The sequence below is a fragment of the Schistocerca gregaria genome, chromosome 2, assembly GCF_023897955.1.
Source record: "Schistocerca gregaria isolate iqSchGreg1 chromosome 2, iqSchGreg1.2, whole genome shotgun sequence".
In the NCBI taxonomy this organism is placed as follows: domain Eukaryota; kingdom Metazoa; phylum Arthropoda; class Insecta; order Orthoptera; family Acrididae; genus Schistocerca; species Schistocerca gregaria.
The window spans coordinates 690696163-690768251 of NC_064921.1; positions in this window are offsets into that span (position 1 = coordinate 690696163).

The following is a 72089-nucleotide window of genomic DNA, read 5'->3' on the forward strand; positions in this document are numbered from 1 at the left end:
GTCGTCATTTGTGCGTTCCCTTTTGGACAGGGAGTACAACATCCTTTGCTTCTTCAGCGTCTTCCCGACTGCTTTCTTAAACCATAGTGGATCTTTTCCATCCTTTATGCACTTACTAGGTACATAACTCTCTACACCACGATTTATAATCTGCCTAAACTTTTCCCGTATTCCTCTACACCCGTCTTAATATAACTAAGTGATGTCAGTTCACTGTCATAGTGAGATGCTAGCAACTGCTTATCTGCTTTATCTAGGAGAAATACTCTCCTAGTCTTCTTGGCTGATTTATTATCTTTCGTAATGATAATTGCAAGAATGACATCATGACCGCTAATCCCCGTTTCTATACTGACACTGTCGATAAGGTCCAGCCTGTTTGTAGCTACAAGGTCCAAGATATTTCCATTGCGTGTGGGCTGCCGAGATAGCTGCTCAAGACAGTTTTCGGAAAACGTCTTCAAAAGTATTTCGCATGACTCTGTCTGTACCCCCAGAAATGAATCCATAGACATCCCAGTCGAACAAAACGTCGGAAACTCAAATGGGAAACCCTGGAGGGAAGGCGGCTTTCTTTTCGGGAAGCGCTGTTGGGAAAATTTAGAGAGCCGGTATTTGAAGCTGACTGACTAACGATTCTACTGCCACCAACAGAAATTGCGCGTAATAACCACGAACATAAGATACAAAAAATTAGCGCTCATACAGAGGCATACAGATAGTCTTTTCCCCCTGTCTGTTTGCGAGTGGAATATGAGGAGAAATGACAAGAAGTGGTATAGGGTACCTTCCGCCACGCACCTTACGGTGACTTGCGTAGTATTTACGTAGACGTAGATGCAGATGTATACTCGGTAGGTTAAAGTCGCCTCCAACTTGTGTTGTATGATCTGTGCATTTACGCGCTACTGACCGTAAAATTTTTTGAATGACTCTAGAACTGCCATAGCGGAATCGGATGGCCGGTAAAAACATCCAACAGTTAACTTTATTTCACCTACACTTGTTATATGTCACAAGATAACTTAACTGTCACACTCAGCTTCGACCTCGATAGAGACAATACTTTTGTCAAGTGCAATGAACACTTCCCCTCCTATGGCCACTAATCTGCCTTTTCGATATGCTTTCCATGACTCGCTAAATGGTTCAAATGGCTCTGAGCACTATGGGACTTAACATCTGAGGTCATCAGTCCACTAGAACTTAGAACTGCTTAAGTCTAATTAACCTAAGGACATCACACATATCCATGACCGAGGTAGGATTCGAACATGCGACCGTAGCAGTCGCTCGGTTCCGGACTGAAGCACCTAGAACCGTTCGGTCACCGCGGCCGGCACTCGCTAAATATCTCAGAGCTTTCCACCTCGGGTTTCAGCCAACCTTCGGTCCCAACAATAATTTGAGCATGAGAACTTTCTGGAGGGCAGTAAATTCGAAAGTTTTATTGCGAATACTTCAGCTGTTTACTGATAAAATTTTGACGTCAATGTGACTCTGTTCTCAATGCCGTCTGACCTCCCTTGCTGGGTATCGACTGGAGAGTGTTTATCAAACACCACAAACTAACGTGTCGCCTAAAAAATCCTCATGTGCACTCAACAAGTATTCTGCTACCAGAGTAGCTGCTTCTATTGTGTAGTGCACCCCCGACCTATCAAGTGGAGTCCTACAAATTCCCACACGATAACGCAGGTCTAGAAATCTGCAGCCGAGACCGTCAGAGTCGGCGAAGCCTTTGGTTGAGACCGTCCACTCGGCTGCAAACCAAAGGACCCCGATCACCTCTGGAAACAATACTACAAGTTGTGAGCTCTGCCTGCACCCCACGACCGAGGCCAGCGTCTTCACCACCTCCGCCAGCCGCCTGTACGAACTGATGATCGCCTCAGAAATCACGCGACATGCGTCGCTGGTGCGACGTGAGCCACAGCTCGCAGGGGACTGCACCCTGCACGCTCGATAGTCACAGTCAAGGCCGCCTCCACATATCGGATGAGCTCCCGGCGGCAGACATACCGAGTACACATTGGCTTTCTTTCCACCCCTGAATACTGTCTGTCTAAGTGACTCCAAAACGCGTCTAACGTTGGAGCTCCCAATAACTGGTAAACCCCTCCCTCTGTGCGCGTGCTCGGACCGTGCTGCAGGGGTGGCCCCTGTCCACTCACAGGGTGAATGGGCGAGGCCAGGGGTCCAGTCTTCACATTGGCCAACCTTCTCGAGCGACACGTTACCGTTGACACATAGTCGGCACGAATTCAGAGAATGTTGTTTTTTTGAAACCCACTTACATCTTTATTTGTACAAAGTCATGAGTGTTATCGACTGGGGATACAAGATTGATTCCATATTTCTAGACTTCTAGAAGGCTTTTGACACCCTTCCTCATAAAACACTTCTAATAAAACTGTGTGCCTACGCAGTATCGCTTCAGTTGTGCGATTGGTTTCATCATTTCCTGGTTCAAATGGCTCTGAGCACTATGCGATTTAACATCTGTGGTCATCAGTCGCCTAGAACTTAGAACTAATTAAACCTAACTAACCTAAGGACATCACACACATCCATGCCCGAGGCAGGATTCGAACCTGCGACCGTAGCAGTCGCGCGGTTCCGGACTGAGCGCCTAGAACCGCGAGACCACCGCGGCCGGCTCATCATTTCCTGTCATGAAGGTCAGAGTACATAGTAATCGATGTAAAATCATGGAGTAAAACGGAATTGATGTGTGGCGCTCCCCAAGGAAGGGTTAGAGGCGTTCTGCTGTTCCTAATCAATATAAACGACTTAGGAAACAATCTGAGCAGTTCTTTTAGACTGTTTGCAGTTGATTCTGTCATTTACCGCCTGGTAAATTCATCAGAAGTTAAAAAACAATAGCAGTATTAATAACGGTATATGTATGGTGCAAAAAGTGCGAATTGTCTCTGAACGCCGGCCGGGGTGACCGAGCGGTTCTAGGCGCTTCAGTCTGGAACCGCGCGACCGATACGGTCGCAAGGTCGAATCCTGCCTCGGGCTTGGATGTGTGTGATGTCCTAAGGGGTAATTAGGTTTAAGTAGTTCTAAATTCTAGGGGACTGATGACCTCAGAAGCTAAGTCCCATAGTGCTCAGAGCCATTTGAACCTTTTGTCTCTGAAGAAGGAAAATTGCGAGGTGATCTGCATGAGTACGAAAAGAAATCCGTTAAATTTCGGTTACATGATACATAAAATAAATGTAAATGCTGTCAGTACCTAGGAATTACAGTTACGAACAACTTAAATTGGAAAGATTGCATACACAGTGTTGTGGAGAAGGCAAACCAGCGACTGCGTTTTGTCTTCAGAACACTTTAAAGATGCAACAGATCTGCTAAAGAGACAGCCTAAACCACGCCCTTCCAGAGCACTACAGTCCATTGTGGGAAGCTTACCAGATAGAACTGACTTAGTATATCGAGAAAGTCCAAAGAAGAGCAGCCCGTTTTGGATTATAGCGAAACAAGGTGAGAGTGTCACGGATATGGTAGGCAATTTGAGGTGGCAATCGGTGGGTTGAGATCTTTTCGTGAATCAGTCACAAACTTTCTCCATCAAATTTAAAAATATTTTATTGTAGCCAGCTCACATAGGGAGAATGATCATCTTAAGAAAATAAGATAACTGTGAGCTTGTACAGAAAGTTTTAATGTTCATTTTTGCCACGGGCTACTAGAGAGTGGAACAATGCAGAAATAGTCTGAAGGCGGTTCGCAGAACGCTCTGCCAGGCACTTAAATGTGAACTGCAAGAGTAGTGATGTAGATGTAGATGTAGATTCCTGACCGCCAGCGACGCCATTAGGTGGACGTCACGCACCGCTTGTGGAGGACGTGCTAGCGGTTCTCCTTGGCACGGATAATGACACAGAGTGCTCGCCATGTTCGTAACTGTGAGAATCCACTAGTCTTCCAAGTTTTCACACAATCAAGGTTCCCGAATGAAGGATATGTGAGGTAATAACTTGCCTCGCAGTCAGTCAGCCACATAGCACGCTTTTGCAACATCACTGTCTGGGAGGAGATGTAGCCGACGTCTACGTATGACATTGATTTATAATTGTAATCCTCAAATAAAAAAAATCCAGCAGTTCCAACACGCTACAGAGCTCCCAGCATTCTGTAAACGCTGAATAAGGTTCTGAAATCGTGTAGAGGAAAGCATACCACGAGAGCAGTGTTATTTCTACGAGGAACCGCGCGACTGCTACGGTCGCAGGTTCGAATCGTGACTCGGGCATGGATGTGTGTGATGTCCTTAGGTTAGTTAGGTTTAAGTAGTTCTAAGTTCTAGGGGACTGATGACCACGGAAGTTAAGTCCCATAGTGCTCAGAACCATTTTATTTCTACGAGGAAGTGCTGGAAAGTAATGTGTCGCTATTTTTTTGTTTGAAAACGGTAAAGATTTTTAAATGAAACAAACGTTATTAAAATTATACATCTTTATTTTCCATGTCTACAAATTAGCAGCCCTCTACCTTGGATTATCTTTTAGTATATTAACTGCTATCATGAATATTATACACTGAAGAGACAACGAAACTGGTACATCCGCCTAATATCGTGTAGCGTCCCCGCGAGCGCGCAGAAATGCCGCAGCATCACGTGACATGGACTCAAATAATGTCTGAAGTAGTGCTGGAGGGAAATGACACCATGAATCCTGCAGGGCTGTCGATAAATCCGTAGGAGTACGAGGGAGGGGGGGAGATCTCTTTTGAACAGAACTTTGCAAGGCATCCCAGATATGTTCAATAATGTTCATGTCGGGGCAGTTTGGTGGCTAGCGGAAGTGGAGCCATTTTGTAGCAATTCTGTACGTGTGGGGTGTCGCAGTGTCCTGCTGGAATTGCCCAAGTCTGTTGGGATGCACTATGGACATCAATGGATGGAAGTGATCAGACAGGATGCTTACGTACGTGTCACCTGTTAGAGTCGTATGTAGACATAAGGGGTCCCACATCACTCCAACTGCACATGCCCCACACCATTACAGAGTCTCCACCGGCTTGAACCGTCCCTGATGACATGTAGTTCCAAGGATTCATAAAGTTGTCTCCATACCCTCACACGTCCATCCGGTCGAGACCTGTCCGATAAGGCAACATGCTTCCAGCCATCAACAGTACAGTGCCGGTGTTGACGGGCCCAGGCGAGGCGTAAAGCATTCTGTCCTGCAGTCATCAAGGGTACACGACTTGGCCTTCGGCTCCGAAAGCCCATATCGATGATGTTTCGTTGAATGGTTCAATGATTGCACTTCTGTCACAATGAACGATTCTCTTCATTCATCGTTGGTCCCGTTCTTGCAGGATCTTCTTGCAGCCGCAGCGATGTCGGAGATTTGATGTTTTACCGGATTCCTGACAATCACGGCGTATTTGCGAAATGGTCGTAAGGGGAAATCCCCACTTCATCGCTGCCTCGGAGATGGTGTGTCCCATAGCTCGCGTCCCGACTATAACGCCACGTTCAGACTCACTTAAATCTTGATAACCTGCCATCGTAGGAGCAGTAACTGATCTAACAACTATGCCAGACAGTTGTTATCTTGTATAGGCGTTGCCGACTGCTGCGCCGTGTTCTGCCTGTTTACATTTTTCTGTCTTTGACTATGCATGCCTACGCCAGTTTCTTTGGCGTTTCAGTGTATTTAGTTTCTAAAATCCAGTCTATAATGCTCCACAGAACCTCTTCGTGCGTCAGCGCAATCTGTAAATAGAGACTAATATATAGTAGGAGGTACTCCGCAATGTGCAATACAGGCATAACTAGTGATGCTGGACAGCTCTCGTAGCGAAGGTCTGAAATAGCGTCCGACGTGCTGCAGGCTCGTCCGCAGCATCCAACTTACTATGGAATCCGTGCCACCTGAAAACCGACTTTGTGGTTAATGAAGTGAGTAAGTAGATGACGTAATTTGGAGTCTCACCACCGATCTCTTGATGACGACTTTGAATTTATTGCTCTTTCTCTTCACGATTCAATATCGACCATATTCTATACTAGTACACAGTCCGATTCAACATTCATGGAGTAACCCACGTGCATAGAGCGTTTTCTATGTTCACAACTGGTATACAAACGTTGGTGGACTACTGTCGGCTAAGACACATAGTTACCACAATTAACAAATCCTCACACACACGCTAAATGGTCATTTGTGATAAGAAAATGGGATACTATAACCTCCATCGGGCTCCGAACTGTGGCGTGTAACATGGCGTGTAATACAACTATGTCGATGCGTGAGGGACAGCGTGCTGTAATCGAATTTCGAATTTGAAGACTTCGTTCACTCATGGAGAACCCTCTCCTTCAGCATGACAATGCAAGACCACTCACGATATCTGCAACAATCCGACGGTTTGGGTTCGCTATCATCCTCCATACAGTGCAGACTTTGCAATCATCCGATTTTCATGTTTTGCAAAACTTCCATAACTTCACTTTGATAGTGATGAAACGGTGCAATGAAAGGTTAGATTATGGCTCTGCCGCGCGGCTCGGAGGCCTTGTCACAGTTCGAGAGGCTATCCCCGTCGAAGGTTTGAGTCCTACCTCGGGAATCGGTGTATGTGTTGTCCTTAGCGTAACTTAGTTGAAGTTAGATTAAACTGTGTAAGTATAGGGACTGATGACCTCGGCAGTTTGGTCCCATAGAAGCTTATCACAAATTTCAAATTTCATGAAGATTGAAAATGTAGAACGTTAATAACGTTTGTTTCGTTTCAAAAGTTTTAATAATTTTCTCTTAAACAGTTCGGAGGCAATGTTTCTCAGTTTGTCCTCGTACGAAGGTCACCCAATGAAGCAAAGCTTCTGAGAGTGATGAAGTAAGCGCACCCTAGTATAGATTGGTACGGTACATTGCAGTGCAACATCCCCCGGCGTGTCCAGCACTTTCTACAGGGTATCTAATCTCGTAACCTACAAATATGACATATTTGTTAACCCTGTCACAACCGAACGGAAGCAGGCACAATGCATGGATCCAGAGAGTTGGTTTGGGCTGATGGAGGTCATGAAATCGTGCGCCACACCCGTACAACGTTTTACTAAAAGCGTTTTTATTTTCACATATCTTTTTAATTTTTCAGCAAATGGAAGCTAAGAATCTAAAAAAACAATATGAAATTTTAAATAATTACAGCCTACACTCAACGCGAGACAATTTTAAGTAATAACTTGTGTGGGTAGTGTTGTACTGCTTTAATGAAGGTTAGGAACTGCACCATGAAATAAGCAGGTGTATCAGAATATTTCATTAAAGACGCTCGATTTCGGTCTAAGAGTAGATCATTGTCGGGTTCATAAAACATCTCAGCAATGCATTTAAACAACTGACATAACAATTAACAGTAGTGGGCTGTTCTATCACTAATACTATTATTTTAATTCGTTTTCCTGAGGTAGAGTTTACGTGCATTGGTTTGCCTCCTGACTAGCTGCGGAAAGCTTTTCGGCTAGGAAAATGTGCCCATTTAACGGCTGACCATATCTGCAGTCAACAAACTGGACACTGCTCGTAAGTCCATAGGTGGAAATGGCAAACCACAGAAAGGTGAGCGAGGGAAGACTGAAAGGGAAAGGCGGTCGACTAACGAAAAATATTAACAAAGTGCCAATACAAATAGTGCTCTGAGGGTTCTGTACAAACGTCGCTCTATATGTACACAGATCATCCATCCGGCGAACTGAGAATCGCTATGATTTTTGCCTATTATCGAGAACGGGGCTTGAGAGATAGCGGTTCCGGGTATTCCAAGGCTGTCGAGAATGTTTTAAGTTTAAATTTTTTGTATTATTTCTATTGTAATTGTATTTGCTATTGTAATTCCTGAGAAAAAGTGGTCTTAAAGCCGGAAAACAGTCAGATAACCAATAAAAAAAATATTTTAGTGTGTGATATAATTAAAGAATAGCAAGTTTCAGATGTTTTCCTTTACTTGTACTGCAAAACCTTGGTGCTTGCCATATTCCATAATTCTATATTAACGGGAGGCAACGGCCTTGCCGCAGTGGTAAGACCGGTTCCCGTCGTATCACCGAAGTCGGTCTGGGCTAGCACTTGGATGCGAGACCTTCCGGTCTACCGAGCGCTGTTCCCAAGCAGGGTGCACTCAGCCCTTGTGAGGCAAACTGAGGAGCTACTTGATCGAGAAGTAGCGGCTCCGGTCTCGTAAACTGACATAAGGCCGGGGGAACGGTGTGCTGACCACATGCCCCTCCACATCCGCGTCCAGTGACGCCTGTGGTTTGAGGATTACACGGCGGCCGGTCGGCACCGCTCAGCCTTCTTGGCCGGAGTTTAGTTTTAGATTAAAGGGAAGTACGCTATAGGTTTCCTTGAGTGAGTCAGCCAATTTAAAAAAAAAATTCTAGATAAATGGCATCATGTTTTGATTGCATTGATTGAGAAGCTGAAATTTTTTACACCCCCAAGGTACCGTACACCGTAGTATGTGCTATAAATTTTAATTTGATACGCCTACCTGCTCTTGACGAAAAGAATTCTTAACGGTCGGGCAGACAGACAGGCAGAATTACAGGCGGACCATGAAGCTATCCTATAGCGGTTCCGATTTTGCCGGTTGAGGTACTACAAGAGAGAAAAAAAAATCAGAATTACTGTCTTTCCCGACCGCAAGTGGGAACAACTGGAAAATACAGCATTCCTTTATTTACACCGCATCACCATAGACAGCAGAGCAGTTTACACGATCGTGTGAAACCCAGATCGCGCTATTCGTCCACGAGACTCAGAGGGCCTTAGACACGGGTTCACAGGTAGATGCCGTGTTTCTTGACTTCCGCAAGGCGTTTGACACATTTCCCCACAGTCGTTTAATGAACAAAGTAAGAGCATACGGACTATCAGATCAATTGTGTGATTGGATTGAGGAGTTCCTAGATAACAGAACGCAGCATGTCATTCTCAATGGAGAGAAGTCTTCCGAAGTAAGAGTGATTTCAGGTGTGCCGCAGGGGAGTGTCATAGGACCGTTGCTATTCACAATATACATAAATGACCTGGTGGATGACATCGGAAGTTCACTGAGGCTTTTTGCAGATGATGCTGCGTTGTATCGAGAGGTTGCAACAATGGAGAATTGTACTGAGATGCAGGAGGATCTGCAGCGAATTCACGCATGGTGCACGGAATGGCAATTGAATCTCAATGTAGACAAGTGTAATGTGATGCGAATACATAGAAAGATAGGTCCCTTATCATTTAGCTACAAAATAGCAGGTCAGCAGCTGGAAGCAGTTAATTCGATAAATTATCTGGGAGTACGCATTAGGAGTGATTTAAAATGGAATGATCATATAAAGTTGATCGTCGGTAAAGCAGATGCCAGACTGAGATTCATTGGAAGAATCCTAAGGAAATGCAATCCTAAACAAAGGAAGTAGGTTACAGTACGCTTGTTCGCCCACTGCTTGAATACTGCTCAGCAGTGTGGGATCCGCACCAGATAGGGTTGATAGAAGAGATAGAGAAGATCCAACGGAGAGCTGCGCGCTTCGTTACAGGATCATTTAGTAATCGCGAAAGCGTTACGGAGATGTTAGGTAAACTCCAGTGGAAGACTCTGCAGGAGAGACGCTTAGTAGCTCGGTACGGGCTTTTGTTAAAGTTCCGAGAACATACCTTCACCGAAGAGTCAAGCAGTATATTGCTCCCTCCTACGTATATCTCGAGAAGAGACCATGAGGATAAAATCAGAGAGATTAGAGCCCACACAGAAGCATACCGACAATCCTTCTTTCCACGTACAATACGAGACTGGAATAGAAGGGAGAACCGATAGAGGTACTCAGGGTACCCTCCGCCACACACCGTCAGGTGGCTTGCGGAGTATAGATGTAGATGTAGATGTAGATGTAGATCTCAGAGCTAAGTGATGCACTCAGTATTGCCCTTCTGGATTTTATATTTTGCAATTTGTGATGTTGTCAGAATTGTGAGAGTTTCGTTGTTATGGTAGTTCGTAAGTAAGTTGCATGAGATATGTACTTCTCGAATCTTTGGATGGATGCTTTTAAAAAGATACATTGCTTGGAACTAAAATTTCTAGGAAATTCTCCTAAACCAAACTACTGAACACTTATTATTATTATTATTGCTACTATTATTATACAAGGTAAACATTAATAAAACCGACAAACTGCAGGGACAGATTCATGACTAGAAATGAAGAAAAGAAGGTCATATGAACACATGTCCGGAAATGCATCGTTGTCACCGGAGATGGCGCTGACGAATGAAAGTTCCTCTGACGACGTGCCGTGTGTTTCTTGTGTGTTGCAGGCTGTGAGATTGACGCAGCGTACTGAAGCAGCAGAATGGTCCAGTATTCATGTCTGGAACAAGCCGAGATGGTGTTTGTGTCCGCCCAAACACATGGAAACGGTCGAGATGTAGCACGGCTATACCAAAACAAGTACCCACACAGACACCAAGTATATCACACAACATTTCGAGCCCTTTCTGGGCGTTTGTGTGATCATAGGTCCATTTAGATAGGCGAACATGCAGGGAGGCGGAAGCCTATGCGTAAATCAGATCTGGAGCACCGGGTTCCACAGGATTTTGAGATGAACTCTGATACAAGCTCCAAGCAAGTAGCCAGCCAAAGTGCGGTTATGTGTGACCTGCATGACAACCGCTAGTATGCTTATTAGCCACAACGAAAGCAAGGATTAGCAGCTGCGGATTTCCCTCTACACGAAAGGTTTTGTCGAAGGTTCTTCCACCAGATCATCATAATTATTGGTTTCTGTCATCAGTTCTCTTTACCGACGAAGCAGCTTTTACTAAAACTGCTATCATCAGTCTGCATAAACGTCATCTTTGGGCTACAGACAATTCTCGGGAAATGGTTGAAGCGTCCCATCAGTATTAATTCAGCATCAGTGTGTGGGCAGGGATTCTTTGCGACACACGCGTAGACCGCTTGTTGTTCCACAACGCCTCAACAGAAGAACGTACCTGCACTTCCTGTAGAATGCCTGCGCTTCTTTAGAATGTGTCTTTGGTAATGCGGCAGGTTATGTGGCTTATGCTTGACGGAGCACCAACGCCACTTTCGCATTACAGTTGACCGACAACTCAACATCTTAACCGGACGCTGAATAGCACACGGAGGCCTTGTAGCATGGTGTACAAGGTCACCGGACTAAAAACCCCTGGATTTTTACCTCTGGGGTATGCTTAACCGGTTCATGATGTGCAGACCTTCCGCAACGTGTTTACGACGCCTGTGACGCTATTCGGAGCGAGGCCAGAACGTGCGAAAGAGTGCTGCAATCCATGACGCGACGTGTGAACGTGTGCATTGCATCCCATGGAGGCCACTTTGAACATTTATTGTGACGTGGATGCGATGCAGCTCTGTACTGTGTTCTGGTACGATTTACTACCGTTGTACGCAGACCATCCATTTCTGGATACATGTTCATTTAACCTTTTTTTCCTTTGTATCCAGTGAAGCTGCGTTCCCGCAGTTTGTCGGTTTTATTAATATTCACCCTGTATTAAAGCCATAAAGTCACTCCAAAAGAAATTCACAATGTATTTTTAAACATCCAATATAATTTCCATGTCTTTATATTTATACAGTATACTGACACGTTCTTCAGAAACAAATATCATTTTATTTCAATAATTTTCGCCACCATGGAACTAAAGCCTGCATACTCGCACGGTAGCCGCCAGGATCAGCACGTTTGAGCCACTACGTAGCACATCCTTACGAGGGAGTCATCATCATCATCAAGTCTCGTTTTGCGAAGGGTATCCTTCAGTTTAACGAAGAAGTGGTAATTACACGTGTCCAGATTATGACTATAGGGTGGGTGTTTCAGTGTCGTCCACACAAATTTTGTCATCTCGGTTGTGGTTTTCTCACCGATATGTGACCTGGCGTTATCTTGCAACAGGAAAGCATCTTTTCCTTTTTCGGTGTTGTCGGACTCGACACATTCGAGTATAAATTTTTTTAAAGATTGAAACATACGCGTCAGAGCTGATAGTGTTTCTGTGTGGTATCATGCCCATTATCAAGGATCCTTTTGAATCATAAAATACAGCAGCTATCACTTTTCCTGCTGAGGGCGCAGTTTTGGATTCATTCTTCTTCTTACGTGAGTTCACGTGATGTTTTGCCATCGATTGTCGTTTCGTCTCTGTTTCAAAGTGATGCAACAATGCATCATATCCCGTCACATTTCTTGCATGGCTGTTATCTCAAGAACTCTCGTACTGTTCCAATACTTCGTTGCACACCGTTTTTCACGTCACTTTCTGGGTATCATTAAACATTATTTTCAGCAATAATGGTTACGTTTGTGAACCGTGACTGTGTAGGATAATTATTTATTTGTAATTCGATGTCAGTGATGTCTTCGGCTAGTTTTTCTTGTTGTTGGTTATGTATGACATCACATCCTTTATAGGATTCAGATAGTTTAGCATCAGTTGTGTGTTGCGAAAATCGTGTAAAAGGCCTTTATATGACAGTGGATCACTTACGACTCGATCGCCTTGTAGGTTCACTTGCATCAATGGTGCAGTGGCGGAGCTGTTGAGTAACATTACACAATTGCAATTTGTATTTTGTCACTGTTTTTCGTCGTAATTCACTGTACAGATTTTTATGACATACATGTAAACATTATGCAGTTAATATAAGATGGTGGACTTGTAGCATGTGAGCTAGTATCGATTATCGAGATATTGTATTTTGACGAGCCAGTTGCTCGGCCACCATTGATCAGACGTCTTCAATTGGTGAAAGATCTGGAGAATGTGCTGGCCAGGGCACCAGTCGAACATTTTCTGTATCAAGAAAGGCCCGTACAGGACGTGCAACATGCGCTCGTGCTTTATACTGCTGAAATGTAGGGTTTCGCAGGGATCGACTGAAGGGTAGAGCCACGGGTCGTAACACATCTGAAATGTAACGTCCACTGTTCAAAGTGCCGTCAATGCGAACAAGAGGTGACCGAGACGTGTAACCAATGGCACCCCATACACAGCGTCTTCTTCCTGTCGGTTAAATTACGCGTCTGTGGCACGTCATCTTAGTGGTGTTGCAGTTTTAATGGCCAGTAGGGTAGCAATGCAGCCCCGTCCCCACACGCTGCCTCCCTGGTCAGGGGCGACCACATACAGACTAGACATGCCGCAACGCCTTCAATTGGCCTGTCATTCTGCGATGGTGAACACTTTTATTTAAGGTCAATGCAGCTCTTATAATCAAGCATCTTTTAAATAGGAAAACATAATAGTGACGATAATAAATGTCCACTTTCCACAAAAGCGTGTACAGTTGACTAAATAATAGGAGATAAACTGTGAGCCGCCCCAAGTGCGGCTTGTTCGCCTAAAATATAGCAACACAGCCACATCCCACAGGCCTCGCTTTGGTCGGGACACATCTGCCTAGCCCCACTATCTACCGACACATACACACACACACACACACACACACACTCACCCACACACACACACAAACACACACACACACATATATATATATATATATATATATATATATATATATATATATATATATATATATATATATATATGCTGGACCGCCCCTCACACCACCGTTCTACAATGAAGAACAAGTGTATTTAACATCAATGCATCTCTTTTAATCGAGCATCTATTAAAACGAAGAACACAATCACGACGATAATAAAATAATGTCCTCTTTCCACGGAGATAGTTGCAGTCTATTTCCTTTAGTCGTATAAGCAAAAAATGTTTAGTTTTACATTCGACTGCAGGATAAAACTCACATCTCATTATTTTGCAGCATCCAGCGAAGTGTACCGCGCCGGCCAGTGTGACCGAGCGGTTCTAGGCGCTTCAGTCTGGAGCCGCGCGACCGCTACGGTCGCAGGTTCGAATCCTGCCTCGGGCATGGATGTTTGTGATGTCCTTAGGTTAGTTAGGTTTAAGTAGTTCTAAGTTCTATGGGACTGATGACCTCAGATGTTAAGTCCCATAGTGCTCAGAGCCATTTGAACCATTTTTGAAGTGCACCGCCTATTACGGATGATCAGCAGAGATACGTCTACACTACGTAGAATCAGGGAAAAACTTCCACTATTTTGATGCGAAAATAACCGATCACCGCAGAATGTCCTCATTATTTCGGAACAGTAAAGAAAAAGCTAGAATTTAAACTTGAAAGATGGACAGGTTACACGACCTGAGAGCGTCACCCGCGCACAAATCAGTGTCTGTACGTGTCATGTACGTGTATATTGCGAGGGTCACTCCAAAAGAAATGCACACTATTTTTGTAAAAATACAGTTTTCATTCTGCATGTGTGACAGTTTTACAGTGTGTAGATACATCCTTCCCGCTTGTTTTCAGATTTAGTTCAACCTTTTCCCGTGAGTGGCGCCGTCACAGCATGTCTTCACGATGGCTGCTACACTTGACGTTCGTCAGAAGCAACGTGCTGTAGTAGAATTCCTTTGCTGTGAAGGCGAGACAGTGGAAAACATCCGCAAGAGGTTGAAAAAGGTGTATGGAGATGCTGCTGTCGATCGCAGTACAGTTAGTCTGTGGGCAAGCAGGTTACATGATGAAAGCACGGCAAAATTGAGGATTGTCCTCGCAGCGGCAGGTCTCGTATAGCACACACTCCAGACAATGTGCAGAGAGTTAATGAATTGGTGACTGAAAAGGTTTGTGCCAGGTGGGTTCGCAGGATGTTGACAGTGGATCACAAAGAAACAAGAAAAACGGTATGCAGCGAACTTTTGGAACAGTACGATAATGGTGGAGATGAATTTCTTGGAAGAATTGTGACAGGTGATGAAACATGGCTCTATCATTTTTCACCAGAGACGAAGAGGCAATCAATAGAGCGGCATCATGCAAATTCACCAAAGAAAAAAAAATTCAAAGCAACACCTTTTGTTGGAAAAGTTATGGCTATGGTGTTTTTCGATTCCGAAGGACTCTTGCTTGTGGACATCATGCCAAGTGGAACCACCATAAATTCTGATGCGTATGTGACGACACTGAAGAAATGTCAAGCTCGACTGAGTCGTGTTCGACCACATCGGAAAAAAGCAGGATGTTTTGCTGTTGCACGACAATGCACGGCCACACGTGCAAAAAACCATGGAAGCCATCACAAAACTCGGATGGAAAACACTGAAACACCCGCCTTGCAGTTCTGACCTACCTCCATGTGACTATCATCTCTTTGGGAAACTGAAAGACTCTCTTCGTGGAACAAGGTTTGAAGATGACGACTCCCTTGTGCACGCTGCCAAACAGTTGCTCCAACAGGTTGGTCCAGAATTTTACCGTGCGAGTACACAGGCGTTGGTTCCAAGATGGCGTAAAGCAGTTGAGAGGGATGGAGTTTATGTGGAGAAAAGAAAATATTGTTCCTAAAGGATGTATCTAAACACTGTAAAACTTTCGAACATGTAGAATAAAAGAGGGATTTAAAAAATGTGCATTTCCTTTGGAGTGACCCTCGTGCAAGCATTTCAGACACGTGAAATAACATCAGAGAATACAATCTTTCACGCCATTAGCTCACATGTCGGGAAAAACACAAACATTTTACCTTCGATAACAACAAGTTATAATTCAAGAGGACATGGCTGTTTTGTACGCTATGGCAGATCTCCTTTTAGCAATGCATTGCTATATAATACTGGCGTTTACGAAACAAGTCCTGAGAGTCTGTCTTGTAACAGAGTTCCTACACGATTTTACCATGCATCTCTCTCTTCCGCTACATCGAAACCAGTTAGTATCTGCGTGCTTACATTTGACATTTTTAATGCATTACTCACCTCAAACGACATGTCCGTAAAGTTTGTGTCACACAGCAGCAGATTCTCGCGTTCTAGTTTGTAAGCAATTTGATCATCACAACCTGTTACGCGCAATCTACTCACATGTCGCAAAAAGAAAACAAGATCAATTTTAGATTCCACAACAAGACATAATTCAAGTGATGTCGACTTTATAATTAGAGGTTATGAAATATGAAATAACACAGGTCATGAGGTAACACCTATTTTTTAAACACGCAGTCGTGACAATAATAAAAACAGTCACGATTCCACGAGAAGAGATACAGGTGATTCCTATTAGTTTCGTAAGTAAAATCGGTGTAGTTTTGAGTGAACCATTTATATCCAAACTTAACCCGTTATAGCTCTCCTTGTAATAGAACTCCCTATACGATTTTACCACGTCTCTCTCTTCCGATATATCAAAAAACAATTACCGCCTGTCGGAATCGAGCATATTGCATATAGACGTATCAGTTCATTGGAGATGGAGTCCAGTGTTCGAAGTCGATTGCACGGATCTGCTCAAAGTCTTGTCGTCTGTACTGGAGGAAGACCATATCCAACAGACTGTCAATCACACGAGAGGGTTCCTGTATAGTTCCTTTATAAGCAGCTTAATACATTGTTTTTTTTTCGGTTGTAACACACTAAATCAGTATACAACGACATACACTTTTTTTTTCTACCGTGACTTCGAGGTCTGTGTCAGCTGCTGCTAAACCGTCATTAACTCGTTTCGGTCCTTTGGTTCTCACAGAAAGTTGGACATCGCATGGAATACAATATGCTACCCCCACAACACACAGGTTGGTAGAAATAAAAGACAGAGGCGATTTTTCTCATTGACAGAAAGAAGACATCAAAACGTATGGAGAATGGAACAGTTAGCGGTATTGTAGAGCGCTTCCAACAGCTAACCTAAAAATGCTCTATTGTTAAACCATACGGTTTCCGAAGTATTAGTCGTGCGGAATGGAACGTTCTTAATACTCTAATAGAGGATATATTTGTCCAACATCAGACAGAACCACCCCACAAGTTTCTTACCCCAATCACTATGATGACAAGCTGTACAGTTAATCTCATCTTCCCAAGAGACATGGTAGCCGATGTCTCGGCCTACCACTTCGAAGAGCACTGTTCCCTTATTCTGCAGTCATGTACATGATTACTGTTCCAGTGTTGACCATCAGTCTCCGGAAGGTGCTGTTCACAACACACGCGAGGTATTACAAATAAAAAAGGTACAGCTATCTTATTGGTCAAAAAATAAAAACATATGAAGGGCATCGTAGCATGGAAATAGGACGAGTCTGCAGCATTGAGCAACGCTTCCAAACAACTGTCTGAAGGTGATGACCTCTACATTTAATCCCATGCTCCACCGCGACAAGTAGCAGATATCCATTGTTCCGCCAAGGCTCCCTCAATCGCTGTCAGTCATTATGCGGTAATCAAGAGCGTACCCAGTGGATGGACGGGATGGGAAAGACGCTGTTGATATGGGAAGTTGCACTGTACCACACACCGCAATTGATAGCGAGGTCACTTTTAGCAATGTTACCTGTTCTTGCGCAATTTCAACGCCAGTAAATGACACGGTGGAACGCTGCACAGTTTCTGCATCATCGCTAAAAAAAAACCTCCACTACTTTGCAAGTACTTTATACTAGATTGCGAATGTAGATAGCATCCATTCGACCATATACACCAAAGTATACAAGACAGCGTCCTTTATCGATGCAAAGAGGTTGTCTACATATTTCCAACGCATCGGTTATACGGTCATACTGCAGAATTTCCGATTACGACTGGCCATCTTTTCCTGTGTGGACGGACGCCACAGAGTATTGTCGCAGTATTAGGATAAAGTCGGAGGTTGACAGATCTCTTCCCCATTGTTCTTGGTCCATCCTTCTTGCAACACCAATGTTACCCACGGCACCCATCCAAAAGATCTCCCCAGATGTGTGTGTTGATAAGGGTCGCATAGTGTATAGTAGACATGCGAATGTTGCGTTTGTATAACAGACGGTTAAGAAGAATAGTGTGGTTTATACTTGATGGAGATCCAGATGTATGGAGTTTGAAAAGCTTCATGTTAATCCACCGTGCAATCAGTTCTGAAGCATTATTCCACTGCCCGGAGTCAGTACCAGGAAGATACCGGCATGAGAGAAATGATTGTAGAGCATAAACGCACACTCCGATGATTATATGTTTCTTCATCTAAAAATGCTATATTGTTGAACCATACGGTTTCCGAAGTATTGGTCTTGCGGAATGCGACGCTCTTAATACTCTAATAGAGGATGTATTTGTCCAACATCAGACGTACAACCACCCCGCAAGTTTCTTACCCCAAGAAGGGAGAACCGATAGAGGTACTCAAGGTACCCTCCGCCACACACCGTCAGGTGGCTTGCGGAGTATGGATGTAGATGTAGTATCACTACGATGACAAAGTTTCAAATGATAAAACTGCTTCCTTCTACACTATTCCGGTGTCCTAGGAAGGGATCGTCAGTGTGTATCTCCTGCTCAAGCTGGTTGTAAGCCAACTAGAACGAAGTCTGCAGACTGTTGTTCTGACTCTTAGGAAATTAATGTATTTTAAGCGTCTTTTTTAAGATGAAGACGTACGTATCCTCAATCACACGTGTCATGTCAGTCGTGCATATCGTTACTGATAGTAGTAGTATGGGTTTTTACGGATGCGGCTATGTCTCGCTAGGAAACAGAGTGAAGAAAAACCGACTTTAACACTTTCGACAGCTGATACAGTGAGGTATGACACACACACTGCTGCAGAAAAATGCACACAAAAGCCAGAAGCTTCTTACGGGGGAGTAAGCATCACGAACAGCAGACAAAGGAGAGTAACAGGCTTATTTCTGTTTACAGTAGCATCACCACAGCTCTGATAGCATTCCTCTTGCACAAAGAAGTCCTGGTCTCATGTTAGATAGTTTTGATCTTGTGTAGGGTAATATAGCAATTTCATCCTAACATCAAATCTCTCGAGTACATCCCCTCACACTATTAAAGATGATATATATGACATCGATCCACTCTCCTACAGAACACTCTAGGAATCGCTTAAGTCTGATAAACGCAATGATTCTTCTCCTTAATACTTACGGAGTAACATTGTTTGTGAGAGCCAGTAGTAATTCTAAAATATGTATGGGATGTTTCAGAAGTAATGGTCAATATTCAAGGATATGACAGGGATAATCATTCGAAACAAAAAAGTCAAGTAAAGATGGGGTCTAAAACGCATACTTTAAGAGCTATGAGCAATTCTTGATCTTCGATACTCTGAAACAAATCTCTTCTACTGCAAATTCTTTGCTTTTCATATTTTGTGCAGTGGTAGTATGGACTAAAACAAGAAAAAAGGCCAGTAAACATGTGCCCTAAAACGCATAACTTAAGAGCTATGAGCACTTGTTCATCTTCGCTATTTTGAAACACAACTCTTCTAATGAACAATTGCTCATAACTTTTAAGGTATGCATTTTCGAGCACATGTTTACTGGAAATATTTTTCTTGTTTTGGTCCATACTATCACCTCCCAAAACATGGAAAGCAAAGAGCTTGCAGAAGAAGAGATTTGTTTCACATTATCGAAGATCAAGAATTGCTCATAGCTCTTAAGGTATGCGTTTTGGACCCCGTGTTTACTCGACTTTTTGTTTCGAATGATCATTCCTGGTATATCGCTGAATACTTACCACCACTTCTGAAACACCCTGTATATTCGACTGCATGTTTGAGAGTACGGTTATGGATAGGAATGCATATGTCATGCCTGGTTTAACACGGCGCACCTGTGTAATACATATGTCGCCTTTGTTGGAGTGTGTGTTAGGAAAACCCACATAGTTTAGAGGGGAAGTGGAATGGTTGAAGGTGAAAGCAGCCAGAGTGTAATTTTTAAGCTTTTCTCGGTATTGAGTGACCGGGTACCCCCCCCTCCCCCCCCTCTCCCAGCCTTCAATTCCACGCATTTCGTGGTACTTTTTCTCTAAATTTATTTATTCTCAGTCACATTAAGTAATTTTACAAGTTTTTTCGCAGTTTTACATATTTCGTCGTCTTTCACTCAATTTTACGTATTTCCCGTTAATTTGTCGCAATTATGCCAGGCTTTCTTCGATTTGTTTGGATTTTATGTCTTTTTTTTCACTTTTTTTGATATTTTATCGTAGGTATATGGCGATATTGCAGGCATACAATTGCGTTGTTTGGTTTTATTCGAGGATATTTGAGCGTCCAACACGCTTACCTTTAAAAAGGCCTACGAGTTACCCTCTTCTTGATGATCTAAATGCATGCATTGTGGATAAAGAGGTCATGAAATGTATAGCAACACTTGCCTCATACTTAGATGAGGCTCAGCTAGTGGTGCAGATTGGAAACTCGTAGCCTGGAAACAAATCCGTGTACTGCGACGGCACATCAGAGAGCTTGTCTGCAGACTCACATAATGACGCAGTTTATGGAAACTCAAAGTCTGAAACAGTGCTACGCGTTCATCTAACTTCCACTCTAACGTGTAGGGATCTGCAACAGGAAGTTGACATATGTACAGAAGGGATTTCTGCTGCTGCTCTAATGTTTTTCCCCCATAGTTACATGCTCTTATCGTCTACGAGATAAACTACGCTACTTTTGTTTACGTTACCAAACTCTGGTACGCCCCCACAGCCATGCCAGGACATCTACAAACTGTAAGTTTTATCCTAGTAATAAGTTATTCGTTAGTTGATAGTGTGTCGACTGCACATAACATCCTGTACTGTGAGGGTTTCCCCTCCCCGTACCTACAGAGTGCGCACCCCAGCAGCGTAATTTATAGACGATAAGTTAGCAGGTTATGCGTTCGAACCACAACCGTCCACCGCTGACACCCCTACATAAATACACATAGAGAGTAAGCATACATATTACCAATAAGAAAGTCTCGATTTCAACCGCTTGTACGCTACAGCCCTACAAATCCTTAACATACCTTTGAATGAATAGATTGTGACAACACTTTACATCTTTAATTTGGTCAATAATTTTACGTAATATTGAAAACAAACTTTTTGTTACTCCTGTTACATGGTCAACTTGCAAGTAGGACAGTACATCATGAACCTTGAATGGGATCAGCCATATAGTAATATACATTTATGGTGTCGAGCTGTCAGTGTTGTTTATAGACACTACTGTTCAAGATAGCCGGCCGTGGTCGCAGGTTCGAATGCTGCCTCGGGCGTGAATGTGTGTGATGTCCTTAGGTTAGTTAGGTTTAAGTAGTTCTTAAGTTCTAGGGGACTGATGACCTCAGAAGTTAACTCCCATAGTGTTCAGAGCCATTTGAACCATTTTTTGTTCAAAATAGCCAGTTTATTTCTCACAGTCACCATGTGTCATATTAAGGTGGTGGTGCTGAATTTCTTGGTCTGGTCTAAATGTTGTGCCATCTTTTGCATGCGATACAGCTGTGATTTATACTGGTATAGGTTCCACAGTTTCTTGGTACATGGCTCAATGTAGACGGCGCCGTAGTAGGCGCGCAGTTCACATAGTTACATAATTTGACAGGAAGTTTTATTGTGAGCTTCAAAGGGGCAGTCGATGACAGCACACGTTCACTAGAAGAGGCTAGGTTCTGCCCAATTGTTAGACCGTGACAACATTATAACGTTTCTCAGATGACAGTAACACCATTCAAGTCTCCTAGTGTGAATTTTTTCCCTGCTAACTTTTCAGTGTCTAGTGTGGAAGACATTAATCGTCAAGGAGGCAAACCACTGCAGATAGCAAATTCACATTTTTCTGTAACAATCAGAACACGATCGAGAGGAAACATGATTTAAGTGACTAGAAGCCTCATTTTCAATACTCCATGAACCAATCGTGATGATCCCCCACCCACTTCAACATAACGATGACAGACCATACACATGCGCCGCAATATCTGCAACAATTTGACGCCTTGGATTCACTGTTATCGATCATCCTCCATGCGGTTGGAGTAGGTCCCGTCAGATATTTATCTGTTTCCAAAACTTAAATAACACCTTCGAGGACTTCGCTTAAACCGTGATGAAGCGGAACAAGCAGAAGAGAGATTGTGGTTGCTATAATAGTCAGTCATTCTACAGTGACCGTTTCAACAAAGTGGTTTTCATTGGGAGAAATATGTTTGTTGCCAGGGTGGCTGTGTTTAGAAATAAATACGTATTTTATTTAAAACGCTGTAGGAGTTTTCAAGTAAAAAAAAATCGCAGCATTACTTTTCAGCAAGCCCTTGTAATTCACAGTTACAAGTAAACTCACACTATGGATTCTTTTATTGATTCAAATTAATTTTACCTTAGAATGTGTTTCGCATAACTATGCTCTCAGTGAGAGTTTGAAGCTTTATCATAAGATAGTTCTTAATACGTAGCCTAATGAATTGACTCACTCAGTGCTAAGCCATAATGAATTCCAGGCAAGAGCTATCTGAGAAGTTGCCTACCACATAAAAAGTTATCACACAAGTGGGCCATCACACAAGTGGCCTCATAAAATGGCCATTGAGTCTGATATTTTCCAACAGTGAGCAAGGTGAACGAAACTGAGTAGAGTGCTTTTTGGACTATGTGTGGAAGTGTCTGTGAAATCTTACTCTATCGACAATCAGAGCTATGAATATTGCGTAAAAAATGACTTAAAATAAAATGGTATGTTATGCGGGGTTCAAATCCAGTTTTGGATCATCCGCTGTTTTCCTAAATCCCTTCAAGCAAATTTTGAAACCCTTTCTTTGAAAGGGACTGAGATTGACCTTGTGTGGAAGGGCCACCTCATCGAGGGTAAGCTGAACCGCAACATTCATTTCTGGACATGGGTTCAGCTGAATGATTTTTCCATTCGTGCAAGTCTAGTTGTGCACATTTCATAGCATTTGATGTGCTCTCCAAGTTTGCCATTCGCATGCTAACGGGGTAGTCGTAATGTACTGACTATCCAGTGGATCCTCAGTTCTTATACGAGAAAAGTACGTTTAAAAATTATGCCCATGCACGAGTTGAACCCAACGTAATAACCTCCGCTTGTCGAGGAATCATCGCTTCTACAAACGTTTACACAGTAACAGTACATTAAAAGTTATGCTCACGCTCAAGTCAGCGCTCATACCGTCGACGTCAGCTTTTCGAGGCTGCGACGCTATCAGAGACTATGGAAGGCGGTAAATAAAAATTTCATTTAGCTTTGAACTACACTGAAGCGCCAAATAAACTGATATAGGCATGCGTACTCAAATACGTAAACAGGCAGAATATGGCGCTGCGCTCAGTAACGTGTATACAAGAGAAGTGTCTGGCGCAGTTGTTAGATCGGTTACTGCAGATACTATTGCAGGTTATCAAGACTTAAGTGAGTTTGAAGGTGGTGTTATAGTCGCCGCACTATCGATGGGACACAGCATCTCCGAGGTAGCGATGAAGTGGGGATCCGACAAAACATCAAATCTCCAACATCGTTGCGACTGGCAAAAAATCCTGCAACAACGGGGCCAACGACGACTGAAGTGAATCGTTCAACGTGACAGAGGTGCAACCATTCTGCAAATTGCTGCAGATGTCAATGATGGACCATCAAAAAGTGTCAGTGTGAGAACGATTCAACGAAACGTCGCCGATTTGGGCTTTCAGAGCCGAAGACCCACCGTGTATCCTTGATGATTGCACGCCACAAAGCTTTACGCCTCACCTGTCCCCTTCAACACAGACATTGGATTGTTGATGACTGGAAACATGTTGCCTGGTCGGACGAGTCTCGTTTCAAATTCTATCGAGAGAATGGACTTGTACGGGTATGGAGACAACCTCGTGAATTCATAGTCTGTGCATGCCAACAGGGGACTGTTCAAGTTGGAGGAGCCGCTGTAATGGTGTGTGACATGTGCAGTTGGAGTGAAATAGGACCCCTGTTACATCTACATACTCTGACTGATGACGTAAGCATCCTGTTCGGGTCACCTGCATCCATTCATGTCCATTGTGCGTTCCGACAGAATTGGGCAATTCCAGCAACACAATGCGACACTCCACACGTCCAGAATTGCTACAGAGTGGGTCCAGGGACAATCTTCTGAGTTAAATACTTCAGCTGGCCACCAAACTCCCCAGACATTAAGACGGTACTAGGCACTGCACACTGTAAAAATTCGCTGTAAATGATGAAAATATTTATATAACTGGTGTTGATGCTGTTCACCGATTTTTGATAAAAGAAGTTAGTTTGGATTGAATAGTTAGCTCGAGCCCCCACGTGTTATGAGACGAAAATATATGTAATTGTTACACTCAACACTCATCTTAATTGAGTGGTACCAGAGATGTGGCTGGTCGCAATGTTTGGCTACATTTTTCGTCATTTGGTGCCAGCTCACACCTGTCATAAACGCAGTTTTCAAGCTGAAATAAAATATTTTAAAAAATGCAGACAGGTAATAAGGTGAAATTTAAAGTATTGAGTCACTCACATTGGTTTATATTTTGGACAAGTAGTTTATTTCTATATTTCCTCGAATAGTCTTCAATATATTGAATAGATAGATAGATACTGCCTACAGGAAAATTAAAGAGACCTTTGGAGAGAAGAGAACCACGTGTATGAATATCAAGAGCTCAGATGGCAACCCAGTTCTAAGCAAAGAAGGGAAGGCAGAAAGGTGGAAGGAGTATATAGAAGTTTTACAAGGGCGATGTTCTTGAGGACAATATTATAGAAATGGAAGAGGATATAGATAAAGACGAAATGGGAGATAAGATACTGCGTGAAGAGTTTGACAGAGCACTGAAAGACCTGAGTCGAAACAAGGCGCCCGGAGTAGACAACATTCCATTAGAACTACTGATGGCCTTGGGAGAGCCAGTCATGACAAAATTCTACCAGCTGGTAAGCAAGATGTATGAGACAGGCGAAATACCCTCAGACTTCAAGAAGAATATAATAATTCCAATACCAAAGAAAGCAGGTGCTGACAGACGTGAAAATTACCGAACTATCAGTGTAATAAGTCACAGCTGCAAAATACTAATGCGAATTCTTTACAGACGAATGGAAAAACTGGTAGATGCGGATCTCGGGGAGGATCAGTTTGGATTCCGTAGAAATGTTGGAACACGTGAGGCAATACTGACCCTACGACTTATCTTAGAAGCTAGAATAAGGAAGGACAAACCTACGTTTATAGCATTTGTAGGCTCAGAGAAAGCTTTTGACAATGTTGACTGTAATACTCTCTTTCAAATTCTGAAAGTAGCAGGGGTAAAATACAGGGAGCGAAAGGCTATTTACAATTTGTACAGAAACCAGATGGCAGTTATTAGAGTCGAGGGGCATGAAAGGGAAACAGTGGTTGGGAAAGGAGTGAGACAGGGTTGTAGCCACTCCCCGATGTTTTCAATCTGTATATTGAGCAAGCAGTAAAGGAAACAAAAGAAAAATTTGGAGTAGGTATTAAAACTCATGGAGAAGATGTAAAAACTTTGAGGTTCGCCGATGACATTGTAATTCTGTTAGAGACGCAAAGGACTTGGAAGAGCAGTTGAACGGAATGGACAGTGTCTTGAAAGGAGGATACAAGATGAACATCAACAAAAGCAAAACGAGGATAATGGAATGTAATCAAATTAAATCGGGTGATGCTGAGGGAATTAGATTAGGAAATGAGACACTTAAAGTAGTAAGGGAGTTTTGCTATTTAGGAAGTAAAATAACTGATGATGGTCGAAGTAGAGAGGATATAAAATGTAGACTGGCAATGGCAAGGAAAGCGTTTCTGAAGAAGAGAAATTTGTTAACATCGAATATAGATTTATGTATCAGGAAGTCATTTCTGAAAGTATTTGTTTGGAGTGTAGCCATGTATGGAAGTGAAACATGGACGATAACTAGTTTGGACAAGAAGAGAATAGAAGCTTTCGAAATGTGGTGCTACAGAAGAATGCTGAAGATAAGGTGGACAGATCACGTAACTAATGAGGAGGTATTGAATAGGATTGGGGAGAAGAGAAGTTTGTGGCAGAAATTGACTAGAAGAAGGGATCGGTTAGTAGAACATGTCCTGAGGCATCAATGGATCACAAATTTAGCATTGGAGGGCAGCGTGGAGGGTAAAAATGGTAGAGGGAGACCAAGAGATGAATACACTAAGCAGATTCAGAAGGATGTAGGTTGCAGTAGGTACTGGGAGATGAAGAAGCTTGCACAGGATAGAGTAGCATGGAGAGCTGCGTCAAACCAGTCTCAGAACCGAAGACAACAACAACAACATATTGAATAAACACTTAAAATGAAGTCTGAAGGGCTTTTACGTAAACATGGCCGTTAACAACTGATGCTACAACACTTCACTTTAAATTTCAAATGTCGCGATCACGGCACTCGGCAGTCTGTTCACAGTTCACAAAATACTTTGTTGTCTGCTGTCCTAGACCACTACATCGCGCTTAACTTGATCGTTTTCAAACGTCGATACATACATACTTATCTCCCATCATAGCCGTCAACACAATACTACTCCCAGATGGGCGGCACGTCCGGCTCTTAGCGTCACTCCAACTCAACTCTGCCAACGCCCTATACACCCTCGAAACGACTACCTAACTCAAAACAAAATTTGAGAGAAAAATTACGAATATTCTAAAACTAAACACAAAAACACATATGACACATTCAAAAATATGAAAATTTTCCAGGCAATAACAATTTAATGTCCTTTTTTTGTATCTGCCACCGTTTTCTCCCAAATAATGTTCTTCTGGCGTGGTGTTGGTTTTCCCAGATTTTTGGTACTAAACATAAATAAACAAATAAAAATACGTACTTAATTACTCACCTACGTCTTTAAACTTTAGAATGCTGCCGCTAGTTTTGTCTCTTTAAATTTATTTATTACCAAACAACACAGTTTCTCTCAGTCGAATCCCATATTCCGACTTCTCATTCAAGAATGGTACATATTCTGATAACGCGGCTATGATTGCTCGATGCAGCTCTACTAGCCCCATCCATAAAGACTCTGTTCATATAAATCGGATAAAACATTGCCGAGATATTAGCTTTTGAACTTTCATAAATTTACAGTTTTGAGACAACAATAACTTTTAAACTATTATATAGTTTTGTGGTGCGGCTAGATAATTTAGCTTTACATATATTTCTGTCCATGTGTGCCAACTCGCGCATCCGTGTCACTCTTAGTTCTTTTTTTATCAATTTTTCTCTGGCATATAAATTCACCCAAGCGCGCAAAATCGGCCTTACGATCCCCTGCCAAGCTTACGCTCAGGTTTTTCCAAAGCCACGTAATCGCTAGGCGCTCGCCACAGCCCCGTAGCAACTGCCGGCCATGTGCCCTGCGGCAGAGAACTTCCTCTCTAATCTTCCCCCACGGCTTGCACACTCACAAAAAGGATATTATTGACCATATCTTGGATGCCTTGCAACGTACTGTTCAGAAGCGATCTCCATCCTTCGAAGTTTTGGCATGTCCCTATTGGCCAATAGTGCAACAAGAGTTACTACAACGGCTTCATCAGTAAGTGACCATGTGGCCACAAATACGGACAGGGAAGAATGTGATGTTGCTGTAAAAGATCTCGGGCTATAAGACCATCTCTGTCAAATAACAACAGTAACATAATAACATCAGGCATCGAATCATTCCCTAAGCTACAAGCCTAAAAACGACATCTATCAGAAATCAAAATAAAAGATTTTTCAAAAGAACTAAAAAAACAAAGCTGGGATGAAGTGTATAAGGAGAGCAATGTGAATATGAAATTCTCTAAATTCTCCACATTGTTTAAACTGAACTTTGAAAAGGCATTTCCAAAAGTACGCATGTCTGTATCAACATCTCACAAAAACAGGTGCATAACAGCAGGTATTAAGAAGTCCTCCCAAACACTTAAACTCCTCAGTTCCATGAGAAAGATTCCCAATTATCCATAATTCTTAAATTTCTGTCATAGATACAAAAAGATCTATAGGAAGGTGCTGATTGCTGCAAAAAAGTCATTTAATGACAAAATAATATATAATACAGGTAATAAAAGCAAAGCAGTCTGGGATGTTATAAAAAAGGAAACTGGGAGAGGCAAACAAACGCAGAATAATGTATGGCTAAGGGAGGCGGATAAACTAATAAATGATCTAAAACACTTAGCAAACTATGTAAACGAGCATTTTTCAAGTATTGCAGATAAGTTACAGCAAAAATTCCCCAAAACAAATATAGCACCTGTAAATAATGTTGACTTCCAACCACACAAATGAACTCAATGAAACTGTTCAAAAAATAAAAAATCGGTAGGCTTAGATCAAGTATCAATGTGTGTACTGAAACAATGCATAGGGATTATACAAGGCCCCTAAACAAATATAATAAATGAATCCTTCACATCGGGAACATTTCCAGTGCAGTTAAAACAGGTAAGAGTTGTACCTTTGCTTAAGAAACGTAATGCAGAAGACATAGAGAATTACCAGTCCATTTCCCTGCTGTCAGCATTCTCAAAAATAATAGAAGCAATTATGAAAGACAGATTAAAGAATTACCTGAATAAATACAATCTTTTAAGCGAATCACGGTTTGGTTCACGAAGTGATAAAAGTACGGAGTCAGCCATAGTAGAATTCACAAAAGCTGTACTTGATGCTCTTGATAAAGATGAGCGTGCCACAGGCATATTTTTGGATCTTTCTAAGGCATTTGATAGTGTCGACCACAAGATTCTATTAAATAAATTACAAGCATTAGGAATAAGAGGGGTAGCTAATGACTGGTTTCGATCATACCTAACAGATAGGGTACAAATAGTAGAGATAACTCATACTTCAACAGAATCAAAATCCATTAATATAGGGGTTCTGCAAGGTAACATATTAGGACCAATACTGTTCCTGATATACACCAATGACTTTCTCAGTAGTGTTACTCATGGTGAAAAAATTCTCTTTACTGATGACAACAATAATATAATCACTGAGAAAACAAGAGAACTCCTTGCTGAGAAAGGAAATGAAACTCTCAAGGAATAATAAATCTTTATTGAACCCTGGCTTCTCTAATGACTTGTTGGTTTTGTTCAAGCTTTAGCATGTCTTTCTCTTACCACAGCAATTACATTTATTACCAAATATTGAACAACGTTCATGTGAATAATCTGAACAGGAAACGCTCTGAATACAAGCTTCATTTTTAGTGGTTTCGAAATAGATTTTCTCACATCCAACACATTCATGTACATCCTATTCATCAAATTTATTTTCGTTATCTTTCACAATGTCTTCATCTGATGAACATGGTTAGCTATTTGCAGTATTTTTCTTTTTAGATTCTTCGATCTGTTATGCTCTTTACTACTATTGCCATTTGGAGATCTTTTAGTGCTTTTTTCTGTGTCCATTTCGTATCCTTCTTTTTCTTTACATTTTCAGTATTTTCAGCAGAGTTTAGGCATTTTGAAACAGGTTGCTGCCTTCCTCTTAAAATTTACGGTTTTATCAATACAAGGAAAAGGTGCAATTTTTTACAAAAGTTTTGACTCTCTTTCCTTAGGAGTAGTCGTTTTTGAAGTGGTAATCTTGAAAGTTTTGTGTTTGGTAGGAGTGAAGCACGAAGCTGCATCAGTGAAGGAATTCGACTTTTGCAGATAACTGTCATGAGCTTTGAATTGTTTGATTAGCGCGTGTGTGATAGATTCCGCTGTTGCATTTGGTGAGACACACGTATCTTCCAACAAATAAGCACTGGCTGGGACTGAGGCCATCTTGAGTGGGGTTATTCCATGTGCTCCATCTCTCCCCTTTTAAACAAATGGCCCACCTGTCCCAAATAACACTGATCCAACTCTCCCGATTGTCTGTGAAAGATGAACCATTACAACCTCTATCTGCAGGTAGTGATCTCGGTGACATTTTAGATTAGTTTCATGCCTACACATTTCCCCAATTCGCAATAAAAAAAAAAAAAAACAGCGTCAGTATTGTAGAAAATAAGCGTTAATAAATTATGTAACTAGATGATAAAACTTTTCGACCTACCAGAACAGAGAATGCCATTTTTCTGCAGACGAAACATGAAAATGAGAGCAATACTTTTCCGCCACGTTTGTTCTCGAGAAAGTTCCCTCACAAGTAACGGAAGCTACTGTCTAGCGACACACCTGTGAAATACAGGCTGATTATAAATAAGGTTAAATTTTCAAACCACTGTAGAAATAACACCAATGTTCAGAATGACGCTAAATTGCAACGGAATATTATCGGAGAGCGGGGGGTGGGGGGGGGGGGGGGGGGGGGGAAAGTATGGCAGAAGAAAAATAAATTATTACAAAATGTAGCAATAGATGATGCTGTAAGCATCATAATTTAATAATGGTCGACTACAAATGACAAATGAATCATACAACAGTGCCTAAGGTGTACGTTTGACTTTAAACAAACTGTACTACTCAGTGCACACGAGTGTACAGGTGTGATACTGTTAGTTACGTAAGCCCATCCACCACGGCAAGGTCATACCACGTCGCTTCTTCACTGTCCTGAGACCGAACACCCCATAAAAAGCATCACTCACAGCGGTTTTTAACTGTCCCGACGCAAAAACCGCATAAAAAGCATCAATTAAAATCAAATCGGATTATTAATTTCCGTTTGATTAGCGCAAAACATGTTCAATATGCTCTCCACCGTTTTCTGCAACTAGTTGAAATCGGGAATCAGCAAGTTCCACAACTGATCGAAGTGTTTCCCTGGTCAAGTTCAGAATATGCAGCTACTGTAAGTTTGCAATCGTTAACACTGAACACGACATCTTTCAGGTAGCCCCACAGCCAGAAGTCACACGGATCAAGATCAGGTGATCGGGACGGCCAGGCTGTAGGGATAATTCTAGCGCTTCTGAAATGACGCTTCAGCAGTTGCTTAACTGAATTTGCAATGTGCAGAGGTGCACCATCTTACATAAAAATGATCCCATCCACACATCCACGCTGTTGGAGAGATGGAATGACGTGGTTGCGCTAAAACCACTCATAATGCTTACCAGTGACGGTACAGGTAACAGTACCAGAAGCACCTGTCGCTTCGAAAAAATATAGCCCTATTATAAATGATGCCTTAAACTCGCAGCACACAGTGCCCTTTCCAGGATGAAATGGTACTGGTTGATTTGCATGTGGATTTTCCGTTGTCTATATTCGAAAATTCTGTGTATTCACATATCCTATCAGATGGAAGTGAGCTTCGTCTGTCCACAGAATCTTGTAAGGCCAATCATTGTCCACTGCCACGCGAGCAAGAAATTCTAAAGCAAAGGTTTCGCTTGATGGTAGGTCAACAGGAAAGAACTCATGCACACGGGTATTTTTGAATGGATAGCAAAGAAGGATGTTTCATAGGATTTTACGCACCGTGTTCACGGGTACGTCCAATGCTCGGGCAATTCTCCGTGCACGACACGTTTGCACACCACCACTCGTCTCCTACTGCACTGCTGTGGCCACTGCTTCCACTGAGGTCGAATCATTTCGTTTCCTCCCTCTACCAGTTGCACACCAAAATAGCCCATCTTTTCGAATTTCCGAATCATTTTCTCCAGACCCACGGCAGTTACCAGACCAACGCCTTTTTTCAAACCCTTCAGTGTCCGGAACTTCTGCAGAGCGACGTGTGCACTATCATCATTCTTGTAATACAGCGTAACACGCAGAGTGCGATCCCGCGTTGAGATAGCCATGGCGAAAGTAGCAGACGTGAAAGGAGGAAAAGCCGTGTACCCGGCGTGTTTATACCAACTTCAATGGATCGTGCGCAAGACAGGTGTTTTCATTTACGTATTCTGACACATACAGCGTCTTTATTGATCAATTTTCATTTTTTTTCTTCTTTCATACGTCTTTCCCCTTCTCCGATAATATTGCAATTTGAGGTCACCCTGACCAGTGGTGTTATTTCTAAAGCGTTTTGGAAGTTTAATTATAGTCATTCTGTATGTCACTTGTCCATCTCAGCTAGTGATTCAACTTTCCCACACTTTCCCTACATGACCGACGACCCACGTCCGTAGAATACGGTAGTGTGGGAATCGCCATTACCTTATAAAATTTCTTTTATGTCTTGCTTCTAAGATACAGGGTGACAGTTATTGAACTATATGTAATAAAATCGTCATAAGTTCTGAACGGTTTGCGTTAGGACGTGCAAACTGCACGGTTGGCCGCAGTGCACGCTGGGAATTAGTGTGCACATGCGTACGCGCCTCGTTGTCGGCCACTTTTATTTGGATGGTTTCGTCCATGAGCAAAACTGGCGCACGTGGGGGACTGAGAATCCGCATTTCCTGATCGAGGAGCCTCTTCACCCTCAACGCGGGACAGTGTAGTGTGCAACATTCAGTCACGAAATAATCGGTGCTATATTTGTTGATGGCACGGTGTCGACTGATCGGTATGAGAATGTTCTGGAAGATGATTTCACCCTCATTATCCCAAGTGACCCTGATTTCTACAAGATGTGGTTCATGCAAGACGGAGTTCATCGAAGCAAGAGAGTGCTTGATGTCCTAGAGGAGCACTTTGGGGATCGCATTCTGGCTCTGGGGTACCCAGAGACCATTGGAATGGGCCTCGATAGGGCAACATACTCTCCGGATCTGAACACATGCGACTCTTTTTTTGTTGGACTATATTAAAGACAAGGTGTACAGCAATAACCCCAAAACATTTGCTGAGCTGGAAACATTCAGGAGGCCATCGACAGCAACGATGTACCGACACTTCAGTGGGCCATGCAGAATTTCGCTATTCCTCTTCGCCACATCAGTGCCAATGATGGCAGGCATATTCAACATGTCGTAATACACCCGAATATCTGCAGTGACGTTTACGTGTTACATAAAGTGTGTGAACGCCATATTTTGTAAGTATTTTACGTTTTTTTCATATAGTTCAATAATTTTGTCACCCTGTCCTCGATTATTGTTTCATACGCGTTTTCAGTTTTTCTTTATAGTAACTCGTATGTGGTTTCGCATCGCTGATAATTAAAATAGTTACCTGTTCTACAACTGCATTGTTCATTAGTATTTTTCTTCTCATGGGGTGCTGTGTTATACAGGCCATTGTTTTAGTTACCTTTGTGGATATAGCGATATTATAGTCACCGCTATTTTGCTTAGGAGTTCAATCCCATTGGAAAATGGGTCATTCTCTTTCTCTGTTGAAGCTGTGAAACCGTCTGCATATGAAACACAATTCAAAGCAGTCTTTTTGTCTTTTCTAATACGTGCATGAAACTTGGTTTTCCACTCACACAATAAATCGTATATATATTAAAAAACATGGACGAAATGCTACATCCTTGTGTGACTCTAGAAAGATGGAGTCAACTCTCAATTTATATCTAAGGTGACTGTTGTGTTTTCGTATAGCATTATGAAGATTTTTATTGCATTGTGTCGGTACCCTATTTCCTTCATTCTTTTCCATAGTTTTTCTCTAGTAAGTTTATCAAAAACTCCTTCATTCTTTTCCATAGTTTTTCTCTACTAAGTTTATCAAAAGATTTTTATGGATCATCAAATTGTAAGTGGGCCTCTAGAGTAAATTGTGCATGTTTGTCAATCCGTATAATATTATACTGCATTTGTTGCCGATCTTTCTCTGAGGAAACTGTTTTCTTCTTCACTTAAGACACTATGATATTACTTTTAATCTGCTCTTCGCATAAGCTTATATGAAGCGTCCAGGAGGCTAATCGCTCTATAATTCTAGCAGTTACACATGTCCCCTGTTTTAAATGGTGATACAACTTTTGCTTGTTGCCATAATGTTGATATGACACCTCTTTATCAACACATATTGAATAGATTTAGCAGTCTGAAGTGGAGAGAAATTCCACCGTATTTTCTCGAATTCATTGTTGAGACTGTGTCTGCCTGCAAAAGGCCATCATAGCCTCCGTCACCTCTTCCATGCCTAAATCGCCCACACGTCGCTAGTCAATATGTTGCATTACCAAGGAATTCTCTAGTATTTCATACATTGCCCCTGTTCTCAGTTATTTATCTGTCATGTTTCTCTGCTTTGTTAAGAATTTTCATTGTCCTATGGGCTAATGCTTGTATGTGGTGGACGTCATCTTTGATTACACTTACAAAAAGGCATTATTCTTCTATTAAGAATCTGATGATTTTTTTCTGTCGCATTGTTAAGGCACTTGGTAAGTTTTATGTTTGAACTACAATGTCGCTTCAAGCCTAGTGTTAATATTTTGGAACCTCTTTTCAGTCGTATCTTTTTTTTTTGTATTACCCAATGCATCACCAGCAGCCTTCGCTGTTACTTTCCTTATATAGCTCCATTCCTGCTCAATATCTTCTACTGCTTCTGTCCGCTGCAGATACCTGTTGAGACGTCGCTGTTACAGGTCCCTGACACTGTCTTTATTCAGCAAATATACTTAACAAAATTCATCATTTATTCTTTCTTCTTCCATTTTGAAAACGTCCATTTGAGATATTGCTGTATATTATATGATACCAAATTGTATCCACTAAAATCTCTGGTATCCCTTACTAATCGCTCTCGGAAGAAAAACGATGATATGCCGTTAGTGGCCGGGAGATCCCGTCTTGGTTTGTTCGGTTGCCTGGTGCAAGCGTTTTTATTTGACGGTACCTCGGTGACTTGCGCGTCGACGATATGGGCCGAAATTATTAGGACAACAGAAGTATTCAATCTCCGGGCTAAGAAAATTTCCGACGCGGCTGAAAACCGAAACTTTATTTTTAGTGTAGCTAATATAAACTTTTATTTACAAAATGTAACACTTACATCTGTGTACAGAACTACGTGCCTCTTTTTGTGTATTTCAGCGAACATGTACAAATTTTATCGTTTTATATGATTTCATAAATTGTTTGTTTGAAAGTCTTATGTTTGTTGATAGTCTTTTAAGTTTCGTTATGTTTTTCCAAATTTTTTGTGATACGGCTTTTTTCAGTTTACTTTTTTTAACGGTGTTTATGATCGACAGTCCTTGCGCCAACGTTCTGGATCAAATTTCAAATAAACACACACACACACACACACACACACACACACACACACACACGCAGGCACGCACATGCAGGCATCTACACTTAACAAATACACTTAAGCCCGCAGGTTTTCATACTTTACGAAGAAAGATGCCTGCGAGCGCGAAGGGCATGGAAAACCTTTTCAATTAGACGGCTGAACCTATGCTTCGGTGTCTCTCAGCCATACGACTTTACTTTTTTGCCCATCTAAATTTGCGAATGCTTTCTTTTCGACTGAGCCAACAGTTATTTTTATTCTCTGTTCTCAGTTTTCATTGATGTAAATTGCTGCATCTTTATTTGATCTCTCTTTTGGAGCTGGTCCGCTGAAGAACATCAGATAGTCACATGCATATTTAATCGCCTGCAATTTTATCTTTCTTTCACTTACAGCAGTGTTGTTTGTACTAATATTTTTGTATAAAATTACTAATTCTTCTTCTTTGGATGGCAATCCTCTAATATTCCAGGCAGCCACTTTCATTGTTCTTGAGGTGCATTTCCGCTTGTCCTTCTTCGAAGCTGTGCTCATCGTACACGTGTACAGTGAAATTGCGAGTCTGTTAGCGCACTTGAAGCGAGAAAATATTCCCTGCCCAGGTCACGTGAGCTGTGCAGGGTGAGTCTGATGTTGGGACTTTGACTGGCACCTCGAGGCCTTCAGACCTGTTTCATGCCGAGATTGGCTCCCTTAACTGGACTGCCCTAGTTTTAAGAAACCAAGTACTCGCAGTTCACCACCTCCCATTTGCTACACGCCATCGCAAGTATAGTCCCCAGGGGTCCACGAGGCGTTCACCTTCACGGACGTGGCCGATGGATGTATTAGCAGATCTGCAAAGGGATAGCAGAAGCATTTCCGGAGACTTTAGCACTCTCACCTCTCGAGCCGAATTGGCGCCTTGAGTAATAACGGTCTTTCTCCCCTTGTTAATACAACAGGGATTTATCAGCACAATGTGCTGACGTGTTTATTTCAGATGTGATGCAAATCACATGGCACCCGGTGCCACTTACGTGATTTGGGTTAACAGTTCGTACCACAACGCGCTCTCATTCAGCGACCTACGATACTGCAATGTGAGAGCCACACACAATTCTCCCTGTGGAATGTGTTTCTATCTGCCGTCAGCTTCATCGACGTTACGTAAACAGCATCTTCCTCTTCGGCCTCTATTAGAGCTTCCTTACTTTAGCGACTATTGTGAGCGTTAATTGCGAGTTTCCTAGCATACGTAGAGAAGGAAAAAGTCTGCTCTCTTCAAGGCTGAATGTCGGGTGGGATTACTTGGCTTTCACAGCTTTTCTCGTGAGTCACTCTGCATGAAAATCTTTTTTCTAATTTCGACGTCAGGCAGAAATTTCATCCGCTTTGTGAGGAGAGGAGCAGGATAATTACACACAGGATCGATCTCTCGCATTTCTCGTCATATTCTCAAGCTATGTCAGCGCCTCAAATCTGCACAGAACATCAGCGTGTGAATTCTGCAAATTACTGCCAAATGCTTGGAAGAGGGTGCTTTTCATTTCATTGCAATTCCTTTTAAGGATTTCGTTATAGAGGCAAGACTGACTACAGCTACTCACTTCCGCGAATTTATCTTAACAGTATCCTGTGCGATGGTTACGTACGACATTAGAGCATATTAACTAAATCCTGCCGTGAAACATGTGTTTGCCTTATGCCGTCTGCTTAGCAACTACAGTGCTCTTAAATAGTTATACACCAAATAACGATAGGTCTTCTAGCATTTCCTAGTTCTCTGGAAAAAGGTTGCAGTATACTGTTCACATAGCTGTCTGAAGCTATCGTTTGGCGAGAAAAATATCGATCCAATAGGTCATGTGGCACTAACTGCGCATCATACCCCTGTTTTCCTTTCATGTCAAGCTAGAGGTGTAACCGCCTAGCCGGCGTACGAAATATTGATTTTGTCAGTGATAGTAGAAACAAGTGTTCTTGGTGGATGTAACTCACTTAGTTCAAAATAATAAACGTTAACCAGAACTTAACTTGATTTTGTTGATTCACTGTAACTAAAGTTTCCTCTGAGTTTCTTTAACGAAAACGGGGCAGAGAACATCATAGTTCTCCAAAGACGTGAAGTGTCAACTGTTGTTTGAAATGTACAATTTATTACATCCCAAAGTGCTGCTCAAGATTTTATACCATACTGTTCCTCCCACACGAGTTCTCGCCGTTCATATATACTCTTGTTAACAACTGGTGTATTGTTGCATACAGTAAATTCGCTAATTACATTTACAAAAGTTGTCTTTAATTACAAATAAATGTTATCATGCGGTGGTTACAACTGCAATGCATGGAACGTGATACAAATGCTATTACATACCACTTGTTTTCATTGAAAAGTAAGTGAAATGATACGAATAAGCAATGCTGATCCCGTTTCAGGTAATTAGACTCAATCTACATTATCGCAAGCACCTCTACAACGTTTCCTTTTTCAAATACGAGTACATTATTTCTCAGTTTGAACAGAATTTCAATACATAATACAGTAGTCCACATAACTACTTTCGGTTGTTTTGTGAATTACAGTAATTACGACAAAATTACATTTTATGTTGGCCAACGGCATAAAAAGCTGACAGTTTGATGAACAGAGTTGTTATAGGTTTCAAGCATTACAATTGTAGCATATTTGGTATCTCTTTTGTTATTGTTTGTTTAAGGAAAGCTATAAATGCAAGTAAATAAAGTGACAATACATGTTCCTACTAATGGACGGATCTAATATTAATGAGTACTTTGACACGAATTTGTTGAAAATTACGCTACGGAGCTAAAAAGGCCAAAATACTTATATGGTTCGTACCTAAAGACGTAGCAGTTAAACATGCAATCCAAATTGTCTTGTAAATCGTATGAAAAATGAGCTCTCTCGAAATAATCAGCAACCAGTTACATTAAAGAAATTTAATTCCTTAACCAGTTTCAGGCACTTAGTGCCCTTCTTCAGAAGGTTGTAACCATCACATTATTTGCAAGTGTCGTCAATGAGATGCATGTAGCATATTGTTGTAGTCATATGGTTCAAAGTTACTGTACAAAAATGGTATACAGAAGCCAAATAACAAGTATAGACATCGTGCCAGAACTGGAGCTAATTAGCTAATAAAAGAAGGTCACTAAATGACTGACTCCGATTAAGAAATTTAATTTCTTTTATGCAGCCGGTTGTCGATTATTTCGATAGATACAACTATGGTTGCTGTAATAAACAATATTCATAATCGTCAGTATATAATTGAGTCCAACATAGCTAAATAAATCTTCCACTCATAACTAACTGTGTGCTCAAGGTTCATATGTAGAAACCACTTCATAGATGCTGAACTTTAAGTAGTTTCAGTTGTAAAAATACAATTATCTAAGAATGTAGTTCGAAAAATTTTCAAAGAAATGTTTTAACAAGGCAACTATATCGTGGTTACTGATCCAGTATTGTGCTTCATTATGATAAAAATGTGTTGAAATGTGTGGAAGAGTACAGTTAGACCACAAATCAAAAAACTTTCAGTACATAAAAGATTGTGTACAAATGTGTATAATATAGTGTAAGCAATATTATCATAACATGACAGAATTATTCTTAGTACAGAAATTATAAGAGCAGAATATGTCTATAGAGAAAAAACAAGTACATTTTCATAATCAGAGTTCCATCTTCCAATTAGTATGTGCCTATCCAAACATCAAAATGTATAAATCAAATAGTAAAGTGTATATACATAGGTGTGTAAATTAGAGATAAAGGACAGTTTAATAAAATATGTGCCATCAAAAATGTGTTACTGTGGAAATAAATGTCACATGGCTGGAATCTTGGCATTTGCCACACACATGATGCATTAATGAATGTGCATCCACCTGAGGGAATTTACTAATTTTCCATCACTACATCAAGTGTAATTTGCTTTTCAGCAGTTTTGTTTTAGAAATTGGTATTCCATATACCTTGTACTGACTACAATTTCTTCATACTATCCTCCACTTTTGAATTTTCTGTTACTCGCTTTCAACTGCTTTTCTTTTCCAGATGGGTACATCATAAGGCTTAATGGAAAATGGGTCATGACGTTTCAGCTTTAGTTCACATTGGTAATATTTCATTCTGCCTGGTCTCTCATCAGAAACGTAACTGTGGTCCCACAATTTTTTTCTAATTCCTCTTTATACTCTGAACTCAAAGCTTCAGATTCACCCATGTTTTCTGCTATGAGTTCACTGTAAGACTCATTAGTTAGTTCTTCATCACAAACTGTTTCATCTTACTCATAGTATCTTTGCCATCAAATTCCTCTAACCTCCATCTTCTGTGTGCTATTACCATTGTTTACCATGGCAATATATGTCTACCCAGAAATTCCTGTCATAGGATCAGTAAACGACAATTTCATCAGATTCTAATTAAAAACAGCCTTTGGTTTGATAATCCATTTTATTCCCATTAATAACTTGCATTCAGATCCTCAGTCACTAAAAATCCCCTGCACAAAAGAAACATCATTCATTTTCAAAAACAATAAAAGTTGTCTGTTGATCACTTTACTACTCTTTCTACTGCCACTTTTAATTTTGACTCCCATGACAGGAAACTCAGCAAAATTCTCCCCAGCTTTTATTCTAACTCTTATTTTTTTCCCAATTTCACAAATTAGACTTCCACTGCAGCCAGGCGATTACTCCTCCTGTTAACAGATAAATATGAACTCGTCTGTATATCACAATTAAAAATGTGCATCTCCATACAAAAAATTCTCTTTTGTATTTCTGAAAACCATACCTAATTCTTTCTCTACAGATTCTCAATTTTCGACAAACTGTAATCTTTCCACAACTACAATGTAATCTGCTGGTACTTCATTATGCTCTAAATTTACCACACCGGGTGTATGTCCTGAGATATTTCCTTCAAAACATCATGCATTTCACCACATGACTGACATTATCAAACTAATCACAGGTAACGTTCAATGTCTCACCACTAATGGGCTCACTTTGCTAGTTGACATCAGAACAAGTGGACACTATTACACTGATGTTAACTGGCACGACCAGATCGTCATGTAGTTCCTTATTATTCACTAAATCATAATCAAGACTTACAACTATACTATTATCATCATCATCTTTTATCAATCTTTCCTCTTTAATCTCAACAGAAATCGTCCAATCTAACTCTTCACAAAGCATATCACCATCAATTTAAACATCAGAAACATCATTAATAGCATCATTATCTAAATGATTATCAACAACATCATTATTCACAGCACAAGCATCATCATCATCTTCTTCTTTTTCTTCATAACCACTACCTATTCTATCTTCATCCCACTCAAGTACATGATTCTCAGTCTCAACACATTTAACCTCAGCACAGATAGGTTCATCATTATTCTCTATATTTTCATTATTCATTACCCTTACAAGACCAAATTCATCACAATTATCATCATCACTATCTTTAATCAAAACTATGCAACAGCTGCCCAATTCATAAAATATGCTTGTCAAGATGTCATCACCAAGATTAACTTCGGCCCTTTGCTTCTTATTTTCTTTCTCTTTCTTTTCTGTTAATATATCTTCTCAAAATTCCCTGCTAAACTCTATTCCAGTTGCCTTGTGCAAACTACTGTAATCTCTATTGTGGGACTCCCTCTGAAAATTACCTCTTCTTCTAAAATTATTAGCCTAATTTTGGTATCTGTTCTTCTCGCCCCAAACCGACAGATTCCCCATGAGGTGCAGTCTAGTTTTACGATCTATTCCTTCTACTTTCAAAATTTCTGTCATTGAATCTTCTATCATTACTTTCCCATTGTCTCCTTCTTTGTTCGTGATCCCTTTCATCATCCCTATGTGTATCATTCCCATTATTATTTTTCCTGACAACAGCCCTGCGTCTGCCATTCCAGTGTCTGTCTCTCCTGTTACCGTAATCATGGAATTGTTCCTGTTATCTTTTCTTCTATCTCTGTCTCCATGATGATCATTGAGCCACCCTGTATTCTGATAAAATGCATGTTCTCTTTGCCTATCCCTCTGTCTCTCATTTCTTTCTCATGCCATTTCTAGTTTGTCAAGACCTTGTTCTATAGAGTCATCTGATCCACACACAAATCCCATTGTAATTTTAGGATATCGACTCTTTAATTCATGTATCTGTATTATCTCAACTAATTGTTTAACTAGGTGTACAAATGTTTTAGACTGCTGTTCACGAAAGTCTTTCATGTGAATCCTGCCTTCTCTGACTCATGGTCCATTCAAAATTTCTGATTTGATCCTAGCTTGCTTGGCGTAGACCGAAATTTGTTCAAAAAACATCCCTGTTGTAAACATGTGTTTACATGTGTTCTGAAATCATTTAAATCTACTTCTAAACCCTCAGTTGTCTCTGCAGTTTCCTCTGCCTGAGCTTCTACATCATCTAAACTTTCCTGATACATTTTAGTGCTTGACCTTGCCCCTCCAAGTTTTTACTTAAATTATCTAGTATTTTCCCTTGTTGATCCAATTTTTTGTTTAATGTTTCACTCTGTTTCTCAAATTTTTCAGATCATGCTGTCTAGTTTTCGACTTCGTTCATCTAACTGCCCCTAGTGCATTTTTCAAGCATATTAAAAAGGTTGCCTATATCGCTCACTATCTGTTCGTAGCTGATACCTTGGAACAGTGAACAAATACTGTCTGAATCTTCACCTACTTCTTCCTCTTCTGATTTACCTTCACTAACATTATTTTCAACTGTCTCCTCATTATCTTGCAACAGATTTTCTACTTCGTCCACCCCTTGTTGTCAACACTACTTTCGTCACACATCATGAATATACACTCCTGGAAATGGAAAAAAGAACACATTGACACCGGTGTGACAGACCCACCATACTTGCTCCGGACACTGCGAGAGGGCTGTACAAGCAATGATCACACGCACGGCACAGCGGACACACCAGGAACCGCGGTGTTGGCCGTCGAATGGCGCTAGCTGCGCAGCATTTGTGCACCGCCGCCATCAGTGTCAGCCAGTTTGCCGTGACGTACGGAGCTCCATCGCAGTCTTTAACACTGGTAGCATGCCGCGACAGCGTGGACGTGAACCGTATGTGCAGCTGACGGACTTTGAGCGAGGGTGTATAGTGGGCATGCGGGAGGCCGGGTGGACGTACCGCCGAATTCTCAACACGTGTGGCGTGAAGTCTCCACAGTACATCGATGTTGTCGCCAGTGGTCGGCGGAAGGTGCACGTGCCCGTCGACCTGGGACCGGACCGCAGCGACGCACAGATGCACGCCAAGACCGTAGGATCCTACGCAGTGCCGTAGGGGACCGCACCGCCACTTCCCAGCAAATTAGGGACACTGTTGCTCCTGGGGTATCGGCGAGGACCATTCGCAACCGTGTCCATGAAGCTGGGCTACGGTCCCGCACACTGTTAGGCCGTCTTCCGCTCACGCCACAACATCGTGCAGCCCGCCTCCAGTGGTGTCGCGACAGGCGTGAATGGAGGGACGAATGGAAACGTGTCGTCTTCAGCGATGAGAGTCGCTTCTGCCTTGGTGCCAATGATGGTCGTATGGGTGTTTGGCGCCGTGCAGGTGAGCGCCACAATCAGGACTGCATACGACCGAGGCACACAGGGCCAACACCCGGCATCATGGTGTGGGGAGCGATCTCCTACACTGGCCGTACACCTCTGGTGATCGTCGAGGGGATACTAAATAGTGCACTGTACATCCAAACCGTCATCGAACCCATGGTTCTACCATTCCTAGACCAGCAAGGGAACTTGCTGTTCCAACAGGACAATGCACGTCCGCATGTATCCCGTGCCACCCAACGTGCTCTAGAAGGTGTAAGTCAACTACCCTGGCCAGCAAGATCTCCGGATCTGTCCCCCATTGAGCATGTTTGTGACTGGATGAAGCGTCGTCTCACGCGGTCTGCAGGTCCAGCACGAACGCTGGTCCAAGTGAGGCGCCAGGTGGAAATGGCATGGCAAGCCGTTCCACAGGACTACATCCAGCATCTCTACGATCGTCTCCATGGGAGAATAGCAGCCTGCATTGCTGCGAAAGGTGGATATACACTGTAGTAGTGCCGACATTGTGCATGCTCTGTTGCCTGTGTCTATGTGCCTGTGGTTCTGTCAGTGTGATCATGTGATGTATCTGACCCCAGGAATGTGTCAATAAAGTTTCCCCTTCCTGAGACAATGAATTCACGGTGTTCTTATTTCAATTTCCAGGAGTGTATTATACGAAAAACACACAAAACAAAATAAGGAAGATGCTGCTTAAATAATAAGTTTTTCATAAGGCCTACTGATCTGACGACGTCATAGAAAACGTGAAATAGTTGTAGACGATATACTTAGGTTGTTGTGATGTCCAAGATGGTTGTAGCCGCTGGTACTACTCGCACTTCCACAGTTCAGTTTCCTCGTCCTTGTAATTTTTTAGATCCAGAATGTTTCAGCGTACACTCCAAAATTTTGGTTTCGAAATTATACATCTGAAACTTACAAGTTTACTTTAGCATTTTGATCCGAATTAAGTCACTATCCCAACTGATTTCCCCATATTGTGGTGCAACCGCCTTGCTGAGGATAAATTTTGTCAACATAAAATGATTCAAAGTAAACGTCTTCAGGAAATATTAATTTTGTGAACGATAGCTAAAATACATGTTCTTGAAATTTGGTGGGTGTAACTGAGTTCGTTCAAAATAATAAACGCTGACCAGAAAAGCTGTTATTGTTTCAATTGTACGATTTATTACGCCCCAGAGCGCTGCATAAGATCTTACATCATACCGGTACTGGTGTGTCACTAATAAATGATACAGTTTCGTATTATTTAATATAGCTGTCGATCGATGCTTGATGGACGTCGCATAACATGGACGTTGCAAGATAACTACACTCCTGGAAATTGAAATAAGAACACCGTGAATTCATTGTCCCAGGAAGGGGAAACTTTATTGACATATTCCTGGGGTCAGATACATCACATGATCACACTGACAGAACCACAGGCACATAGACACAGGCAACAGAGCATGCACAATGTCGGCACTAGTACAGTGTATATCCACCTTTCGCAGCAATGCAGGCTGCTATTCTCCCATGGAGACGATTGTAGAGATGCTGGATGTAGTCCTGTGGAACGGCTTGCCATGCCATTTCCACCTGGCGCCTCACTTGGACCAGCGTTCGTGCTGGACCTGCAGACCGCGTGAGACGACGCTTCATCCAGTCACAAACATGCTCAATGGGGGACAGATCCGGAGATCTTGCTGGCCAGGGTAGTTGACTTACACCTTCTAGAGCACGTTGGGTGGCACGGGATACATGCGGACGTGCATTGTCCTGTTGGAACAGCAAGTTCCCTTGCCGGTCTAGGAATGGTAGAACGATGGGTTCGATGACGGTTTGGATGTACCGTGCACTATTCAGTGTCCCCTCGACGATCACCAGAGGTGAACGGCCAGTGTAGGAGATCGCTCCTCACACCATGATGCCGGGTGTTGGCCCTGTGTGCCTCGGTCGTATGCGGTCCAGATTGTGGCGCTCACCTGCACGGCGCCAAACACGCATACGACCATCATTGGCACCAAGGCAGAAGCGACTCTCATCGCTGAAGACGACACGTTTCCATTCGTCCCTCCATTCACGCCTGTCGTGACACCACTTGAGGCGGTCTGCACGATGTTGGGGCGTGAGCGGAAGACGGCCTAACGGTGTGCGGGACCGTAGCCCAGCTTCATGGAGACGGTTGCGAATGGTCCTCGCCGATACCCCAGGAGCAACAGTGTCCCTAATTTGCTGGGAAGTGGCGGTGCGGTCCCCTACGGCTCTGCGTAGGATCCTACGGTCTTGGCGTGCGTCCGTGCGTCGCTGCGGTCCGGTCCCAGGTCGACGGGCACGTGCACCTTCCGCCGACTACTGGCGACAACATCGATGTACTGTGGAGACCTCACGCCCCACGTGTTGAGCAATTCGGCGGTACGTCCACCCGGCCTCCCGCATGCCCACTATACGCCCTCGCTCAAAGTCCGTCAACTGCACATACGGTTCACGTCCACGCTGTCGTGGCATGCTACCAGTGTTAAAGACTGCGATGGAGCTCCGTATGCCACGGCAAACTGGCTGACACTGACGGCGGCGGTGCACAAATGCTGCGCAGCTAGCGCCATTCGACGGCCAACACCGCGGTTCCTGGTGTGTCCGCTGTGCCTTGCGTGTGATCATTGCTTGTACAGCCCTCTCGCAGTGTCCGGAGCAAGTATGGTGGGTCTGACACACCGGTGTCAATGTGTTCTTTTTTCCATTTCCAGGAGTGTATTTCATGCCTAGACGGGTTAAAAATGACGATAATAACATTTCTCTCCGTGATTCGGGAATAAAAGTAATGATGTATTAAGGGACGGGCACAGAGTGGCATATGCAGGTTTGGAACGGTCTGGGAAGATGGCACGAATAGCCTACGTGAGCGGTCAGAGGAGTAGCTGCCCTCTGTAATAAAAAAGAACTGAGTGAATGGATTAACGATGAACTTGAGCTCGTGTCACTGGATGTCCTCCTCGAACAAATGCAATGAACAGTAACGAACAAAGTGAGATCAACCAAAAAAAGGTGGTTGAGGGAGATACTCGCGATAAGCAGGAAATTCCGGTTCCAGTCCCGGTCAGCTCAAATTGAAATTGCCATTAAAAAATAGTACGCCTGACATGAAAGTGAATTCAAAGTTTGCGAATCAACTGTGTGACATTAAAACTAATGTTTTAGTAGTATAAAACTAACTTTTACTGTTAAATGAAACGGGCTAAGGACAACATTAAATGTGTCTAATTACAGTAGAGGCGTATTAATGGGTAATTTGTGTTGTGGATTTCAACAGGGAGAAGAAGGTGGGGATGGAGGCTGGAAGCAAACAGGAGAGTCCCTCTCTACCCCACTGCGTCAAAGAGGCAACTACAGAGTATTTCACAAAGTTGCAGTAAACCACTACAGGGATCATTATTAGGGGCGACGCAGTGTGCAGGCACTCCTGGAAGGTGTTCATTTTCCCCAAAGTGCGTTATCGCTATGTGGAATATAGATATGATTACCAATAATACTAACGCATCAAATACATAAGGACGGAAATTAGACAATTTCTTGCACAATGTGGTATATTATTTCGTCTTCTTGTCCGAGGCCGCTAACACACACTGGTGCGGTTTTGCGCGACCCAGTGGTAAGCCAGTTCGAATCCTGTTGGAAAAAAATTTTCACTGCCAGTATTTAATCGGCAAGGGGAGGCGAGATGGCGGCGTACGCTTACTGATCACCAGGCTTTTCACCAATGTCCTGGTTTAGGTACCAAATCTCAGTGCAGTCTCATGAGATGAGGGCATGCGATAGTGTCTGTGGTGATCCGTCTGTCGGATGCGGCTTGAAGCTTGGCGGCCGTATTGGTGCTCTTCAAGAACAGTAGGCTACGTGCCGCCACCGGGTTTCACCTTCTCTCATCGTCATCATTAAATACAAGCATTACACAACATACATGTAGTATCACAAACATTGTAAAGCAGCTTGTTGTAAAAAAATAAACAAAACAAAACAAAACACTGGTCTACACTGCTACAGGAGAAATAGCTTTTTAGTCAACCATTGTGTCAGCTATAGCATTCTTCCGGGAAATTCATCTTCCCACGCTATTAATGGTGCTCGCTTTTCATTTTACAGTCAGACTACACCTCCCCAGTATTTCCAGGCAAATTCTCTTATGTGACCAGACAAATTTCATTTTGCTCGAGTGTATATGGTGGAGTTAGTTTCAGTTTATTAAATGGGTGCTTATCTGCAGTTGTTAAGTTAGCTATTACGTAAAAAATCTAACAGCTAGAACTGTCAACTGTCTACTGCACGGAAGAGTCTCAACCAAAGTGTAACCTTCCGTCGATATGTGTTCAACAATGTAGATTTCAAGGTCTCCACTATCACTGGCTGAATACTTTTGACAGTATGAGGGGTGTCAAATGCATAACAGCAGCCTCAGGTCTCACAGCATGTGTGTGACTCAGATGCTTGAACTGTCTCCCTCTGCAGAATAAGTAGGTCCCAACGATGCAATAGTTTTCTTTATATCTGATTCAAAATATCTTTGTCTCGTTTTCTGACCCACTTACCCACGAATTTTTGTTCCATGCCTTGTCTTTTGGGCTCTGGTTCAAAATGGTGAACTGAAGTTTCATCACACATTAAAATATTGTTTATAAGAGAGTCAAATTACCACTCATTCCGTTATTTCAATTCTGTTCGCTTTGGATCTCGATTCATTTTATTGTTGCGCAAACTCTTTCGGAACACGTCTTACACTTGATTTGCAGTATTTGAGATTGTTTCTGAAAGCTTTACAAACTATGACAACAGTTATTGGAACTGTTTGTGCTATATGTTGAACTGTAATACGTCGGTCTTCACGAATTATGTCGTCAATGCAGATTTTAAGCCATGGAACTGACACTTCAACTGGCCGACCTGTACGATGTCACATTGGTAACTGCACTAAGATTCGATCGTTTTTGAAGCGTTCTACAAACTTACAAAAATTACCGCCGTTCATACACCTTTCACGACAATGTAAAATCCTTCTAGAAAAGACTTTAGCAGGTTTTTCACCTTAAGAAAGCCAACAAACGTGACTGAACGTTGTTCGACTAATGTGAAAACTTCAAGCAATTACGCCACCGTTACCTGCAATGTTGAGGTTATAAAGAAAACTATTTTTATCCGTCAACTGTTCACAGTTCATCCCAGTGCTGTCAACCGGAAGAGATGAAAATACAAGACTCCTTCTACAAACTGTTTCTAAAAAATGGTTGAAATGGCTCTGAGCACTGTAGGACTTAACATCGGAGGTCATCAGTCCCCTAGAACTTAGAACTACTTAAACCTAACTAACCTAAGGACATCACACACATCCATGCCCGAGGAAGTATTCGAACCTGCGACAGTATCAGTCGCGCGGTTCCCGACTGAAGCGCCTAGAACCGCTCGGCCAACTGTTTCATTTCTACACCAATTTGTTTCTTTGATTATTGAATGAACCTGGTGTATATCATAGTTCATTATCTATTTTCGGCTATTTTTAACAATAAGAAGACCGTTCTTATTAGCTATCGAATAAACCAGTAAAAAAAGACATTTTTAATGTTAACTACCCCTGTGATAGGACTATGGTGTGTTGATGCATTTCATGTATTGTTGAGGAAATTGACTAATAACCAGGTTGACAACAAACACCAATGAACTGTGGTACTTTAACATAAAAATGTACAGTTCCGGACAGTCTTTACACATTCCGGCACCACCTGCACATCCATACTGTCACATTCGTATCCCCGGATGTTGTTGTGGGTCGCTGTGTGTAAACGCCACTCCAAGCTACATGTATCATCTATGCACCTGCCGACATTGAGCCCTTCATTGGAACGAGAGCTAAATTATTTTTGTATTTACACTTAACATAACGGTCTATTCCAACAGTTTCGTGTCGATAATTCTCGTGAGTATTCTGATAACCTGCAGACTGAAACAGAAATAGAGTAATGACAGCTATGAAGAGGAAGGCCATCCAATTACCTTCCTGCGCTTTAAATTTATGCTGGTTCTCTTTAGTTACACATTTTTGCTTACACCTGTGGTATTCCAGGTACCTGTCAATTTTCAGGCTGTTTAAGCTGCGTCTTAGGAGCGCAAGATTTACTCCTGAATTTGCTGGCATGCTCAAGAAACACATTGGGTGTGGAAAGGTATTCCTTCCTGTCGCCAAGATAATTGGGACTTGGCAACGTTGAAGCTTACGTCTGGCAACCCTGTGTTAGTCGAGGTAATTTCTGGAGGGACACAGAATTATCCTGCTGAAGTCAGTTGAGCTTATACTGGTATTTCATTTAAATGTTCTGAACTGTTTTCACTTATGTTCTCTTCATTACGAATTATCTGTCTTAGCCATCACTATAACTATGAGGGACACTGAACTCTGTAGTTCGTCGCCAGGTCAATGAAGATGCCATTGCCCTCCGAAGCCGACGTTGCGTCGGTTCTAGGTTCCAGTCTCACAAGAGACAAACGTTTTACTTCTGTTGTGGCAGAGCTGCTGCTATTCGACTTCTTGGATGTTCCAAAAAACTAACTTTAAAATGATCCTACGAAAGACGAGAAGGCTATTGCCTGACTTGAGTGTTTCGATAACACTCCCCCATACAGAGCACAGATGTTCGAGCTTCCTGTCTTCACCCGTCGACTAAATCATAAAGCGCCTCGGACCTATGCACGAAGCTACATTTCCCGGGTAAATTTTGTTCGCAGTGGTAAATTAGATACTTAGTATTCCTGACGTCATATGCTGCCAGCACACTGGTTACAACGATGTTTTGCTGCATGGTGTGCACACAGTTTATAAGCATATACTACACACTGAAAACCAAATTACAATATTACACAGTCTTATGCTTGCCAACATGATTGTAGAAACGTCAGCAGTAAGTGATGTGCTCAAGGCGCGATCATTTGCGATCACACGGGGTGATGTTGAGTAGCGTCACGCTACAACGCTTCCTTGCCACGTATAATGCACAAGCGTACCGTGAAACAAGCGAATGTTTTGCCTCTGAGAGGATTTTGAATTTTTTGACAGTGCGTATGTCTAATGGGTAAATGTATCGGACTATAATTTTGAATATGGTGAAATTAACAGAAAAACTAAACGGACTTTAACCTTGGGAATTAATGAAAGTGGTATAAACCATATGTGAATGAAAAAAATGGACGGTCGTCAGTCCAATTAGGATCATTAATTTGGAAATATATGTTTAAGAAAATTTATCATTGGTTATTAAAGTTACTTTGGTTGATATTTCCCTTTGAACAGCGCGCAGGACACAAACTGACACAGGGCACTCTGAGCTGTGTGTAGCAGTAGATATCAATAACACACACCAGTAATTATAGAAAGCAAATTTGAACGAAGCTCATACTAATAACAGCTACACTCAAGATCTTAACTTAAACCAATACTGAAATGTTTTGCATGAAGTGCGGAGCTAAATTTGGACATGCGGGGCGTCTATCTTCACTGACGCGTAAAAACACAAATAATGATAAATAATACCATAAATACACTGTTTACATTCCTTTACATATATGTTTTCCTCAGAAGCAATAATAGTCCAATTATCTTTCTAATATGTGGAGAATATGATGGGAACCCATAAACTAGTATAATATCACTAATGAAACTCTATGATTATTTCAGTCAAAAAGACAAAAGCCAACAAAGTTAATCCTTCACTCCGCTTGGAGTAGTTCGTGATTTACTTTGAAAGACAAAAAATTCAACATTGAGTTCAATGAACTTGGAAAATGGAACCATTCATGATAGAAATCAAAACACCACTGTTTTTAAAATGAACTTATTTGTCTTTTTTACCACCTGTGAAACAGGTATTTTAGGCAACAACATTTACACAGTCTGGCACTGTACTCCTACAAAACTATACTTTGCAATAAACTAAGAGGACATTAGCAAAATCCTATCTAACTTCACTTTTGTGGTTTTAACTTTAACTTTTGCTACTCCTTTTACATTTGACAAAAAAAAAACCACTTCGAAACACTGGAATGTAAGAACTGTTCATTTAAAACAGGATACTCGGTTTTAGTAGCTCTTAGTTGAGATCCTGTATAGGTTCGTGATGAGGATAGAAAATATGGTTCTGGACACAGAATTATAGTATTTCTGTTATTATTAAAACCACGCACGAATTAAGTGGTCCATGCTCTGATACAGATCTGTATGCATGAAGTTAGTGGAGCGGTGGCGAAGTTTTGGCGGCAAGCGACATGGCGGCTAACTGTACTCACGGCTCCTGGTGTTCGAATGCTCTATAAAGTCTCTTCTTGGCGTCGGATTTACAACATATTAGAGCCATTCCTTTTTGCCGAGAATACCAAATAATAGCCAGATCAACATGTGAGGCAAAAGTTCTTTGCAAAACCAGCTTCCAATTGCCTCTCTTGGCACCGTCGAAGTGTACCGTGCTACGACTAGCCACATACTGCGTACCGTTCACACCAAGCAGCCGCCAAGTTCGACCGCCAAAACCACCTTTTACATCGCTCCATGCCACATCCGTTGCGGAGGGACTTCACTACATCTTTTATATACAACAAATACAAGTGCCCTAAGCATGAACCAGCAATCAATAAACATTGTCTTTTTTATAAACATACACACATTATAAAATTTTCTTATTTTAACAAATCATTTTGATTTCTCATATATACATTACAAAACTCTAAATTTTCTGTCACAAATCAATGACTTCAACTAACACAGAATACACACTCCATAATTGCAGATACAGAGTTACATAATATAAACCTACTTCTAATAGATATAAGTGTTACAACGCTACCGTCGGCTAATGGAGGAGACATTATTCTCATGAGGACAGGCATCCAAGAGCTCTCCAAGGAAACGTTTCCCATGCTTTTGCTGCTACTGGCGGGTCACTAAACGATGTAAATCATTTCTGGGCTTCCAAAAGTTTGACACTGCTAGACCAACGAGTTGTGGTTTACTAAATTACGGAAGAATCGTGTACAATAACTCAGTTTTTTTTCTGAACTTCGCGACATGCACCACTAACAGAGAGCGCAGCAGGGTAGCTCGAGTGGAAGCGACACCCTCCTGTGGAAATTTCTGTATCCTGCATCGTTGGCCGTTTATGTACGTGGCAACCACGTGATTTTATTTCAGTGATTACAAAATGAAGTTAAATGTACGCACTGGGTATCTGAGGCAGCTGTTAACGGCGGTCTGAAAGAGTTGAAATTAATGTACTGAACAGACTGTTATCCACTCCAGGGAGTCGGGACTCAGAAGTCAGTGTGGCGCGCCTCTGCTAGAAAATTTCATTACCCAACAGGACGTGGAGTTCATTAGTCTGAGGGCTTGATGCTAGGTTGCTATAAGCCAGCTCTGGGTTCGATTTCCACTTCTGGCGACGCATTGCAGTAAGCGCTAGTATGTTCTATTATCCCTTGTTAAGTCATATGAAGAACAAACGAGTCCACTGTTGCTCCAAATTCACATGAACGTGATCTCCCTTTGCTTCCAACTATAGGTTAGTGTTAGCCATGATAGAGGTGTAAGTGGTATAACATGCAAAAACTGTCACCAGTAACCTTTCCTACACGGAATTTGTGTTTTTAGTCGAAGAAACGAATGCCATGTGACGTCACAGGCCACTTATTTCATTTTTTATTTCAGCTACAGATGCCGGCCGCGGTGGCTGAGTGGTTCTAGGTGCTTCAGTTTGGAACCGCGCGACCGCTACGGACACAGGTTCGAATCCTGTCTCGGGCATGAATGTGTGTGATTTCCTTAAGTTAGTTAGGTTTAAGTAGGTCTAAGCTCTAGGGGACTAATGACCTCAGAGCCATTTGAACCATTCAGCTACAGATGTCGAATGTATTGGTTCTGGATTGGGATTCGAACTTGGATCTTCTCTTTTGCGGTACTTGATCCCTTCGTGACCATATAGTGCCTTAAATTCGTTGTTTGCTCGAGATTTTAAAATCCTCAAGGTCTCCACGTAACGCAGGTATCAGGGTTCGAATGCTGGTTCGTCAAAAATATTTTCATAATGTCCTTACAAGCTTTAGCATGAGCACACATACCGTATGTCAATGGTTTCTCACTGTGCACAATGTCAGCTATATTCTGCACCTTCGATCTGTACTCATGCTCTGTTATACGACAACTATTCTTGAAGACCAGAAATATGATTTTTCGGGGATGATATGTTACAGGCGGGTCAGACGTAAGTCAACATTTCAACATGGACTTGAGACTGGCTGCCAACGGCCCTGCCGCAGTGGTCACGCCGGTTCACGTCAGATCACCGAAGTTAAGCGCTGTCAGGCTGGGTTAGCACTTGGATGGGTGACCATCAGGTCCGCCGAGCGCTTTTGGTAAGCGGGGTGCACTCAGCCCTTGTGAGGCAAACTGAGGAGCTACTTTGTTGAGGAGTAGCGGCCCCGATCTCGGAAACTGACATACGGCCGTGAGGGCGGGGTTTTTAGTTTTTAGTTTTTTGTTTAGTTTAGTTCTTGAGAATATCTACAAAGTCGAATTCATTATTGTGTAAAATAAATGAACAAGTCACAGTCAAGCGGTGGAAATTTATTTAAAAAACTGATTGTTAGAGGAAAACTGTTTTCTTTTTTAACGTCTCCTTATTCATTCTCAATAATGGTATGTGACGGTTTCGACTACTAGAGAGACACGAATCTTTTAGTCAAATCATTCAAGCTTATACATGTCGCTGTTAGCCACTGGTGAGAAAGAATTTGATAGTTAACGTGTCTCTGGGTGTAGTCAATGGCGATATGTACGTCTCGCTGCTGATGAAAGAAACCTATATTTAATATATAATCGTGGCTAAAAACCACGGCGATAGATGCCGGATTCGAACTCCGGGAACGCCGTAATTATTTATTTGTCTCGTCATTGCAGCTACAAAAATGTCGCTACTCCTGCGAAAATTCGATATCTGGCACTTGTGTGTGCTTACAGAACAATCGAATTAGGTGTTCCGTTAGAATCGCCTTCCAACACATACCTGTCACTTAATTGAAAATGAAACTGTATTTAACATATTGCGTGGTTAGGTAGTTAGTGCTTGAGAGGAATCTCGGTTCAGTGCAGAATTTTTTTCATTTAATTTCAAGTTCAGATTTGCTAACTGACACTGGTTAAAATGTGGTATGTCACGTCTCTTTATGGTTAGTTACCAATGACGATCAGTGCTGTGGTGGAGTTGCGGTTAGGCACAAATATTTTGTTTAATTAGTGTAGTATTTCAATCCGTATCCAGAACAAAACAGGTCGTCATATCATTTAAAGCTCAAAGATACGCACAACTGGGTATTTATGGACAACTTCCATTTTTAATGTCATTTTATCTTAGAAAACAAGTACAATAGAAGGTTTTCGAACTAAACATAGATCAACGTGCCATCAACAATGAAGGGAAATTACTAGTGGTACGTTCTTGATGATGAGGTTTAGACAGATAGCTTGATGCTGTTAACCACTGTTTTTCTGATTAGTTGGTTCAGAAGTCAGCACTCGCCAAGTGAACTACGGTTAATAATTGGTTGGGAAACCGTTTAGAAAACAAGAATGCAAGTGTGACTGATGTGTTAGAGCTATTTGCAACATTTGCGTCAGATACTAATGGGAGTGACAACAATTTAGAAATGTTACTTATTGCAATAAACTTGCGTTCACAAGCGTCAATGATTATCTCATCTCTAATAAGGTGTTCCCTGACATTTGTAGAACCGTGGTATCAATTTAAATATTCGTTTTCTACTGAACTTTTTCAATGTTATGGATTATCGCATTATCAACAGCCTTAGAGAACCTTAAACCACGCATCATCGTTCCTCAGTAGTTTAGTACCCTACTTCATTCCACACTGATTCTTCCTGACGCTTCTTTTCAACTTCAGCCTACTCTTCATCGTAGCTAAAGTGCTATCCGTATCCCCACTAACGTGACAAAAGTAATGTTATAGCGATATGCACATATACGGAGGGCGGCAGAATCGCGCACACAAGGTATGAAAGTGCAGTGCATTGGCGGAGCTGTCATTTGTACTCAGGTGATTCATGTGAAAAGGTTTCCGTCGTGATTATAGCCGCATGATGGCAATTAACAGACTTTCAACGCGGAATGGTGGTTGTCGCAAGAAGCATGGGGATTCCATTTCGGAAATCGTTAGGAATTCAATATTCTGAGATCCACAGTGTCAACAGTGTGCCAAAAATACCATATTTCAGGCATTACGTATCACCACGGACAACGCAGTGGCCGACGACCTCCACTTAACCACCGAGGACAGATGCACTTGCGTTGTGTTGTCAGTGCTTACAGACAAGCAACATTGCGTAAAATAACGCCACAGGCCGATGTGGGACGTATGACGAACGTATCCGTTGGGGTAGCGCGGCTAAATTTGGCGTTAATGTACTAAAGCAGCAGACGACGACGCGCGTGGCGAATTCTGCTCACACGCGCTCCGGTACAAGACCTGATGGTGGTGGCACCATAATGGTATATGCTGTGTTTACATGAAATGCACTGGATCATCTGACTCGAAATGGTTATGTTCGGGTATTCGGAGACCACTTGCAACCATTCATTGGCTTTATGTTCCCAAATAACGATCGCGTTTTTATGAAGAATAATGCGGCAAGTCACCGGGCCACAGTTGTTCTCGACTGATTTGAAGAACATTCTGGACAATTCGAGGGAATGATTTGGTCATCCAGATCGCCTGACATGAATCTCACTGAACATTTATGGGGCATAAAATCAGTTGTGCACAAAATCATGCACTGGCAACATTTTGGCAATTGTGGACGGTTATAGAGGCATCATGCTCAATAGTTTTGTAGGAGACTTCCAAAGAATTGAGTCCCTGCTGCGTCGAGTTGCTGGTTCAAATGGTTCAAATGGCTCTAAGCACAATAGGACTTAACATATGAGGTCATCATTCCCCTAGACTTAGAACTACTTAAACCTAACTATCGTAAAGACATCACACACATCCATGCCAGAGGCGCAGTTCCGGACTGAAGTGTCTGGGACCGCTCGGCCACAGCAGCCGACGAGTTGCTTGACTAAGGCGGCTCAAGAGGTCCTCCGACACGGTATTAGAAGCTATCCCGTGACTCTTGCCACCTCAGTGTATACATCTGCTCCTAGGTGCGCCTTGGAGTCCAGTGTCTGATTTCGAATTCTCTGTCTCACCTTGAAGTAATCTAGATGGAATTTTCCCGCGTCTCCATGCGTTTCCAAATAACGGCTTCCCAAATCAATATGTGGCGTATGGGATTCACAATTTTCTTTTAGTCCCTTGGAAGCCGATAGGGGACCTGGAATGGAGCTCTAAATTTGGTAATTTTTATACTCCTTATGTATGAAGAACGCCTCTGCAAATAAACAAGAGGCTGTTACATTTCTGTAATTACATTTCTGTCATATGCATTTTGCGTATTTTTATCACCATCCGGGCAACATGACAAAGATATGAAGCTAACTATGTGTGCCAGACAAGTAAAAGCTTTCATTTAGTCATAGAGGAGGTATGCGAACACAAAATCATGGAAAGTTGTTTATCTCTGAGTGTTCCGTCACTTCCACTTTTACCAGGTGGATGGTGCACTGGCAGCAGTTCAAATCCCCGTTCAACAACCTAGTTTTGGGTTATCCGTGATTTCCATGAATAACTCAGTGCTGATATGGTTCTTTTGAAAGGGCATAGTCGATTTCCTTTGCTCCTTTCTAAATTCGTGCATGCGTCCCGTCTCTAATGACGAAGTCGATGCAAAGTTAAATGATAACTTTACTTCCTTGCTACCGCCTGACAGTAAACGTGTACTCTGTCTTGACTTCTAGGCTACATTTCATCGAAAAAATAAGTTTAGTATCCTAAACCAATTTAGTCTAGCGGCCTTTGCCTGATTACTAGTATACACATATGATTCGCTGAGTGTCCCTAATGTTTTGTAGCGGGTTTTAGGGTTCCGGACCCCAATCGGCAAAAATAGGAACCTTATACGATCACTCTGTTGTCCGTCTGTCTGCCTATCTACCTGTCCCTCCGACCGATTGTTAAATTTTTTTATCAGAAACGCGTAGACGTAGCAAACTGAAATTTTTGTCAGGTACTAAGGTCTACAGTCCCTTGGCAGTGTAAAAAATGGAAGCTTGCAAGTCAGTGCAACCAAAAGACGCGGATATTTATGTCATCTGTTTTGGAACTCGAAAACTCATTTATCTAAACCTGTAGGGTACTTCCCATTGACCTAGAATCATGAAATTTGACCAAAAGAAAGGTTTCACGTACAACCAAAGAGAAACTTCATAAATTGTTGATTTTTAATTATATCACAAAAAATATACTGGCCATTAAAATTGCTACACCACGAAAATGACCTGCTACAGACGAGAAATTTAACCGACCGGAAGAAGATGCTGTGATATGCAAATGATTAGCTTTTAAGAGCATTCACACAAGGTTGGCGCCTGTGGCGACACCTACTACGTGCTGACATGAGGAAAGTTTCCAACCGATTTCTCATACACAAACAGTAGTTGACCGGCGTTGCCTGGTGAAACGTTGTTGTGATGCCTCGTGTAAGGAGGAGAAATGCGTACCATCACGTATCCGACTTTGATAAAGGTCGGGTTGTAACCTATCGCGATTGTGGTTTATCGTAACGCGACATAGCTGCTCGCGTTGGTCGAGAACCAATGACTGTTAGCAGAATATAGAATCGGCGTGTTCAGGAGGGTAATACGGAACGCTGTGCTGGATCCCAACGGCTTCGTATCACTAGCAGTCGAGATGACAGGCATCTTATCCGAATTGCTGTAACGGATCGTGCAGCTACGTCTCGATCCCTGAGTCAACATATAGGAACGTTTGCAACACAACAACCATCTGCACAAACAGTTCGACGACGTTTGCAGCAGCATGGACTATTAGCTCGGAGACCATGGCTGCGGTTACCCTTGACGCTGCATCAAAGACAGCGATGGTGTACTCAACGACGAACCTGGGTGCACGATTGTCAAAACGTCATTTTTACGGATGAATCCAGGTTCTGTTTACAGCATCATGATGGTCGCATCCCTGTTTGGCGACATCGCGGTGAACGCACATTGGAAGCGTGTATTCGTAATCGCTATACATGGGTATCACCCGGCGTGGTGGTATGTGGTGCCATTGGTTACACGTCTCGGTCACCTCTTGTTCGCACTGACGGCACTTTGAACAGTGAACGCTACATTTTAAATGTTTTATGATCCGTGGCTCTACCCTTCATTCTATCCCTGCGAAACCCTACTTTTCAGGAGGATAATGCACGACCACATGTTACAGGTCCTTCACGGGCCTTTCTCGATACAGAAAATGTTCGACTGCCGCCCTGGCCAGCACATTCTCCAGATCTCTCACCCATTGAAAACGTCTGTTCAATGGTGGCCGAGCAACTGGCTCGTCACAATTCGCCAGTCGCTTCTGCTGATGAACTGTGGTATCGTGTTGAAGCTGCATGGGCAACTGTACCTGTACACGCCATCCTAGCTCTGTTTGACTCAATGCCCAGGCGTGTCAAGGCCGTTATTACGGCCAGAGGTGGTTGTTCTGTGTACTGTTTTCGCCCGTACTATGCACCCAAATTGCTTGAAAATGTAATCACGTGTCAGTTCTAGTATAATATATTTGTCCAATGAATACCCGTTTATCATCTGCATTTCTTCTTGGTGTCGCAATTTTAATGGCCAGTAGTGTATTTCTTTTGTCATGTGTTATCCGACGTCAAACTTGAAACGTTCTCGAAAGCCCTGGAATTCCCGACACAGATATCTTGCCAGTATTAATGTTGATAACAGGCAAAAATCGTGAGATTCTCGGCTCCCGGAATGGATGAACCGTTGTATACGGAATCATGTTAGGAATGGAGTCATCAGTGCGCGATTGCTACTAGCACCTGGCCAATTTTTTATGAACCAGTTGCTTATTTGTGGTTAGCGTTTCTGGGAGATGCGAATGACCAACATCATCAGATGGAGCACGCCAAGAATGCTACGTAATTACAGTGCTGTTTCGTGGCAACGGTAGTTTTAATATTATACTGGTCTCGGTATAGACAATTAGAGAAATATGTCGTTCCAAGTGGATGGAGCGCGAACAATGAAACCGTCGATTTGTGACTTCAGTAAAATCATTTAATAACTTGCGACTATTTCGATTTGCTTTTTGAAAATGAAGACAGAACACTAGCTCGACCGGACAAGAACACACGTCGGAATTGCCTGTAGCGTTGTGAAACAATATATTCCAATGTACGCCAGCAGAGAGTTACAGAAAAACAACATATACAATTTATAAAAAGTAAGTATTCAAGGTGATGGGTACCTCTGCCGAGTGATTTTTGTTCTATAACTCACTTGAAAATTATATTTTCTTCAGTTTAGTACAAGGAATACTATGTTTGTGCCGATCTGCTATTCTGTAACTGCTACATCACAGGTCGCCACTCACGACTTTGCAGGTGATTTATTATTAATAAGATCTAATATTTTATGGTAGCTCCACTAGAAAATAAACAATTTTTGGGATAGCCATACCAGAAAAAATCTTTACTATTTGTCGATTTTTGTAAATACTTTGTGGCATTCCTGGTGCTTCTCTTTCGCGCTCAAGAACAAAACCAAACGGCAAATAGTTCGTTACAGTATAATCTGTATTACAAGTGTATCAATAGATAACAAAGTTCTTGCTACCATCTACACTGACCTTCTCATTATATTACCCAATGTATTCCTTTCATCTCATTGTGCCGAGTCTTCTTCCATCTTGTATCTGTTGCGTTTGCCGTAAAAGATTTCCGACGAACAAAAAATACAGTACCTGACACATCTGTTCACAGCCGAATTTAACTTTCGGCTGCGGCTGCTTTAAAAATCTGTTTTGAGAAATTCCATCAGGAAAAATGTACTGCCCACTGTTTGTTACTTTCCTGATCTGAGGGCAGGACAGGATATTCCGCAGTAGGCAAAAGTGATGAGTGATCTTTGATTTGTTTGTCAAAAGTAATTGGGCAGTGAGTGGCGTGTATGAGAAATCCCAAGCGTGGGATACTTGTAGTTCAGTGAACAATAGCCCAAGTTCACTTTATGTCGCTCGATAATTCCGTAACGGCTGTGTCTGAGACCGCAATGGAGCGTGGAAATTACGCCTGACGCAATACAGGGAACTGTTGCATAGCTATATCTTTATCAAACCACTCAGCTGCCTCAAACATTAAAAAAATCCGGGATGTATGTTACAACGGAACATACGTTTGGGATAAGCCTTAAAATGGAATATTATTGTAGAATATTACTTTATGTGGCACAGTCTTCTCTTGCGGATCACTTTTGTTCAGTCTGTGCACAATTATAAAAGAACTGGGCAGCTGAAGGTCTATTATCTTTCTAGCTATACGTGGCGCGATTCGTAATTACTTACCACCTTGTCGACCTTTACATTGATTTACTGGTTATTCGAGAAACTACGCATTACGCCAGATTACGTGGAACGAGTAGCATAACACTTAAAAAAGATTTATTTACGATATGCATTGTGGAGGAAAAAACTGCACAAGAGGTGACACTAAAGATCGACTGCCCCGTACTGATGAACTACAAGTCTTACATTAATATTTATACTTCTCAAGCCATCTCTCGGTGTGTGGCTTAGGGTACTTTTGTACCTCTATCATTCAATCCCCGCCCCTATTCCATTCGCGATTAGGGCGTGGGAATAAAGTTTGTCGGTAAATCTCCATAGCAAATCTAATTTGATATTCGCGATGTGGTCATTTCGTGAGACGTATATCGAAGAAAGTAACATGTTCGCCGACTCTTTTCGGAACATACACTCCCGGACTTTCAAAATGGTTCAAATGGCTCTGAGCACTATGGACTTAACATGTGTGGTCATCAGTCCCCTGGAACTTAGAACTACTTAAACCTAACTAACCTAAGGACATCATACACATCCATGCCCGAGGCAGGATTCGAACCTGCGACCGTAGCAGTCACGCGGTTCCGGACTGAGCGCCTTAACCGCGAGACCACCGCGGGCGGCTCCGGATTTTCGAAAATATACCTCTGCGTGCTACACAACACCCCTCTTGGCCTCTGCAACTTAAGTTTGTTTAGCCGACTAAACGATCCCGTATAAAACGCGCCGTTCTTCATTGGATGTTTCTTTTCCCTAGCATCTTTTCCCGCCTGACGCATGGACCACTTTTTCAGAATGACACAAATTTTATTTTGGTATTCGATTTTATGCTCGGATTCCCATTCTAACGCCACACGCTAAAAGGTGATCCGGACGCCAGCTGCGCATCGTTAAAACTTTATTCTGTATGGCTCTGAGCACTATGGGACTTAACATCTGTGGTCATCACTCCACTAGAACTTAGAACTACTTAAACCTAACTAATCTAAGGACATCATACAACACTCACCCATCACGAGGCAGAGAAAAATCCTGACCCCGGCGGGAATCGAACCCGGGATCCCGGGCGGGGGAAGCGAGAACGCTACCGCACGACCACGAGATGCGGGCTTTATTCGGTATGTTGTGTGTGTATTAGTCGACCGCAGTATTTTTATACCAGAGAGTGAGGGCGCTTCGGTCGGCTTATCGAGAGTTTTTATGTTGTTATTTAATGAGGACATTGCTAAACACTTGATAGTATATACACAGCTGTCTTGAAATCATTCACAGTGAGATACGTTTCCCTTAATCACCGCTATACTTATTTACTGCGCCGTCACCGCTTGTTTCCGATGATGGTCATGAGAGGCCAAGTGCAATAATATCGTGGGAGAGTAGTAATGGGATTTTAACTGTTTGTACATTGCTGGAAAAAAAGTTAGTACACCCTTTTAGAGGTTTCCAATTCGCTCAAGGTTTACTGTTGCAACAGTGCACATGATCTACACGAAATTATTTCGTTTACAGATCAATAGCATCTACATCTACATCTACATCCATACTCCGCAAGCCACCTGACGGTGTGTGGCGGAGCTTACCTTGAGTACCTCTATCGGTTCTCCCTTGTATTCCAGTCTCGTATTGTTCGTGGAAAGAAGAATTGTCGGTATGCCGCTGTGTGGGCTCTAATCTCTCTGACTTTATCCTCATGGTCTCTTCGCGAGATATACGTAGGAGGGAGCAATATACTGCTTGGCTCCTCGGTGAAGGTATGTTCTCGAAACTTCAACAAAGGCCCAAACCGAGCTACTGAGCGTCTCTCCTGCAGAGTCTTCCACTGGAGTTTATCTATCAACTCCGTAACGCTTTCGCCATTACTAAATGATCCTGTAACGTAGCGCGCTGCTCTCCGTTGGATCTTCTCTGTCTCTTCTATCAACACTATCTGGTACGGATCCCACACTGGTGAGCACACTGGTGTGCTGTAACCTACTTCCTTTGTTTTCGAATTGCATTTCTTTAGGATTCTTCCAATGAATCTCAGTCTGGCATCTGCTTTACCGACGATTAACATTATATGACCATTCCATTTTAAATTACTCCTAATGCCTACTCCCAGATAATTTATGGAATTAACTGCTTACAGTTGCTGACCTGCTATATTGTAGCTAAATGATAAGGGTTCTTCCTTTCTATGTATTCGCAGCACATTACACTTGTCTACATTGAGATTCAATTGCCATTCCCTGCACCATGCGTCAATTCGCTGCAGATCCTCCTGCATTTCAGTACAATTTCCCATTGTTACAACCTCTCGATATACATCATCCCCAAAAAGCCTCAGTGAACTTCCGATGTTATCCACAAGGTCATTTATACGTATTGTGAATAGTAATGGTCCTACGGCACTCCCCTGCGGCACACCTGAAACCACTCTCACTTCGGAAGACTTCTCTCCATTGAGAATTACATGCAGCGTTCTGTTATCTAGGAACTCTTCAATCCAATCACACAATTGGTCTGGTAACCATATGCTCTTACTTTGTTGAGTAAACGACTGTGGGGAACTCTATTGAACGCCTTTCGGAAGTCAAGAAACACGGCATCTACCTGGGAACCCGTGTCTGTGGCCCTCTGAGATCTCTGAGGTATCGACCGACGCCGAAACACCAATATTAGTACATGGTATAGCCTCCATGGGCCGGAATGCAAACTCTGAATCTGGCATCCAATCGATCTTACAGATGGCGAATACTGTCCTGCGACATGTTATGCCATGCCTGCTCGACCAGTTCACACAGTTCTGTACAAGTTACTGGTTCACGAGTCGCACAAGTCAGACAGTCCCGGAATTTGTGCTGGCCAGTGAAGTTGCAGCATGTCTTGGAGAGCACACTGAGTTTCACGGGTAGTGTGTGGGTGAGCATTATCCTGTTGGAACAACACATCATCTTCCTGGTGTAGGAACGCCAAAAGGACGGTCCAGCAACCTTCTCCACATAACGAACGCCCCTTAGTGCCCCCTCCAAGTAAATGTCCATCACTTGTGTGCAGGCGCTATCTGCTTTCATCGCTGAAGACTGCAGCGCCCATTCCATCTTCCAAGTGATCCTCTGACGGTACCAGTTGAGACGTATAACGTTAATACTGTGGCGTGGGTGGAAGACGAAACAGAGGCGTGCGTGCCCGTAGTTCCACAGCTAGTAACTAGTTCGCAACAGTTCGTGTTGACACATCTGGGCTCACAAGCCCTCTTACCTGTGCTGTGGTAACTGTACGATCTGTCACTGCATGCCCTTACAATACCACGACCCTGGTGGGAGTCTGTGCTGCATGGATGTACAGAACCTCGTGTACGTGTCTGAGAATGTTTGTGTTGTGAACATAGTTCCGTGTAGCCAGCGCGTAAACAACTTTCCCACTAGAGCGCGCCACGCTAAGCACAACAGCGCGGGCGCAGCGCTCGTCCATCTCCGCACTACGAGATGGCGCTGCCATAGAGATGGACCAAACTCTGCTTCCGTCGATCCGCGTATTAATATGTAACGCAGGCAATGAGATTGTTGCTAACGTAGAACCTTTTCTCCTCGCGGATCACACTCGCGCAGTGATACATGAGCGCGCGAGGTATTATAACGAGTGTACAGACCTCCGATGAGTCAGTCTGCATTAGTCTGTACCAGTCTGTACGAGTTCTATATTTGTCTGTACCAGTCTATAGTCAGGTTTCAGTCTGCACCTAATAATATTACCATATTCCTGTACATAGGCATGAAGATAATTGGATAGACACTTTTGTCAAGTATCAGAGATGTATGTGAGAATATGATTAACGTTCCAATACCAGAGGAACTTCAGATTGTCAATTGTAAATAGTATCCAGAACCAAGTTAATTAATTTTTACGCCTGTTATTATTTTAATAAATGTGTGTGAAAATTAATCAAGTTCTGTTTAAAGTTGGTCACCGTCAATCTGCTACTCTAAGCGTGCAAGTGGCATTTATATCGTCTGACCTAATGGCGGAAGATAAACACGCCATGATAAGACCACGAGACATATGGCTTTATTGCTTGCTCAATATACCGATTGAATAACATCGGGAAGAGGCTACAACCCTGTCTCACTCCCTTCCCAACCATTGCTTCCCTTTCATGCCCCTCAATTCTTATAACTGCAGTCTGATTTCTGTACAAATTGTAAATAGCCTTTCGCTCCCTGTATTTTACCCTTGCCACCTTTAGAATTTGAAAGAGAGTATTCCAGTCAACATTGTCAAAAGCTTTCTCTATGTCTACAAATGCTCATTGTCTAAAGCTTTCTCTAAGTCTAGAAATGCTAGAAACGTAGGTTTGCCTTTCCTTAATCTTTCTTCCAAGATAAGTCGTAAGGTCTGTATTGCCTCACGTGTCCCAACATTTCTACATTTCGTTAGAGTGACAAGTCAAATATTCTGATGGTGTGTGTACAGAAGGTCTTACAGTACGCTCACCACAGTTTGCGAGACCACTGATACCTGAATTGTTGCACAACTGATGCAGCACATCCAACTTGTGAGTTAATTTTCCGAAAGAACCATCACACGATTTGCAAGGCGACACTTTGACCCCTTTCAAACTCGCTCACTTGGCTGTATAAAGCACGAGTGCACCGCCGTAGAGTGATGGCCTGCTTGCGTCACACGTCTGCACCACACTGAGCCTTCTTGCTGTGAGCAGACCCTATTAAAGGGTAGACACAGATGGCGGTCTGTTAGCTATTCCACTACGGTATCTGATGGCGGACAACGTTCAAACCATTGTCAGTACATCGACCAACACCCAATAGCATACCAATCATCGTATCAAAATCGATATCGTCTATCCACGTTAACTAATTCTTTTCCGGCATTGGATACAGAATGGTCATTATAAATGAAGACTTTGAAATATCTCGAGAACTTCTCATTGGTTCGAAATAAAGTTATAATTCCAACTGGTTTGTCTCGGATGTGGACATCCAGTGATACCACGCCTGACCCTCCACCCCAACCCGTCAGTGAGTGTGAGACGTAGCGCCATATACCGATCCTGTCTTGGAGGCGGTTAAGTGGGAGATGTGTCTCAGAGCTGGATAGTGACAGATGGTGACGCGAGACTGAACGCGCACGTATTCATGTATCAGCCGATAGAGGACAGTATTGGATAGAGGACTGTGATTTTAGTTTCGATTGTGCCCACTAGAGTGCACTAAAGTAATTGAATGTTTTTCATAAACTGTTCTAGTATTTTCATAAAGTGTTATTATGTCTTTTTGTGTATGTAAAATGTTACAAATGTGTTTTAGCAGTATGAATGATGCGTGAGTGTAATTTAAGGTTAATATGAAGATAATTGTTTAACGAGTTATGTAGTGGTATTTAGTATGGGAACATTTCGAAGAAGTATGGATATGAACCAAGGGGATTTTTGTAGAATAGATTTGTAAAGTAAGTTTATGGTAACGGGAAAGTTAATTCAGGTATAAATAACAATAGTAAAAAACTTTATGCATAAGCAAAACTTCAACATATTAGATAGTTAAGTCGGTAAAACGTGCAGTCGTGAGGTTTACTATTTTGCGATTGGTTATGGATGAAAAGCGCGGACTGACGCGGGAGAGTGTTGTTTTGCTATTGGCTGTTGAGTAAACTGACCAATGGTAAAGCAATATTCTTCGCGCGCCTTTCTCTGCTGGTAGAAAAGAATTAGAGTATTCTAGGGGGGAGTCGAAGCCTAGCCATGAAAGAGATCGGACGTGTGCAGTAGTAGTTCCAATGGAAATGATAAGTTGCCGGATCTAGCAGTGTTTCATACATAAAAAGTGTTGGAAAGTGACGGCATAATTATTCCGCCAGTGTGTGTAGAAATTTCGGAAATTTTAAGTGAATTTTGTGACGAGAAAAGAGATATGTTGCGCGTGGCGAATTGAGCAGGTCGTTGGCTAAAAATTGAGACTGGATTAGGTACCGACAGACTTAATATTTGGCGGGCATTCTCAATCAAAAACAATCAGTATTTTTGTAGCTATTACGTTTTCGGGAAATGCAACACCATAAACTTGCTAACGTGAGTGAAAGGGATTGTGAGTGACTGTGTTAAGACTAGCACAGGCTTGGCAGTGATACTCGTTCACCTAAGTTTCAGGATATATTAATTGAGGACAAAATTTCCAACGTTTCATTTCTTGTGAACACTTTCTCCCGAAACGTAGATTAGTGACTTAAATTGCAGCCTGGTTCACGACGAAGTACAGTAGGTTTCACTCGGCTTTCCTACTGATGATCTGCTGAGACAATGTTCACAGGTAGGTGCAGGTCCGTCGTAAAGGGACGGAAAGAACCACGCCGCCGCAAGTGGTGGTGGATGACTTTGAAATCTGTAATAGGAATCCCAGTTTTTTATTACAGATTAAAATTCGACAGCAAAATCTACGTACGTTGTATCTAAAGCATTTTCTCGTTTCGCCACAGATGACGCTGTAATCGGAGGAACGGATCTTGATACACAACCGTAATTTACGACTTGCTAGTCAGTGGCTCTTGAATATCCAATGGCACATGGGACCTCACCTCCTTGCTATGGGGGTAGGACAGGCCACCATTTCATAACTTCTAATTGGAAATCCCGCTCGCGACGTTGTATTCCTCAGACATATCGAAAAGGGGACTACACGACGAGCCACACTGGGCGTGACTCGAGGCGAACGTTACTGCACCTTCACAGTTAGAGTAAGTGTTCAAATGTAGTATTGCCAACTTCAATACACTTAGTGAATCTCTCTTTTCAAATGACAACATACGGGACAGAAGTAAATCTGCAGGAATGTCAGCACAGGAGTTTCTGATACGATCGACCATGTTTTCGCGCCCTGTTGGCAATTGCTTTTAAAAATCCAACAGTAAGCAATACGGCGACATGAAATCCGGTGACCTAATGGGATAGTTAACAGGGCCACCTCTTCGGATCCACCGATCGGTGTAAACATGATCTAATACCTCCGGTGCTTCAATTGCGTACCGCACTGGACACCCGGCATGCTGAAACCACGTGGCTTGTCGAACGTCCAGGGTAACTTCCTGTAATAGCACCTATAGTTCTTGTTCCAAAGCCTTTCGATATTTGTGTCGATTCGACGTGTTGTCGATAAAATACGGACCATTGAGTCTGTTCGTCACGATGCTACACCACACGTGACCAAACACGTTGATGGTCAACTTCGCAACTAGTGGGGATCGTTTACACCCATAAAGAGCTCAGGTGGAAAACCAGTTCTAAGCAAAGAAGGGAAAGCTGAAAGGTGGAAGAAGTATATAGAAGGGAAAGCAGAAAGGTGGAAGAAGTATATAGAGGGTCTATACAAGGGCGATGTACTTGAGGACAATATTATGGAAATGGAGGAGGATGTGGATGAGGATGAAATGGGACATGCGATACTGCGTGAAGAGTTTGACAGAGCATTGAAAGACCTGAGTCGAAACAAGGCCCCCGGAGTAGACGACATTCCATTGGAACTACTGACGGCCTTGGAAGAGCCAGTCCTAACAAAACTCTACCGTCTGGTGAGCAAGGTGTATGAAACAGGCGAAATACCCTCAGACTTCAAGAAGAACATAATAATTCCAATCCCAAAGAAAGCAGGTGTTCACAAATGTGAAAATTACCGAACAATCAGTCTAATAAGCCACATCTCCAAAATACTAACACGAATTCTTTACAGACGAATGGAAAAAATAGTAGAAGCCGACCTCGGGGAAGATCAGTCTGGATTCTGTAGAAATACTGGAACACGTGAGGCAATACTGACCTTACGACTTATCTTAGAAGAAAGATTAAGGAAAGGCAAACCTACGTTTCTAGCATTTGTAGACTTAGAGAAAGCTTTTGACAATGTTGACTGGAATACTCTCTTTCAAATTCTAAAGGTGGCAAGGGTAAAATACAGGGACCGAAAGGCTATTTACAATTTGAACAGAAACCAGGTGGCAGTTATAAGAGTCGAGGGACATGAAAGGGAAGCAGTTGTTGGGAAGGGAGTGAGACAGGGATGTAGCCTCTCCCCAATGTTATACAATCTGTATATTGAGCAAGCAGTAAAGGAAACAAAAGAAAAATTCGAAGTAGGTATTAAAATCCATGGAGAAGAAATAAAAAGTTTGATGTTCGCCGATGACATTGTAATTCTGTCAGAGACAGCAAAGGACTTGGAAGAGCAGTTGAACGGAATGGACAGTGTCTTGAAAGGAGGGTATAAGATGAACATCAACAAAAGCAAAACGAGGATAATGGAATGTAGTCGGATTAAGTCGGGTGATGCTGAGGGAATTAGATTAGGAAATGAGACACTTAAAGTAGTAAAGGAGTTTTGCTATTTGAGGAGCAAAATAACTGATGATGGTCGAAGTAGAGAGGATATAAAATGTAGACAGGCAATGGCAAGGAAAGCGTTTCTGAAGAAGAGAAATTTGTTAACATCAAGTATAGATTTAAGTGTCAGGAAGTCATTTCTGAAAGTATTTGTATGGAGTGTAGCCATGTATGGAAGTGAAACATGGACAATAAATAGTTTGGACGAGAAGAGAATATAAGCTTTCGAAATGTGGTGCTACAGAAGAATGCTGAAGATTAGAAGGGTAAATCACATAACTAACGAGGAGGTATTGAATAGGATTGGGGAGAAGAGAAGTTTGTGGCACAACTTGACGAGAAGAAGGGATCGGTTGGTAGGACATGTTCTGAGGCATCAAGGGATCTCCAATTTAGTACTGGAGGGCAGCGTGGAGGGTAAAATTAGTAGAGGGAGACCAAGAGATGAATACACTAAGCAGATTCAGAAGGATGTAGGTTGCAGTAGGTACTGGGAGATGAAGATGCTTGCACAGGATAGAGTGGCATGGAGATACATCAAACCAGTCTCAGGACTGAAGAGCACAACAACAACAGTGCATGTTGGGCCAGTTAGCGCTTCCATGGGTTGTGAATGTAGACTCATTGGAAAATAGTACCTCGGCAAAGAAAGTGGGGGTCATTTGTATCCGTTGACGTGCCCATTCACGAAACACTACCCGTAACGGAAATCGGCGCCATGAAGTTCTTGAATGAGTGACACGTGCTATGGATGCTAAAAGTGAGTTCCCACCTGTCGGGTTTATTTAATTAACAGTGACGTTTTGCTTTTTTCTGCAAGGATGTTCTGAATACAATCATTATCTCCTCTCATACTCGGTAAGCTCATATTTTGTTCACGAGTCGACAGCGTGAAAGTGTAACACAATCCTTGCTGAAATCATTGAGCATGACATCAACCTGAGCGCCTTTCTCTACAACGTTCACGATCTCACGGATGAAAGGAAGGAGCTGAGTATTGCAAGAGCTCTGTTTGGGAAGTCCATGTTGACTTTTATAGAGAAAAATTTCATTCTCAAAAAACGCAATACTGCGTGAGCGTAAAATATGTTCCATGATTCAACAACAGACTGACGTCACTGTTAAAGGCCGGTAATTATGCGCATCTGTCCGATGGCCTTTCTTGGAAACGTGAATGACCGCCGCTTTTTTTTCTAATCGCAAGGTAACCTTCGTTGCTCCAGTCGTGTACATTAAACTGTTGCTAGAAGGGAAGCAAATTATTTCAGTTAGTCTATGCAGCATATCACTTTCTTGCGCAACTATCTTTCGATCTTGAACTCTGTCCTTACTCTATGACAAGTTTTAACGCACTCAGCCAGTTCAGTAGCAGCTGTCGAGCAGCCTATTACAAACTAGTTCTTGTGCTGTGGCAGGCGACGTTGGTTACTAAAACTGAAGGTTGAGTAGACGTCACGTTTCTTCTGAAACATGAGAGGTCGACAACAGTGACTTAACAGATGCTATGGATTATGGAGATAAGCATTTTTGCTTGAGGAATTTTATGAAGATAGAGACTTCACAAATATCTTTATCGCTCAGCTCGGCCGCGGGCGTCAAGAATCTAGGTAAGCAATGTAAAGGCACCAGGATCAGTACAAAAAGATCAAAGATGTTCGTGTTATTGATGAAAGTTTGAACACAAGCAGGAAATATATTGTAGGAATTTTAACAAATAATATGACATGATAATTAAATCGACACCCTGGATGCAAACAGGCGTTGAGTCCCGACCGGGATCTCCTGCTTAAATGGCACACGCTGTATCCGACTGAGCCACCGAGGAAACAGCGGAGATTGCCCCTGTAGAGACTTATCCCTTGCACGCTTCCGGTGAGAGCACGGTCATCAATGGTATCTGTTCTTTCGGGAACAGATAGTACCTTCATAAATAGTTAAAATGTGGCTATTGACCTTCTTGTGCGAAAGCACATGCTATGCCCCAACTGGTAAGGGACTTGGTAGATAGATCTGCCACGAGTAATGAGTATGATTGGTAAACATCTATTAGGTGCACTACGAATGTAGTTGTGTGGACATGACGGGAATGTGGGTCTCACAGGGAGCGTGCAAGGAATAAGTCCCTACAGGAACACTATCCTCTGTACCCACCGTGACTCAGATGGATAGAGTGTCTACCATGTAAGCAGGAGATCCCGGGTTCGAGTCCCGGTCGGAGCACACATTTTCAACATGTCCTCAATGATGTACATCAACGCCTGTTTGCAGCTAGGGTGTCGATTTAATTACCATTTCATTCTAGGGAAGCTGCATGGTCATCAATGGTATCTATTCTTTAGGGAACAGATACTACCTTCATATAAAATAGTATGACATGAGAGAAGTCTGTGGAAATATGATGTCGAAATGATGCCTGATGAAGAATACTACGTCCTGACCTTCTGGAATGGGCTGTGGGCTGAACAACTGATTTAATTAGTGTTATTGCACTTGTTGAGACATGCCTTTTTTACGATCGGTCCTCATCAACGTGGCAGCCCATGCAAAGGAAGTCATCATCTCCCTCACGAGCGAAGAATGCACGTGCGATTAGTTGAAAGCACGCACGGATGTTTATCATTTTATTTGATGGTCTGAGTGTATGGTGAAAGGAAATAGATCGTTGTGTAGTACTGATGACGAGACCTGGTGCCGCCTAATCGGAAATATTTTTGTTTCCCCACGTACGATGTTTCCATTCCCAGACGTGTGCGAAAGTTGACTCAATGTGTAGGTGGCTGTAATGGATGTGTGTGTAGCGTGGTGTCTTGTTTGTGCGGTACGATGATAAGAACAAAGAGGGTATAATGCCTTGCTGGCACATCGACTATTCCTCTCTGGTGACGTGAAGGGGGCCACAGTGCTTCACGTCGCCATCCGACGTACAGATCACAATCAACAGGGTCACACGGCCTCACTCCGTGAGACACATCGCAGAGGTTTTGAATTTGATCCAAGACTTTCTGCTTGGGTCAGTGGTCAGGAACTCCTGCGCTACCACTTCCCCAACCCGCCCCGGCCGAATACTGGTGCCGAAAATTTCTTACACCAACATGCTTCCAACAGGCTACTTCCGAGTCTCACACCGCCGTACTGACGTCCGTGCACTCGCTACCTCTGCTATGAACGTGTGCACCTACATAACCATTTCACGTTTTTTCCACAAGGTTCGCTGTATACTCTACGTTGTGAAATAGGCGTTCTTTGGGTGTAACTGTGACAGAAACAAAACATACTATGGTTTCAGAAAACTTCTGAAATTATCAGTGTTTTGGGTACAATGTGGAGAACGTGAGGCTCATCTCGTTGATAAATAATCCTCTCCTTGTCGGTGATGGACTTTTTCATCATTAGTACTATTTGAATATCGATTGAGTGAGGTTCATTAAGCACAGTGGTTTAAGCTGCCGTTATTTATTTACAACATTCTTTGTCAGAAAGTATTATTCAGTAACCATAACGAAATCAGGCAACGGGAC